This window comes from Lygodium microphyllum, chromosome 10 (assembly GCF_053477565.2).
Source record: "Lygodium microphyllum isolate KBCC chromosome 10, Lygodium_microphyllum_v1.1.10, whole genome shotgun sequence".
NCBI lineage: Eukaryota > Viridiplantae > Streptophyta > Polypodiopsida > Schizaeales > Lygodiaceae > Lygodium > Lygodium microphyllum.
This window is the reverse complement of record NC_141144.1, coordinates 71,756,530-71,828,618: the sequence shown is the minus strand read 5'-3', so window position 1 is coordinate 71,828,618 and position 72,089 is coordinate 71,756,530.

Genomic DNA, 72,089 nt, shown 5'->3' with positions numbered 1-72,089 from the left:
AAACATTGCGTTTGTAATACGTTGTAGTCCAACTGATCCTAACCCAATATTACTCCTCAGAGGGAGTCCCTTTCACATAGCCAAATAGGCTCGAATCACATACACATGGGGTTCCTCCTACGGCTGAATGCCATCAACCCTCTGCGACTCTCCTACACCTTGGGGATTGGCCCCTCAGTGCGTCGCTCAACAAATAGACACATCGCACAAAAGTTCGCTCAAGGTACCAAATAAGCGTGTCTAGGAATGTACCATTGTCCTCACTTGATTTCCCCTTTGGGACCCGCGTCTACTTACAACATGGGTACCTCACTGCCTCTCATCGTAGGCGAGGTTCCAATAAACCAATTGCAATGCATGTCCAGGAGCTGGTCACTGATACTTTCTAAATTCTTTTCATGCTCTATGCATTTGGTGGATGCCTAGTGCTCAAACATTTAGCAAAACAGTATCGTGCACAAGTGCAAAACCATCCTTTTAATGGTTTCCAACTACCATTCGTGCTTCGTTGCATGGGCCTAGCACCGAGGTGATCCTCGTGCTACTAAGCTCTTAATTTTAATTATGATCCGTCCTAAATGCTATGCATAGAAATTAGCAATTTTCCCATCATCTCACACGGCATTTAGACATATTTCAACTCCTCTACCCTTCCCCGTTTAAATATTGCATCGTTGGATAGGTTTATAAGGTATTTTGACATCATTTTATGTGTAGAAAGTGGAAGAAGACACACTAGAACAAGAAGGGGGGGTTGAACTGAGGCAAATCCTCATGCTTCAGTCCCCACAAACATTCACAAACATTGCTCTTATTTATCCTTATTTTTTGAAATCCAAAATGTATTTTTCCCCTATTTTTTTAAAAGGGTTTTTTCACCATTTTCTTGTATTTTCCCTTATTTTTTGTATTATTTAATTACTGAAAATTCAAAATAGGTTATGGGCTGTGGCCCTTAGTTCCTTCTTGCAGAAAAATGAAAGTTTAGTTGGTGTTCCTATTCACTTTCCCATTTTTATGCCAAAAAACCATCATTTTTCCTTGATTTTTCATGTTTTACGTGTTTTAATGTATTATTTTGAACCACAAGATGCATATCTTTCTAATTTTCTGATTATGACCAGCAAGCACTCATGAAAAACAGCAACATACACAATTTTTAGCCCACATGAACAACATTTCATCAATCCAAAGCCATAAAATCTCAAATTTCCTTTGAAAATTTTGAATTACCGCTTATTTGCGTGTTTCGGGTTTCATGTCCATGGCTGCAAATCTGAAAATCAGCAGCACTTCATGTCCAGCACAATCACCAATCACCATTTCCAGCCCGTGGAGCAATCCGATCCATGCCGGACAAGCCTCCACCATTCTTTCTTCTTCCTTCTTCTTCCCACATGAACTTGCCTTTAGAAGAGAGAGAGGGAGGAGAGAGAAAGACTGAAATCAGAGATCTTCAAAGAGAGCATCATTTGACGGGCGAGAGGCGGCGATAGAGTCAGCATCCAGGAGGGAAGCAAGGGCAATGATCAGTGATGGGGGTTGTTTGCAGGCAGGAGGGAGCATCCATCAACATGAAGCCCAAAAATCGACGCCATACTGCCCACGTTTCTTCATCTTCTCTCTCTCAACGATTTCATGCTATCTTTTATGTTGCATAAAATTTCTTGGGCTCCCAAGTGTCATGCCCACTTTGGCAAAAAATAAGTCCACCTCTTCGTATCTTGACCGGTTTCTTGGCCATTTCCCCGTCCGGACTCTGAATCGAGCTCTGAAAAATCCTGAACGTCTAGCTTAGCATCCCGCATTGGCCAGTAGCTTGTGTCAACCCACACGACTGTCTGAAAAATTATGAAAAATCAACAAGTGACGCTCGGGCGCCTTTAAAGCACTTTAGCGCTTAAAATCATCTTAGATCGAGCCGCTGCCTTTGACATTGAATATTTTTCCCTTGATATTCATAATTTTTAGCTATTTTTAAGCACTTCCCGTCACCTAAATTCCGCTCTCAAGCTGTTACCCCAATCTTTGATGACTCTAGCGTTGCGCATCCAGGGTCGGCCTAATAGGACATCGTAGTCCACTCCCTTCATGACTATAAAGTCGACAGAGAACTGGACACCTGCAATCTTCATTGGCCAATTCTTCAGTACCCCGAATGGCTTCACTCTCATACCGTTTGGTAGCGTGACATTAAACCTAGTAGCTTCGACAGGCGTGTTTCCCTAGGTGCACTGCATGGCTAAGCACACTAACCCCAGCTCCCGTGTGTATGATTCCCTTCCTTGTTGTGTAGCCCAGGGCTAGGACCGGCAGGACCGTGTGCATCTCAGAGCCTTCCCAAAAGGCATTGACGTGCAAGGATTTAGGCATGGAGTGCAGCGTCAAACTTGGCAATTGCATTTCTGCATCTTGGTCTCGAGGGTCTGCCATGATCTGCTCTTGTGATCCTTCGACCCACTGCTTAAGGTCTTGCCAAAGGTAGGGTGCTGCTTAAGTAGATCTCCCAGGCTAAGTGTTACAGGTGTGGTCACTAGCGTGGTCAGGAGATCGTTAGATACTCGTCCTTCCCCCAGCCTAGACTATCCGAGCCAATGGCCGTGGCTGATTTGCGGTTCTATCGCGTCTAGGCTTGGTCTTAGCGGCACTGCTTGTGGCACAGTTGCTTCTGCCGACTTAGGTTGAGGCTGTGATATTGGTGTGCTCACACTGGAGAGATCATCGATCTCGTCCTCTATGATGGGCTCAACATCTTTGAGATGCTATTGAGCCTTCCTCACCCATTCCTTCACCTTTTCTATGGCCTCTAATTGTCGCTTCGGATGTGGGTATTCCCCTACCTTAGTGCTTCCCTTTTCGGCTGTCTTAGGGGTTGGTCTCTGCCTCCGCGTCTGAGACCTTCTTCCCCGTAGGTAGAGTCGTAGCACTCTCAGGCGACCTTAGCTTTCGATCTCTTCTTTTTCTGCCTGCGGATTTTCTTTCCTATCGAGGTTGCGTCAAGATTGCTAGGTCTTGGCAGAGAGATGCCGGCCTGCTTCATTTGGGCTTGGATCATAACCCGCAAGGGAATAGGTATGGCCTCCCCATTGGGGTTTTCAACACCAAATAGCCCCAATGGGACGGATGGCAAGTTGGCTGAGCTAGAGGACGGCTTTCGCTTTGGCAGTCTTTGAAAAGATGGGTGATTCCGCACTCTGCACACCTTTGGTCAGCCTTGTCCCTGCTTTGTTGCTCTCTTTCATGGCAGCGTGATGAGACATGACCGGGGTGTCCGCAAGTCCAACAAGTAACTGGATCCTACGGTGGTTGCCCTCCTAGGTCTCTACCTCGTCCTCGTCCTAACGCCATCACCGGCACGGGTCGATAATCCATGAAGACCGCGTTGCTCTCGTCGTCGTGCGAGACGTAAGGGTATATGTAGGTCTCTTTATCATTCGGCTCCTCCACGTAGTGTACTGGAGCGTCGCTCGATGGGTGGGTCACGTAAGGACCAGGCAGTCTAGGAATGCCTGTAGGATTTATGTCGTTAGGTGCGAGAAGAGCCAATGGGGCTCCCTTTCCGAAGAATGGCTGCGGCCTATTAGCTAGATAAGGCTGGCCGTAGGGTTGCGAGTATGGAAGTCTTCTTGGTAGTCTGCAATGCGCGACATCATGGCTGAACCTACCGCAGTTAGCGCAAGGTCTTGACCTAGGGTCTTGACACTCGACCGGTAAGTGGTTTCTGCCATAGTACATGCATTGGATGTGCAGGCGTGTTGGTCATCTCAACATGTCTTGTATCTTGGCTAATTCCATCTTGACCTCAGCCAAGCCTTGGTCTGTCTCGGTGGCCTTCCCCTTATCTTGGGATGATGGGATTGACTGCTCACTAGAGGCTGACGTTCTCTCTGAGCTTCACGGGTTGGTCTCTTCTAGATTTGAGCTCTTAGAGCTCCACTCTTTCAGCTGGTCATCGACTCTGATGGCTTCCTCAAAAACTCTAGCCACCACGTCCCGGTGCAAGCTTGAGTTGCCTGCCAATGCCTTATATAACTCCTTGTCTCGAATTCCACTGATGAATATAGTTGAAACTACTCTGTCAGTCGGTCGCTTGCCTAGAGGGATTCTCTTAAAGAGACTTCTCACATGGGTCACGTAGTCGCGGATGTCCTCCTTCTCTTTCTACTTGACGTTCATCAAGCGCACTAGTAGGTTATCGGAGTATCCCGGCTCGACGAATCTCTTGACGAAGAGATCCTTGAGATTATTGAAGTTGGCTCGCACTACGGTATCCAGGCTTGTATACCACATCCTACCCTTGTCGCCTAAGCAAAGCCCGAATGCTTGCAAACGTTGAGTCTGGTTGTTGAGGCCGTTGGCTTCGCAGACTTGCTCAAACTGCTCAACAAAGCTGTATGGATCGTCATGTGGTTGGTACTTATCGAGTTGCTTGGCAAGAATCGGTATTTTGGCCTAGCTCTTCGAGCCTTGGTTTGCCCCTAATCTTGCAAGGAGAGATGCCGCTAGTGCGGTGGCACTCTGCTCTACTGCGGTGTTATCAAGCAGCTGTTTCATGAGGAGCTCGCTCAATGTCAAGTCTCCCTCTAGTGCTCTCTCATGGTCCGTTCGGTTTCGGCCAGCCAAGTTCAGCACCACTCGCTGCACCTCATGCAGCTCTATGCTTTGCCTTTGGTTCCTAGCTTGCTGATCCCTATTATACTCAACTATTCCCTACAGTGCCTTCCGGGCTAGCCTTCTCTCCTCCTCTAGGTCTACAATGATTGCATCTGCTATCCTGCCGCGGTGCTCGTACCGGGCGTGCGCGTTGTAGCTGCTCACCAGCTCTGATGAATAGCATATGGGAATATGTTCAAATCAAGTTCCTCACTAGACCGATGGTCGGAGCTCTCTTCAGTCATGGTTGAGTTCTTGCACTCCACTATGCTGTCGACCAGGGTGAATAGACTTGACAAATCCTCGTTGTTGGCGCTCCTTGCTTGGTCCTACCCTGCGCTTCAATTGTTTGTCTATGTCTTGGGTCCTCTCCTATTGGTGGGTTCCTTGAGTGGTTTATCTGAGTGAGTTCCTTTGGTTATTGACTACAAAACTCAATTTATGGTCACTCGATGAGTGTGTCGTTTCTCGTGCACTTGTGCCCAATCAGGCTTTCAGCTTTCTTAAGTGTACTTCAAGTGTGGAAATTCAATGTGAGTGTCGCGAGCGATTCCTTGGCATCCTACACACTCTCGCTTGTTTCGGGCCTGATAGGCTTCGTTGCTCAAGTCCTGGCCGTTCTACGGGGTTCTAGGGTCTGCACTGCTTCTTGCCGTTCACTAGGTGGGTCAATCACAAGCCCTCCGATTGGATTTCCGTTCTCGATGCGTTAGGTCACTGGGGAGTGCTCCAGCACTGTCCCCCTGTCCCTTGGTCTTGACTCCTACGTTGGGAACTGCTTACAAGGCATTCGCCATGTTGTCTTGTGTCAAGAATCGCGTGGTGGAGGGGGTTGCTCAAGATGCTGCACTGAACACACACAGAATGCACAAGGAGAAGCTCACTCAAGAGACAAGAAGAGAGATGGAGGCCAAAACGTTTTCTTGCTGATTTCTTCTTTTTTTTTCCACACACTTTACAATGTACACAAAGTATAGATAAGATACAACATAAAAGGAAAGTGGCCTACTAAGTCAAACAATGCATAACCGACTACACTAGTCGACTGGCGCTATAACTATACCAGCTTGTTGTAAATAGGTGTAACGACCTGAATATAATAAGTAATGAGTCAATGGCCATGTGAGATTCATAATGACCACTAACGTGCTAAGTGTAGACGTGTGGACCCATCTAACCAGACGGTCCATCATCAATGTCCGCATGTGTTGAGCTTGTCATCTCAACACTCCCCCTCAAGCTCAACTGCATCTCTGCAACTCCAAGTAAGCTTCGAAGCTTTTGAAGCTTCTCTGTACCCAATGCCTTCGTGAAGATGTCAGCTATCTGATCCTGTGTGTTGACATACACCAAGTCAATCTTACTTGCTAGTACCTTCTCTCTCACAAAGTGGTAGTGTACCTCAATATGTTTTGTCCTGGCATGGAACACAGGGTTCCTAGCCAACTGTATACTGCTCATGTTGTCACAATAAATGACAACTGGACCTTCCACCTGGACATCCAAATCGGCCAATAGCTTTTGCAGGCATACTACCTCACATGCTGCAACAGCAGCACCTCTATACTCAGCCTCTGTACTCGACAAAGCAACTGTAGATTGCTTTTTGCTGCTCCATGCAACTACTGCACTACCAAGAGAGAACATGTATCTACTGGTAGATCTTCTATCAGACATACTACTAGCCCAATCTGCATCTGTGTATCCAAATACCTGTACATCTGTACCTGCCTCATAGAAAAGTCCATAATGTAATGTGGACTTCACATATCTCAATATGCGTCTGACTGCATCCAAATGTGGCTTTCTAGGTACTTGCATAAACTGACTCACAAGACCAACAGCGTAGCTCAAGTCTGGCCTTGTAATGGTCATGTAGATCAAACTCCCCACTATCCTCCTAAACATAGTAGGGTCTTCTATCTCATCCCCAACATCAGCACTCAGCTTTACATTCTGCTCCAACGGGACTGAAAGTGGTTTGCATGCAGTCATACCATACTTGAACAACATATCCAAGCCATACTGTCTTTGGGACAGCCATATACCATCATCACATCTGATCACCTCAATGCCAAGGAAGTACCTTAGCTCACCTAAATCCTTCATCTCAAACTTCATCTTCAAACAACCCTTGACTTCAGCAATCCCACTATCACTATCACCTGTAATAATCAAGTCATCCACATAGATGACTATGATGACCAAACCTGCATCTCCCTTTCTCACATAAAGTGAGTGATCAGCATCAGAAACATAAAAGCCAATATTGACAAGATACTCTCTGATCTTGTCAGACCATGCTCTAGGTGCTTGCTTGAGCCCATAGAGCGCATTCTTCAACCTGCACGCATATGTGGGATGCTCTAAATCTTCATAACCTGCTGGTTGATCCATATACACTTCTTCCTGCAAATCACCATGCAAGAAGGCATTCTTCACATCCATTTGCTGCAACCTCCAACCTTTGGCTGCTGTCAAAGCAATCACACATTTGAAAGTTGCCATCCTAGCAACTGGACTGAAGGTTTCATCATAATCTATGCCATATGTCTGGGCATAGCCTTTTGCAACCAGCCTAGCTTTGTACCTGCTAATAGAACCATCTGCATTGTGCTTAATCTTATAAACCCACTTACATCCAATAGCTTTCTTTCCCTTCGGCAATGATACTAGATCCCAAGTCTTATTGGCCTCTAATGCATCCATCTCCTCATCCATTGCTGCATCCCAATGAGCATGACCAACAGCCTCCTCAAAACATGTGGGCTCAACATCCTCAACTAGTTTCACCATATAAGCATAATGGTGAGCTGCATAACCTTCAAAACCAAATCTTTTAACAGGGTATCTCACCCTGCTAGACCTGCGTACCATTGGATCACTCAATGGAGTCTTTGCATTAACGCGTGCTCTCTGCACACCTGGAGTCCTCATTGAAGGAATGCCAAGCTCATCATCCAAGCTCTCTGAGCCACTGGAGTCTCCATCAAGAACTGCATCAATGCCTTCTGACACTTTATTCTTTCCTTTGTCTTTACCTGTAGTGCTACTAGATGCACCCGAAGATGTAGAGGTACTCCTTAGTCTCCCAGACCAAGGACTACCAGATGATGTCTCTGGTCCGCTAAGAGTTCGTGATTCTTGCTTTTCAGCCTGCACATGAGTGTCACGAACATCATCATCATCCAATGCATCACCACTAGATGCATACCAACTGCTCATTTCATCAAAGATGACATCCCTGCTGACTCTGAACTTACATGTGACAGGGTTGTAACAACGATACCCTTTCTGCTCTAAAGAGTATCCAATAAAGACACACTTTTCAGCCTTTGGATCCAGTTTCTTCGGCAACTCATTTGGCACATGAACATACGCAATTCAGCCAAATACTTTCAAGTGTGAAACATCAGGCTTCTTACCTGCAAAACATTCTTCCGGGGTCATACCATGAACTGCAGCTGTGGGAGTTCTGTTCATAATATAAACAGTAGTGTGAACAGCCTCAGACAAAAAATGCTTAGGCATATTCTTTTCAGCCATCAAGGCGCGTGCAACTTCTGCAATATGCCTGTTTTTCCTTTCTGCAACCCCATTTTATTGTGGGGTATACCTGCATGTGAACTGTCTCTTTATCCCATGAGACCTCAGAAAATCACTGAACTCATTGGAGAGGTACTCTCCCCCTCCATCTGACCTCAAGCACTTTACTTTCAAGCCCATTTCTCTTTCAACTACAGCCTTGAAAGTTCTAAAGTGCTCAAAAGCTTCACTCTTTTCCTTCATAAAATATACCCACAGCTTTCTAGAACAATCATCAATGAATTTGACGAAGTATGAACTACCTCCAAGAGATACATTTTGTGTAGGCCCCCAAATGTCTGTATGCACAACATCAAGGATATTTCTGCTTACATCTCTGTCATGTGAAAAGGGTTGTCTTGCCTGCTTACCAAACTGACATGCTTCACATACCTTCTGAAATTCTGCAACTTTAAATGTATGCGTTTGTGCCAAATTTCAATGTCTGCAACAACACCTTTTCTTTTGGCATACATAGCAGCATTCATAGTAGGAATTCCAGCATCTAGAGTGAACATACGTCCAACTCTACTTCCCTTTGCTACCAACCTGCACTTGTCATTGAAGTCTTCTACAAAGCAACCCTTTGCATTAAATCTGACTTGTAGCCCTTGCTCTACCATTTGACCGACTGACACCAAGTTCTTTGTAATAGATGGCACATGTAATACATCTGAAAGTCTCTTTGTCTTACCATCATGCAAGGACAAGGGAACTTTTCCAATGTGTAAAATTGGGTGGCATGAGTCATCACCCGTCTGCACATAACCTGCATTCTGCAAATCCTGCATCTCTCCAAACCATTCTGCATGGCTGGTCATATGATTGGATGCACCTGAATCAACATACCAAACATCTTCATGTGTTCCCTTTCCTGTAACGGCATTTGGCATATGCTGCATAACGAACAAACGTTCATTTTTGTCTTCATTCTGTCTGAAGATGATGCATAGTTTCCTTGCTGCAATTTACCACTGTGGATATCATCTTTCTTAGCATAACATTGGGCTGCAATATGACCTATTTTGCCACAGTAGTGGCACACAATACCAGAGTTGTTAGAACCTTTGTTCTGCCATCCACCTCTTCCTCTAAAGCTCCCCCTGCCTCTAAAGTTACCACGACCTCCTGAAACCTGCATATCGCCAAATTGCTGATTCAATCTGTTTTGCTGGTTGTCACTACCACGTCCTGTACCATGGCCTCTTGAAGAGAACCTGCCACGTCCCCTTCCAGAACTGGAGTAGAAAGCTTGGACCTGTTCACCACTTCTTTCAGATGTCTCACTCTGCATGTTGATCTCTTCAGTGATCATAAGGGAGACCAATTCATCGAAATCTGGAAATGGCTTTCTGACATATACGAAAGTTACAAAAGACTTCCAAGCCTTTTCATTGTTAAGTCCACCCAAGGTAGATGACACCAAATCATCATCATCGGGCATTGCATCAATCGTTGCCAATGCATCTGCAATGCTTCTTACCTTCAGTGCATACTCATTGATAGACATCTTCCCTTTCTTTAATGTATTCAACTCTTACTTGAGTTGAATCTTTCGTGCCTTTGTATTTACAGAAAACATACTTTCAAGTATGGTCCAAGTTGCATATGAATTCTCTGCATTTCTAATGTGTCCCAGCATATTATTGTCAATTACTGCAGACAACCAATACATGACCTTTTTATCCTTTGCATTCCATTCTTTCATGCCTTTGTCTCTTCTGCAGTTGGAGGATCACTCATCTCCGGCTCCTTTTCTTCACCTGAAACGAACTCGTAGAGGCCTTTTCCAATAAGGAAGTTCGTGACACGGAACTTCCATGAAGGGTAGTTGTTCTTGTCAAGCTTCTCAATGATGGGGCTTCCACTGTTCTCTGCCATTATCACAAAATTAATACCAACAGCAAGCAAATCTTCTGCAACCCTGGACCTGTAGTGCACAGCAATACACCAGACAGCCTTTTTCACTGTCTGCTCAACAATACATGCAATTTGCAACCTGTTTGCAGATACCTTGTGTTTACTCACTAGTAAACACCTTTGAACTTACAGATCTGAAATCTGTAACCTGCGCACCCACTTTCGGTCAATACAGTCGAAGTCACAGCGTACCCTGAAACTGCTGTCTGCACAATACACAACGCTCTTCGCGCACACCAAATCTCACTGCAATCTGAGATTTTTTCTCTGGTCTGCTTCCGGTGCCTCCACAGGCACTATCCAAGAGAAAGAGTTGAAGGATGGGAGAGCTTCTTACCCGTGGCTTGCTTGCTCGAACCTTGCTTCTTCTCCTTTACTTCAACCTTCGAAATCAGCCTCTCTCAATGGTGCGGCTTTGATACCATGTCAAGAATCGCGTGATGGAGGGGGTTGCTCAAGATGCTGCGCTGAACACACACAGAATGCACAAGGAGAAGCTCACTCAAGAGACAAGAAGAGAGATGGAGGCCAAAACGTTTTCTTGCTGATTTCTTCTTTTTTTTTCCACACACTTTACAATGTACACAAAGTATAGATAAGATACAACATAAAAGGAAGGTGGCCTACTAAATCAAACAATGCATAACCGACTACACTAGTCGACTGGCGCTATAACTATACCAGCTTGTTGTAAATAGGTGTAACGACCTGAATATAATAAGTAATGAGTTAGTGGCCATGTGAGATTCATAATGACCACCGACGTGCTAAGTGTAGACGTGTGGACCCATCTAACCAGGCAATCCATCATCAATGTCCGCATGTGTTGAGCTTGTCATCTCAACATCCTGGAGCGGGTTGCGCTTCCAGTTGCTTGTGGGGGTCAATTTTTGATGTTTTCCCTTAAAAAAAAAAAAAGGTGTGTCCGACTCTGGGAATCGAACGTCCGATTTACTAGTGGTCTGATTCTAGGAATCGGACCAGGTGGGTCCGAGTTTGAGCCATCCGAGTCTCAGAATCGGACGGGGGTTAGGTGTTCCATTTTTGAAAATCGGAGAAGTGGTCCAATCGGACCAGGCATGTGGTCCGATTGCTGATGTATCCTAATTCATGAGTCCGATTTCCTCAATCGAACAATCGGACAAGTAGTCCAATCATACGGGGTTGGTTCGAGTGTCCGAGTGTTCGAATCCGAGTGTCCGAGTGCCCAAGTCGGACAGGTTGGTCCGATCGGACGGTTGTCTGAGCGTTCGATTCTCAAAATTGGACGTCCGATGCTGAGAATCGGACACTGAATCGGGTGTCCGATTCTGCCGGCCCGAACGCACTTTCAAGCACAAATTCATCCAAAATCTCAAGAATCGATGATTATAGACTACAAAATTCACCAGGAATGATGTTGGAGTGATGGGGGAGAGATCTATATACCTGGGGATCGCCGATAACAACGTCACTCCTTGCCCTGATCGATTGAACGGGTCACCCAAGCTCTCTCTCTCTCTCTCTCTCTCTCTCACTCCCAACTGGTTGCAAATGAGGATTCCCTTGCCCTTCAAGAACTTATAACCCTGCTGGACATTCCCCGGATGTTACCGAACACTCTCCTTGCGATTCCTACACATTCAAATGCGCATTTCCTCCATTTTCCCCCTGTTTTCCCCAATTTTCTCCTTGTTTTACAATAGTAAACACTATGCCTCTCGGGTGTGATTTCCTACTGTTAACCTACTCTAAACACAACACAAATCGAAAGGAAAAAACTAAACTAATTTCTCCATGTTTTCCAATCATCAAACAACTAGAATATCCCAAAATACTTATCTATTTTGAAGATCAAAAACACCCAAACTTCCTACCTATCTCAAGCTCCGTTTGGGGATGAATACCCTACTTCGATGCTCGATATGAGGCACGCAAGTGCTCAAGCTTGAATCTGTCGGTCCTGGCAACGGAACCAAAATGTGGGAGCTTTCGCTCAACCGCCAAGACCCACGAACCGCTTCTTGTTTCAAGCGTTCCAAGCAAGCTCTAATGGCTATCTCTCACCTAGCCGACGCGCCGTCGATCCTACGAGTGTAGTGAGCTTACCTTGATGCTTGATCGAGTACCCTCCTCTCTCTTGCACTCCGGTAGATCCACGATTCTTGATGCTAGCTCAAGCATCCTCAAGCCTCCTCCATCTCCAAGCTCCATCCTCCATAGCCGCGCGCGCAAGAGAAGAGAAAAGAAGAGACGAGAAGAAGAGAAGAGGAGATGATGAAGAGCTTCACTCTCTTGATCCCTCACTCCCACACACACTCACTCCCTCACACTCTCACACTCCCTCTCTCAAGAGCACACACAAGCAAGAAGGAGAGAAGAAGAGAGGAAGAAGAAGACTCTTTTTGCCACACACCAAAGAATGAGCTTCTCATTCACTTTTCAACTTTATATACAAAGCCCTAAATCCTTTTTGGGCAGTCATCCCCTTTTCCCTTTTTTTACATGGCCGGTCGTAGCCTAGGCCCTTTTTCCCATTTCCCACCATTCTAATTTATCCTATTCCCAACTAATGCGTACACTTTGCACAGGAGTGAGCCTGGCATTCTTTTACAAAGATTCGGGGGTGCTCCCGCATTTTAATGGTGCGTCCTTTTACTCTTTTGTTGTCTCAGGGCGACACCGAGGCTTTCTGAGGGTCGTGCCCAAATATTTAAATTTTTCAGGGACTGGTTACCGGTCAAGGCACCTTTTTTTGCTTTTATCCTGCGCCTTCTTTGCTATTTCCTTTTTTTTCCATTTTTCTCTCCTCTGTGCTGCGGGAAACACGGTAGCAAAGGGTAAACAAGCAACTCAGCTTACGAAACCCTTGGGATCTTGCCAAGTCGTGATTGATCCCGGATCGAATGCTGGATGTATTCGAAGAGAAGGATTCACATCTTAGCACTTGGCCGTATAAATGACCAAGTGGAGTGCTTGTGTTTGTACACTTAGGAGCACTGTTTGTACTTCTTTGATCAAGGAACTAATGCTAGAAAAATAACTAATGCTTCAGGTTGAAAGCCTAGAGGGAGAGGCAGGATTAGTTACCTCCGATTGTCTGTCTGACCCTATCCAAGGGGGTTGTTAGCCGTGCCGGTACGTGACCGAACCCGCCGTGAGAGGTCTCTTCGTGGGTGCTACTTGGAGCAGGAGGACTCCTGGGTGCCAGTGGGGGCTCTGGCCATAAATCCCTTGCCTCCGGATCCTGCACAAGAATCCGACGTGACTCGAGATAGGATCTCGAGGCTCGTATACTAATTAATGGGCGGAACTTGGAATAGAAATCCCTGAGGATTGTTGGAATAGCCTTTGGATGGATTATATGATGTATTCCAAAGAATGATAAATAAAGATCAAATGTTGAAAAGGAACTTGTTTGACATTGTTTTTCTATGTTAGTGCCTAAGTTACGTGAAGGAACCAGTGATTAAATGGTTAATTAAAGAAGTTGTTTTTACTTGTCAAGATAAATGTGGTAGGTAATTAGATAACTAAAGCAACCCGAGGAGAGTGTGGTGGATGTGACCCTGGGTCCGTCCGACGGAAGGGTGGTCTCGGTTGGCCAAGAACTTTTCTCAAAGGATTTGACAACGAGGTAACAATGACCTAGAATCATTAGGGCTAGAGTCCCGATTTATGCTGTTTTAGGGGAACAGAATGGGACTGTGCCTTACAGGCAGAGAGGTCGAGCTTCGCATCCCTCTTGTTTCCCATTCTCTTTGAACCAAGTGCAGTATAAATCCGCTTTGACCCTAATGTTTTTGCGTAAAGTAGTTCGTCTGGGGCTTGATGCTAGCTGCCTTCTAGGAACTTGACCATTAGGAAAACCCTGATTCAGGTCAGTCCTAAGTGGGAACGGTCGGAATGCTTTCGCTTTGTGGCAGACTCAGGAAGACCTAGATCGCAAACCCTGTGACATTCCTTGGGAGTGCCGGCGGGCGGCGCTTTCTAGACTCTCTTCTCCCGATGGGCTGCTAAGACGTGTCCTACAAGTGGACAGGGGGACACATTACGGATTGATAATTTTTTATCTCACCTTTTTAAAATGTTAATAGGAAAAATACAATTTATTGCCCACCAATTGTCCTAACAAGAGCTCAAAAAATAACTCTGAACTAGGTCAGGATATTGTACAATGACTAATTTGACTTGAGGATGGATAGAAATCCACCATTGCTTTAAGCCACGTACAAACTCATGTGTCATGGCATTGATGATATCAATGCGATTGGTTTGCGGTTTATCAAGCATTTTTTGGCCGACGTATGCATACATAATTTATATTAGCGATTTGACTTCTTTAGGGGATTTTCCATATATTGACCATATAGGGAATGAACCAAGTTTTTATGGTACTCAAATCTTGTAGAAGTTGGTGTATGACTGAGGAGGTCTCGAAGTAGAAGCTCTTGATGTAGTAGCAGCATTCACAATACCAGATTAACGTTTGGGCATAGGATTAAGAGCCATTTTTTCAGAGAAAGATTTATGTGCATTAAGTGTTTCATGAAGAATAGTATGTGAAGTAGAGGGAAGTTGATATGGATTAATGGGCTACATTGTCACCATCATCATCAAAGAAAGATAATGTATATGACATAGCACATTGAAAAGTAGCTTGATCTTGGTAATACCAAGTAGGTAAGTTGTTAGAGGGACCAATTGGTGAAACCTGGTCAAGACTTTCACCCATGGCTCTATAGTTGACTCGATTTTCTACATATCTTGCTCTATCTTCTTTTCTTGTATCCTAGGGATTAATGTAGAAAGGCATTTGATCAAGAACATTATTTGCTTCACTCTATCTTCTAATCTTGGCAAACACATATTCATCTATATGATCAAAAGAAACCTGATAATATTTTTCTAACCAATCAAGAAACATTAATTCCAAATATTTAGATAATTCCAAAGCAGGTTCACCAGGTTGTAGAGTTGGCTGAAATAATATTGGCTTCTTGCTAGTACTTGGAGTAAGTTCAAAAAAGAGTGGGCCATTAGGCAGAGGAGATACCTCAGCACCTACAATCATATCCATCAATTCTACGTGCCTAGTATCTAGTATTGCAACCATGCATGACACATTTAATCCTCTCCACTAAAGAGTGGAATGATGCCTATAGCAATATATCCTAAGTGGAGAAAAGGGTAGTCTTTCTTTGTTTGGTGTTTTTGGATTTTAGGTAATACTAAAGATAAGAGATGAATATGTTGATCCTCAGCCATAATGTCTCCTATAGTAAATATGCCTCGATTCTCAATATACAATGTTGAAGCTTTAAACTTAAGGAGTTGTTTTTCTTCATAGCTTTGAGGAGCTGCACCTATTTCTGGAAGAATCCACTTAGAGATTGAATGTGCTTCATTGATGATGATGGTTGAATTGTCTAGTGACTTATACCATTCTGGTAGTGTCTTGAACATAGAGTTGAAAACATTGGAACCAGTCTTGGAGGAAGCCATGAAGGATTTACCGGATGAAGAGGAATTACGTTGAAATGACTAACAACTACACACACAGCCTTAATAGGAGAAAAACCTCACACTGTCATTGACAACCTTACTTCTCTCTTGCTAGAAATGTTTCAGAGGCTTTGGTACTAAATGCAGAGTGTGCAGCGGAAGTGCTGAATACAAAGAAATCACAATTGAAAGCATAGAACAAAGAGCATATAGTCAAACTACTAAAGACTAAATAGCCTTGTGCAGTGTGAAGAGAACACAAGTATATTAAAGAGCTGAGTGGATACAAAGTTTTGGAGTGCTGGGATACAAGGCTAGGAGAGTAAGTGAGTATGCTTTGGATGCATGGCTTCAAATGGTATACAAGGGAAGTTTATATAGGCTTCAGATAGTGGGAAGAATGATTGGTGGTTAGTGGGGCATTAGCGTGCATCTTTTAGTGTGAGCCAGTTGGCACATGTGCAAAAAGTAGCCTTAGTGCACAAAGAATATCTTTACCAAAGCTTCTAACTTTGTCAAGGTGGTTGGCGTGATAAAAGATCTACTACATTGTTTTGCACGCCAGGAACATACGTGTTGATGTGACAACCATGTGAACCCCCTTCTCGCAGACATTTTTCTTTTTTAATGCCCTTCGTTCTGGTGACCTGATCTTTTTATATTCATTTTTGTATCCCGTTTCGGGGTTGCTTTTTGGGTTTTTTCCATGTGAACACATCCTATCTCAATCGGAACCGTGTTTTGATGTGATAGGATTGTTGTGCACATTATTTTGCACATTTTTCCTTCTTCCTGCAGTTCATTCTAGCATACGGATTTTCCAAAATTAGTCCCCAAAAGTGATATCAAGCACATCAAAAAACAGGGACTATTGCAAAAGCCTTTTATTATCGATTTCATTGGGAGCCTTTTTGGTTAGGTAACTTGGCACATGTTGAAGATTTGTTCGATGGTGAAAGGGAGAAATTCAACAAATATTCTAAAGGCTTTCATTGCTTTTATCACTCTGAAATTTCTCTTTCATATGATGGGTAGTTTTGTTGAGTTTGATTGAAGTTGCTCAATGCATATTGGCAAATGTGTAATGTTGGTGGTGTGAGAGAGGTATGTTCTTCACATAGAATGGCACCCCAACTACAATCTAAAGCATCAATGTAGAGGATTAGAGGAAGTCTGGTAGGTAAATTGTGATGTGCCCGTGTCCAAGCATGTTTTGGCAGTCCATCAAGAAATGAATATAAGCGTCACCGCCTAGCACTCCCATGGAAGTTCACGAGGTTTTTCGCCTAGGGTTTCCCAAGTCCGCCTTGTAATGGAATGTTTGCAGTCAAACCCACTAGGATCGACTTGAAACTTGAGTCCCTAGTGGTCAAGGTCTCTTGGACATTCTACTTTACGTGGAGTTACCCAATCTGAAGCAGATCCATACCCCACTTGGTTCAACGAGTAGGAGAAATGAGAGGGATGTGTTGCTCCACCTCTCTTCTCATAGGGCACAATCCCATTTCGGTCCCCTAAAACTGCATGAATTGGGTACTAGCCCAGGCTGCCTAAAGGTCAAACGACGATAAAATCTTGTGAGAAGCCTCTCAGTTCTCTGGGACCACCCTTCCATAGGACAAACCCGCCAGGGGTTTTGCCCACCCTCTTCCCTCAATCGGTGTACTTTAGTTATCTAATTAGCCCTATCAATTTATGCGCAACATTTAAAAATATCTTCCTTAATTAAGCCTTTTGGGGGACAGGGTTTGTTCACGTAATAATATTATGTCACTGAAACGAAAACAATTTCAAACAGGGTCCTTGGAAGTAAACTTAATATATGAGCAGTTTAATTGAGATACAAGTTTTGTTGAAAAGGGAGAATTTCCACAAATCCATGAGGAATGCACCTTATTTCCTAAAAGATTTCACCCTTGCACTAGTAGTAGGGGCCCTCGAGAATCTATCTCAAGTCACGCAGATCGTTTGAGTAGGACACGAAGGTAGGGAATTTATAGCCAGAGCCCCCCTTGGCATCCAAGCATCCTCCTACATTCAATCCAACCCGCGGAGAGACATTTAGTGGTGGTTTCGGTCCACATTCCCATCACGGCTATTTAGAACCCCCTTGGCTAGGGTTGGCAGTCAGCTGGGGGTGGTTTGGCACGCCTTCCAAAAGTTCAACTTGATTCATTATTCCCATCTCTTTTATGAGTTTGGGGTTATACAATTTTTTACAAGCAGTGTTTCTAAATTTATAAGCACAAACAATGGTGCAAGTGAGTGCTCGGGACATCTGCTAAGGTGGAGTCCCTATCTTTGATGCTTAGCGTTTGTCCTTCTTGCCTTGGCAACAATTTCCCATATCCTCCAAGGGATAGGGAATACCTTTTTTTTCCAATCCCACTCCTATGTGATAGGAGCAAGCAATTATGCAATTGGATCTATATCCAATAGTTCTCGGATGGTAGCTGTCCTAGCTTGCTAGCCTTAAGTCTAGGGTTCTTGCCTTGGAAAAATGGCACTCGAGTTTTCTTGAATTAACATTGAGTTGTGTCATGGTTAAAGGTGATATCTTCAAGGTTGTTTTACTTTTATCGAGGCCGATGTAGGATAGAGACCAATGAGTGTTTTACTTGTCTCAAGGTCCTCCTATGAATCTCCTATGTGATAGGAGCGAGCAATTATGCAATTGGATCTATATTCGATAGTTCTCGGATGGTAGTTGTCCTAGCTTGCTAGCCTTAAGTCCAGGGTTCTTGCCTTGGAAAAATGACACTCCAGTTTTCTTGAATTAGCATCGAGTTGTGTCATGGTTAAAGGTGATATCTTCAAGGTTGTTTTAGTTTTATCAAGGCCGATGTAGGATAGAGACCAATGAGTATTTTACTTGTCTCAAGGTCCTCCTATAAATCTCCTATGAATGTAACAATAGTTTGGTCCATTCACTTTTAAACCCTAAATAAGTCGAGTTAATCCCTATCCTTACATATATAGGATTCAACTTATTGAAATGACCTGAGCAATTAAGTTTAGCCCTTCATATGCACGTCCTATAACTATCTTTAAGATGAATCCCTAGCAGTGCAACTGAAACTGTCCATGATAACATGCAATCTAGATGCAAGTCCTTCTTAAGATGATGATGCAATGCTGAGTTCTACTCTTGGTAATTCATTTCAAGGCACTTATGCAAATCATAAATAGAGACTTGTATTTTTCTTTTGTGTGAGGAACACGAAGTCATAAGGCCTAATGCAAGTGCGAGCTACTTCTCTCTAAAGGTTTATAGGAGCCTAATACTTGGCTTAGTATTGCAATGAACTAAACATACTTAACCGTTATCGTAGCAACTCACGATCCTCATGGACTTGTTTCAAGCCTTTACTCCTTTCTTTCCAATTTCACAAATTTCGCAATGCAAAAAAAAGTACTATTTTCACTTAATGATGACTATGCTTTACCGTCCCGATAACCCATTTTTTAGTTTCTTTTACCTCTCAAGCATGCCAATGCTAGTGCATAAATCTAATGCACTACGAACACAATCAATAAAGTCCTTGATTTCAATGTGCACAAATGCGAAATATTTTGTGCAAGTTGTTCGTTCCAAACATGCCAGTGTGCAATAAAACACAATTTCCAACATGATTGAATAATGCAACCTAATCGGTGGTTAGTTATCATAGATTTTTACCAGAATACTTCTCCCTTCCCAATGAAGTCGATCTACATTTTTAAGAGTTCCCATCAAAGTAGGATTTATGGGACACACTTGGTTACCAAGTGTCACGGTTCCCTGACCCGCAGCTCGATCGGTTGAAGCGGGATTTGTGCTCGATTGGACCTTACTTCGCTTGGGAGGCATCATATAAATTGTTTTTTTCTTCGCGGCTACAGACCCATGCTACAAGAGAGTTGATTCATTGTGGAAGAAAATCGACCGTGAGAACCCTCTCAAAGAGGGGAAAAAGAAAGGGAAAGCATGGAAGCCGACAAGGGGAAATTTCCCTCTCTCTCTCTCTCTCTCTCTCTCTCTCTCTCTCTTTTCTCTTACTCTCTCTCTCTCTCTCTCTCTCTTTTCTCTTACTCTCTCTCTCTCCCCCTCCAGTCTGACAGTAGGAAAGAGTGACGATGGTAAATTCCCTCCTTCTTATGCCTAAGGCCTTTTATAATGGTATCGGGGGGGGGGAGGGGGGATAGCATGGTATGGAGCCCCCCCCCTTGCAGCTCCCCCTACTTCCACCATGCCATCACCGTCATCCACAGCAGCCCCCCCTCCGTCTGCCAACAATTGGTGGCGTGAGTGAGGGGGACATTAATTCTTCTTTTTATTTATTTTTTGTTAATTAAGCGGGGGGTAATATGGTGGAAGGGAGGGAAATATTACATAAATGCAGAGGTGGAAGGTGATGGATGAGACTTTTGATATTTTGGACAGTAAGGGTAGGAAGAGATTTCGAATTAAACTATCCTTTTCTGAGCAAATGATAAAGATCCATTGAATAAAATGCTAAATTAGGAGTTGCAAAATTTAGCCAATTAAGACAACCAAGTAATTGTTGCAATTGTTTGACTGAGGTTAATTGGTTAGGAAAGTCTAAAACTTTGGTGAGGACATGATCTTGTAATTTAATAATACCATGCTGAATGTCCAACTAAGGAAGTGAATATAATGGACTTGGTTGTCCTTGCAGCCTCCACAGCATTTGCAAATTGATAGAGATGATCAATATGGTATTTGACAGTTTTTGAAAACATGAAAATGTCGTCAATGTAGATCAAATAGAAAGGAAACTTGGAGAGAACCCAATCAATCCCACTTTGAAAATATGTAGGAGTTGTTTTAATACCAAAAGGTAGGGTTGTCCATTGATAATGGCCTTGAGAGACACATAAACCTAATTTGTACATGCCGTCCTCTTTGAGTAGTAATTGCAAGAACCCTGATTTTAGATCAAACTTATTGAAAATATTAGCCTTTTTCAATTTCTTAATCAGGATATCTTTTAGAGGAATAGGGTGACCATGGCCGATCAAATAAGCATTCAAAGGCTTATAATTAATTACCATTCTTTTTACGATCTCTTTTTTGTTCAAAATGTTTATTCACATAGAATGATTGACATGCCCAAGGAGAATGTCTTGGTTCAATAAGAGCTTTAGCAAGTAGAGTTTGAATCTCTTGCTTACAGAGTTCCAAGTCTTGATCCTTCATGTCAGAATGAACTGCTTTGGTAGGAACATCATTGGGTTTGAGAGAAAGAGGAATGGAAAAAGAAACCATTTTTTCTTTAAACATTAGAGGATAGTCATGCATAAAGGTCTTGATACGGCCACTAATTTTGGTAATATATGTAGTATATTCTTTGAGATCATTTTGGATCCATTGTTCTCTAACAAAATTTTTTTGAGGAGGATATACTTCTAAGATGGAATAGATACTGTGACCAATTTTTGGAAGAAGAGGGACATTTTCCTTTTTGCCCAAATAGGATGTAGTAAAGTGTTCAAACCAAAATTTATAAGGCACTAAGTGTTGGAAATATCAATCCCAACAATCAACAAGTGATATTTCATATGTTTCCTAAGTCGGATTTCGATGGGAACCTTAATAAGGCCAAGATGGAGATAAGCTTGAGTAAAATGGATTAAAGTTACCTTTTTATTGTTGAAGAGCTTCACTATGATAGGACTGGTAATTTTGATATGGAGGAAACCATTCATAGGGAGTTATAGCGAGACTTGAACCTGTATCCAACAATGCATCCACATAAAGCAAAAATTGAGGCATAGTTTTTTATTGGACACAAATCATAGGTATGGGTCCTCCTGTAGTTAGAGCATTTACTTTATGTACTTGTTTGGAAGAGGGGAGTCTAATTTGATTGATAGGTTTTACAAAATATTCTAGGGATGTCCACCACCAGTCTCAATCCAAGGCGCACCTTTTAGTAGTCCATCATTAGGTTTCCCAAAATGACTCCACTTGGCGCTCCCTTGGAGTATCACAGGGTTTGTCACTTAGGCCCTACTAAGTCTACCTCACAACCAAAGAGTTTCGACCAAACCCACTAGGATTGACCTGAATTTCTTGTTGAGATATCGAGCTCCACTCGTGATATGCCAGGGTGACCGTTGTGCATTTATGTCACCGACGTGTTAGTTGCAGATGCGGTTGGTACACCGCCCATGAATAATAGCTACATGATAGCTATCCTTATCTACTCTAGTTCGTGGCTCAGTTAGTATGCCACCTTAGTTAGTTGAGTTTGGTTTGAGACCCATATATAGGGTTCTTCTTCTATTTCTTTGTATGAGAGTTCTTTTTTTGGCTTACACAAACTAAGAAGAGGAAAACTGTTTTCAGGCTCCACCCTTGTGTGTATTCCCCCATTGTGCAAGCAAGAAAGCTACAAGTGAGACTCCTTCCTTCTCTCCCACAAACTTGACGTGGTATCAGAGCCTTGTTCGTGGTAAGGAGCTCAAGAAAGCAAGCCAAGCTCGCGGTGTTCTGGTAAGAGGAGCAGTGTTGCTTTCATTTTCTGTTTTGGGAGTAGATCTCTGCAGGTAGCACAGCCAGAAATTGCAAGAGTGCATTGTCTCAGGTTGAGACGCCCTTCGTGGTGAAGCAAGAGGGTAGTATATGCTACGGGTAAGGGCTTTAGCCCTTGGCGACCTTGTTTTTTTGATTTGAGGCCATTTCGGGGCCTGTTTTGGAGGCGGAAGTTTTCTGTACGCACTCAGGAAAAGGCCCAGTTTTATGCTGTGCGACCACTGTTCTACAGGTCGGTGAAAAGTTACTATAGAAATTGCATCGTATGCTTGTGCGCAGAGACATTGGGAGTTTCAGAATCATCCTTGGTTCTTGTTTATGCAAAATCGTCACTAGGAAGTGACTGTGTGGTCAAATACCACTTTCGCCAGTTTTGCAGATTTTCCCTTGTGAGGGTGAAGCTGTGTTTTTTGCAGTGACAGAATTTTTTGCAGTATTCTGTAATTGCGTCTGATTCTCTTTCACAGATTGTCACTGAAAAGCTTGACAAGAACAACTTCCAGGCATGGAAGTTTAGAATGACGAATTTCCTTATGGGAAAATGATATTGGGAATTTGTTGTTGGAAATGAAGAAGAACCAGTTCTTCCTGATGTTCCTAATCAATAGCAAATGCAGGCATTTAAAGCATGGCATGAGAGAGCCAGGAAAGTTATGTACTGGCTGTCTATCAGTATTTCAGACTCTATGATTGTGCATATTCAGGATGCAAGTACGCCAAAGGAGGCATGGGATACTTTGTCAAAAATGTATAGCACAAATACTCAAGCCAGGAAAATGCAGCTCAAGCAAGAGTTGCATAATGTGCAAAGAGAAAATATGAGCATCAATGACTACCACATGAAGGTGAAGAAGATTGCAGATGCACTTGCTTCCATTGGGTCGCCAGTGAAAGATGATGATTTAGTTTCTGTGACCTTGAATGGTCTAGGAAAGGATTATGCACAGTTTCGGACATCCATTTCAGTTCGTGAAAGATTTCCTGATTTTGAGGAGTTGATTGCTCTTCTAATTTCTGAGGAGCAGAGAAATGCTGGTGCATCTTCTTCAGGAGGAACTTCGAAAGAAGCTGTCTTCTACTCAAATGCTGGAAGAGGTAGAGGCAGAGGTAGAGGAGGCCGATCTGGAGGCCGTGGTAGAAATCAGAATATGCAACAAACTCAAGAAAACCAGTCCTATGGAGGAGACGTGGTAACTCTAAAGGCAGGGGGAGCCAAAGAGGTCGTGGTGGATGGCAAAGAGGGCAAAATGCAAACAGCAATGTTGAATGCTACTACTGTGGTAAAATGGGTCATATGGCTAAAGACTGCTATAAAAAGCAGAATGACATCATGAATGAAAAACTGCAACAAGGAAATTATGCATCTTCTAGTAGACAGGGTGATGACAGAAATGAGCATTTGTTTATGGTGCAGCACATGAACAATTCTGTGACAAGTGCAGAAGAAAGCAATGATGTATGGTATGTTGACTCAGGTGCATCAAACCACATGACAGGTCATGCAGAATGGATGGAGGATGCAAGGAAAATGGAAAAACCAGGATTTGTGGAGACTGATGATGATACTGCATCTCCTATTGTGCAGATTGGAAAAATTCCCTTATCTATGCAGGATGGGAAAAGAAATACCTGTCCGATGTATTTCATGTCCCGAATATTACCAAGAATCTGGTTTCTGTTGGTCAAATGGTTGAGCAGGGCTTGTAGGTCAGATTTAATCCTCATGGATGCTTTGTTGAGGATATGAAAAATAAAGGTCTCTTGATAGCAAAAGGAAAGAAGAAGGGCAGAATGTTTACATTGGATGTAGACATGCCTGAATTGAGTGCAGCAATGTTTGCACATGGGACTGGTGTAGTTGCAAATATTGATATCTGACATAAACGCATTGGTCATGTTAATCTACAGCGACTTAAATCAATGCAGGCCCAAAATATTGTTGCAGGATTGCCTAAATTCAAGGTTGCAGAAATGCATAAGGTATGTGAAGCCTGTCAGTTTGGAAAACAGGCAAGGAAACCATTTCCTAGACATGTTCAAGAGAGTAAGAAGCCATTGGAATTAATCCACTTTGATGTGTGGACTACTAAAGCTGCATCTCTTGGAGGCTGTCATTATTTTGTCAATTTTATTGATGACTATAGCAGAAAAGTTTGGGTGTATTTTATGAAAAAGAAAAGTGAAGTTTTTGGGCATTCAAAACTCTTAAAGCTATGGTTGAAAAAGAAACAGGCCTGCAAATAAAATGCCTAAGGTCAGATGGAGGGGGAGAGTACCTCTCAAATGAGTTTGCAAGGTTCCTGTAGGAGCATGGCATAAAGCAGCAATATTCATGCAGTCATACCCCACAACAAAATGGAATTGCAGAAAGGAAAAACAGGCATATTGGAGAGGTATCTCATGCCATGCTCAATGAAAAAGACCTGCCAGATTTTTATTGGGCTGAAGCAGTTGCTACAGCAGTCTATATAATGAACAAGACTCCCACTGCAGCAATACATGGGATGACTCCAGAGGAGAGGTATACTGGTAGGAAACCAGATATTTCTCATTTGAAAATTTTTTGTTGCATTGCCTATGTACATGTGCCAGATGAGTTGAAATCCAAGTTGGATCCAAAAGCTGAGAAGTGCATCTTTATTGGTTACTCTCTGCAGCAAAAAGGGTATAGATGCTATAACCCTTCTACTCGTAAGTTTACAGTGAGCAGAGATGTTGTTTTTGATGAGATGAGTAGCTGGTATAAACCAGTAAATGTGATAGATGATGTAGATGCACAAAATGGTAATGTTGCACAGAATTCTCAACAGCAGTCACAAGATATTAGTGGACCTGGAGCGTCCTCTAACAGTGGTTCACATTCTTCGCCATGGACAGGCAGATTGAGATAAGGAGAATCTTCTCAAGGCAATGCAAATAGTGGTATGCAGGTGTCACGAAAAGGAAAAGAGAAGGTAGATCAGCCCATGGTTGATGTGAATGCAGGTCACTCTCATGTGGATGGTGAATCCAGTGGCTCAAAACAGAGCATTGATGATGAGTTGGGTATTCCTTCTATTGTTACACCTGGAGTAAGGAAGACCAGGGATGTTTTGAGAGAACCTGGGAGTGAACCTACTTTGCGCAGGTCTACGAGAGCTAGGTATCCTGTGGATAGGCTGAAATATGATGGATTTACAGCCATTCACTATGCATATATGGTCAAAGTGATACAGGAACCAGAACCCACTTCTTTTGAGCAAGCCATGGGAAAAGAAAAATGGGAGAAAGCCATGGATGAAGAAATGGATGGCTTGGAAGCAAATGCTACATGGGAATTGGTACCTTTGCCTAAAGGTAAGAATGCAATTGGCTGTAAGTGGGTTTATAAGGTGAAGCACAATGCAGATGGTTCTGTGAATAGATACAAGGCAAGATTAGTAGTCAAGGGATATGCACAAACATATGGCATTGACTATGAAGAAACATTCAGTCCGGTTGCAAGGATGGCAACCGTAAGAGTAGTCATTGCTATGGCTGCATCAAAGGAATGGCCTTTACATCAGATGGATGTAAAGAATGCCTTCTTGCATGGTGATTTGCAAGAAGAGGTATATATGGAGCAGCCACCAGGTTATGTGCATGCTGTTCATCCTGAGTTTGTTTGCAGGTTGAAGAAAGCATTGTATGGCTTGAAGCAAGCACCTAGAGCATGGTCTGACAAGATAGGACAATATCTTGTCACTATTGGCTTTCAGATTTCCAAGGCAGATTTCTCACTTTATGTGAGAAAAACAGAGAAAGGTATTATGCTACTTGTCATTTATGTTGATGATTTGATTATGGCAAGTGACAGTGATGAAGATATCCTTCATGTGAAAATGCTATTGAAGCAGAAGTTTGAGATGAAGGATTTGGGAGAGCTGCGTTATTTCTTGGGCATTGAGGTGATTAGATCACCAAGTGGGATACAGCTCTTGCAGAGGCAGTATGGATTGGACATGTTGTCCAAATATGGGATGACAGGCTGTAAGCCTATTTCAGTTCCTTTGGAGCAGAATGTGAAGCTGAGCGCAGATGCAGGTGAGCTTCTGGAAGACCCTACTATGTATAGACGCATAGTAGGAAGCTTGATTTATATGAGTATTACCAGGCCAGCTTTGAGCTATGCTGTTGGACTGGTAAGTCGGTTTATGCAAGCTCCAAGGAAACCGTATTTGGATGCGGCTAGATGCATACTCAGGTATGTGAAGTCCACATTGCAGTATGGACTATTTTATGAGACCGGGGTTCAGATACAGTTGCATGGATACACCGATGCTGATTGGGTTGGTAGCATTTCTGATAGACGATCTACCAGTGGATATGTGTTCTCCTTTGGGAGTGCTGCAGTCACTTGGAGCAGCAAGAAATAGCCTACAGTTGCCTTATCCAGCACAGAGGCTGAGTACAGGGGCGCAGCAATGGCTGCATGTGAGGTAGCTTGGTTGCATAAGCTACTTTATGATATGCATCAGCCTACAAATGGGCCAGTTGTCATTTATTGTGACAACAAGAGCAGTATACACTTGGCAAATAACCCAGTCTATCATGCTAGAACAAAGCAGATTGAGGTGCATTATCACTATGTGCGAGAGAGGGTTTTACTAGGTCTTATTGATCTAGTTTATGTCAGCACAGAGGATCAGGTAGCTGACATATTTACGAAGGCATTGGGCGCAGAGAAGCTGCGCAAGTTCAGAGACTTGCTTGGTGTGCAGGAATTGGGATTGAGCTCGAGGGGCAGTGTTGAGATATCGAGCTCCACTCGTGATATGCCAGGGTGACCGTTGTGCATTTATGTCACCGACGTGTTAGTTGCAGATGCAGTTGGTACACCGCCCATGAATAATAGCTACATGATAGCTATCCTTATCTACTCTAGTTCGTGGCTCAGTTAGTATGCCACCTTAGTTAGTTGAGTTTGGTTTGAGACCCATATATAGGGTTCTTCGATTTCTTTGTATGAGAGTTCTTTTTTTGGCTTACACAAACTAAGAAGAGGAAAACTGTTTTCAGCCTCCACCCTTGTGTGTATTCTCCCATTGTGCAAGCAAGAAAGCTACAAGTGAGACTCCTTCCTTCTCTCCCATAATCTTGACATTTCTAGGTTCCTTAAATCTGATGGGTCTCCTAACAGTTAGCTAGCATTAGTAATTTTGAGTTTCCACTTCCTACAGGATTACTTGAACTGAAGCGGACTTGCCATTGCACTTGGTTCAAAGAGAATGGGAGACGGAGGGAAGTGAGGTATATCAACCCTCTTGCCCATAAGACAAAATCCCATTCTGCCCCCCTAAAACAATGCAAGTCGGTTCTACCAAATGACTACATGGTCAATTTATTGTCTTCCTATTTCTATCTCCGATTTAGAAAAATTCCCAACTAACCGAGACCACCCTACCATTGGACGGACCCATCGGGGGTCACGCCCATCTGCTTTCCTTTGATGACTGTATCATATTTAGTTTTTTAATTACCTACAACACATTTATTGAAACATATACAACTAGCTTCCTTAACTAGTCTGTTAAATCACAGGTTCATTCATGTAATTTATTTCACGAACACGCATACAATTCAAACAACCCTTGAATAAAAAAAAATCATTTATTATATTGAAAGTTTATTACAATTTTCATCTTTCCAATCTTGCGAAAGATATATAGAATTCCATGAGGGTATTCTGTCCACCAAGATTCCTCCCTTGTAACTAGTATTAGGGTTCCAGGATCCCATCCTAGGTCGTGAAGGGGCTTGTCAGATTCTAGGAGTAATGTGGAATTTAAGGCCAGAGCCCCCAGGCATCCACATTTCCTACTAGTTGAGACTATCCCTACGGAAAGACTTTTCGCTACGGAGCCGGTCTAAGCCTCTCGAAGCAATAATCATGACCCCCTTGGAGTAGGGTCTTGCAGCTAGCTTGGGGGTAGCCTAGCGCGAACTTTCCTTTTATCCTGTTTCTCAATGTTTTTAATCAGAGATCTAGATTCTAACAAGTACGAACAATCCTTTCAAACAATGACAATCACACCATTGTGCAGTTTCATAGCTTCACATAGCCAAGGTAGATCCTTAACCTAAGGTAACCTTACATTCTAATGAGGATTCTTCTTCACATAAAGAAGTGTTGAGTACAAATCTTTCAACATTGGTAAGCAAGACACGAATTTCCCGTTTAGGGATAACTTACCCAACATAAGATAATTTCCTTTAGTTGGTACTTAGAAAAATATTGCGACAATAATTTAAGGAGATGATTTACAAGATTCTTTAAGTAGAATTTTGCTTTTTAAGCGTTAATCAAATCCTAACCATTGTCACATTTGGAAATAAATATATCAAGTTATTTTACTAATCTCGAGTGCGCATAACGCCCTTCACTCATTTCGTGTAATAATCTCCTGCAGCTATTTCCATCATGATTCTATGAATTATAATCTCGATTAATCTATCTACAAATGATAGGTAGTAGTTAGTCGTTTGTGTGTGTATTAATACACTCTCTATATAAAACTGACATATCATGTAAGTGAAATGCAAAAGCTAACATTTTATGTACTTAATTTTGAAAAAAACCTTATTATTTTATGTGGCAATATGAAAATAATAACCTATTTCTGAGTTGTGAATAACCTGGTTTGGCATGACGTCATTGGAAATTATTGTAAATTTCATCTTTGCTTGTGCTTGCGTTCGCCACACTTGATGTTCCATTTGGTAGTGGCCATTCCGACAACCTCGGGCATTCTCGTATCTCTGGCAATACCTGTTCTTTGACTGGTTGTGGTGGATTTCATGGTCTTTCTACCTTGTTGCTTTGGAGCCATCGTTCGCGAGCGGGTTCAAGAGATAGAGAAGGTGGAATGAATTCAGGATGGGAGAGCATGAGAGAAGCTTGCCGAGTTGAAGACCGAGACAAGGGGAGGTTGAGTTAATTTGTTTCCTCTCTAACCCCCTCTCTAATTCCTTCTCTCGCAACCTCTAGTGATCTTCTTCCCTCTCTCCCTCTCTTTCTAATTCTCCCTCTCTCTAGCTCCCTCTCGCAGCCTCTCAGGGGGGGTATCCTTCTACCTTTCTTTTCCTCCCTCTTGCTCTACACTCCTGAGAAGGGCTTGTCCCCTCTTTCTCAGACCTCTCTTGATTGCTCCCCATGCCTCTTATTTATAGCTAAATTAGAGAACAAGGGTTGTGGCTAAGAAGAAGAGCTCTTTATGGAGGGGATCTTGGCAAAATCAGCAATCTAAAGCTTCCAAGATGCAATTTGATGCTCAAATTGCAAATCTGATGGTTTCATTGGCTTTGAAAGGGGGATAAAACCCTAGGACACCTGTTTAGAAAACTTCCAGGTCACTCCTCCCCATTCGAAGTGCTGTTTGTTGCCTGTAAACTGTGATTGCAATTTGCGCGATTTTGCCAATCCTTCTTTTTGCATTAAATCTCCAAAAACTGGCTTAAAAATCCACTTTTTTTTTTACATGATACCCTATTCTAGAAGTTTCCATAGCTTTTTAGGATATTTACAATAAATAATATCCAAAATATGTTTTGTCCAGAAATCTAGTATTTTGGGACCATCCATACAATAAACATTGACATTAATGACTAATATGGTTCATAACTCTCATTCACATGGTAACTTTCGTGTGACAAGTGGCTACAGTCCTTGTCAATTTGGAAAAAATATTGGGTTACGATCGTCGGGTTTTTTTTTTGCTCGAGATCTTCTTTATTTAATAATTTTAGAATTCTTCAAGTCCATTTTGCAAGAAGTTGGGAAGATTTTAAATCAAAGTTGGGATATCACATCTAGGTTATGAGAAACAAACATACTGGCTTTAGATTTTGTTTCAGAATTCAAAGTTCTTGGCTTAGGAAGGCCATAGGGGTTATGGAAAAACTCTTGTTTGAGTTTTCCTTTTGCTTTCTTATCTAAGTATTCTTCTGTAGTGAAGGTATCAGTGTCTTGAGAGTTTGATGTTTTTGTTTTCCTTTATTCCTCGACCAAGAGGTTGAGGAAGTAGTGGCTCCCAGGAAAAGCTTATCTTTTCTTCTTGAAAAATACATTGAATGAGCATTAACAAGGACAAATGTTTCTGGATTAATAGGGGAATTTGGCTCTTTAGATGTAGCAATCATCGAACAAAGTAGGACTATCCAGACTGGATTCTCTATACATTGTTTCATTGGTCTGAGAACCTTCAAAGAGTACTGAGGTTGTATCTGAGAAAGCACTTCACTTTCACTAGCAGAATCAATTTTTGCTATCTTTGTTGTATACCATGATGAACTTTCTTCTTCACTAGTTGTATAGGAGTCATAATTGAAAGAAGAAGCACTTGTAGAAAAATCATTAAGATGATGCATATTGACTTTTGCAGACTCTTTGGTATTCTGTTTCATTTTTTTTGGACATGTATTGGCAAGATGAGAGGAACTTCCACAAAATAACATTTGAGCTTGTGTCCCTTTTGCCTATCTGCATTCTTCTCTCAAATTTGGGATTTGGAGGAATGTCTTCTAGAGAAATGTCTTCAGGAACCATGATGCTCGTGTTTGTTATATCTTGCAATATATACTTGTTCTCTATTGAAGAAAGTGCATCCTCCACCCCAATGATATCGTGAAGATCTTCTTCTAAAATAACCATTTTGATATGGTTGGCAAGAGCATTGTGTACATCCAAAATCAACTTCATATTTTGTAGTTTTCTTGCATACAAACTATGGAGATTTTTGATTCAAAACAATCATTTTTTGGTGTTGACAAACATCTTTTATTGTTTGTTCAATTTTTTGTATAATCTAGCCAACATTTCTGAAAGTCTCTATTTTCTTGTTTCATTTTTTGTTTACAGTAGAAAGGGATTGGTTCAGGGAAAGAACATACCAGATGCTCTTTCATGCTATTGTCATCTGCACCAAGCCCTTCATACAAAAGATCCCTCATATAAATTAAATACTCTTTGTATTGTCTAGGATCACAAAGTTTTGATTTGAAGAAAGCTTCTTTGGCTTCAAGTGCATCATCCAATTTATTGCCCACCAATTCTCCGAACAAGAGCTCAAAAAATAACTGAATTAGGTTAGGATGTTGTGTACAATGGGGCTAATTCTACTTGAGGATGGATAGAAATCCACCATTTCTTTAAGCCACCTACAAACCCATGTGTCATGGCATTGAGGATATCAATGCGATTGGTTTGTGGTTTATCAAGCATTTTTTGGCTGACATATGCATACATCATGTGTATCAGCGATTTGATTCCTTTAGGGGATTTTCCATCTATTGACCATATAGGGAATGAACCAAAAATTTTTGGTAACTTCTTCATGTTCTTCTAGGATTGGCACCCCAATGAGTAGTCCACTTTGTAAGTCCAAACTAGAGTTTGCACATATGATATTTGCACATTCATCTAGAGAATCAACATGATAAGGTACCTTGTAGCCACTATGGTGAGTAAAGAAAGCAAGAAGTTCATTGGTCTTGTATCCAATAACAGTAACACACTTTGTCTCAAGGTGCTCTAATGTTCTATGAATGCCAAGAATGGACTTGTCACCAGCACACAAACAATAGTCACATGCGACCTTACAAGCTCTGTTAAATTAGATGAGACATCCATTGAGCTTTCACCCCCTTGGTAAACCCCTTTGATGCCTCCAATCATAAAAACACGAATCCCAACCTTTGCAACAAAGAACATGGTTACAGAAACAATAGTAGCACAATTTTTCTTCTTTGCAACCACGTGAGAAGTGTCTCTACGTGCAGTCTTTATGAAGCTCGATTCATTTTGAGCTAATGTTTCTAATTCCATGAAGGTTAAACATGGGATTCCATGTATTATGATTGTCGATTCAAGTACAATTCTGTCTCCATACTTCTCAGGACCTGTTCTCCAAATGTTTGGTAAGCATCTTCAGGTCATTGATTTAGTGCTCCTTTCATAAGCTTTGAGTTGTTTCCCCCTCAGACCCCGTCAATAGATATTTTTCCACACTTTATATGTTCTCCAATGGCTAGATGCTATAGTAGAGTATGCGACCATATCCATTAGACTGGATGGGAGAATGCAAGAGTAATCTCTTCATTTGCAATTTGTTTGCAAGACCTAGGTTCTCATTCACAAGCCCATGGTAGAAGCTGTGGAAGGGGACCGCTAGTAGGGACATGTTGAGCTTTGAGAAAGACTTTGTCAATCGGGCTAAGAGATAGAAAGTGGATCAGAGAGAGGCCAACAAAGAAAGGGAGACAAGAGGCCCATTGATGCTTGCTTAAACCTTCTTATGTGTTTTGAAGAAGATGGGAGATGAAGTCACATACTCAAACTAAGCTTAGACTGAGTTGGGTAGAGGTGAAGAGAAGCTGGAGGAGTAGAGAGGGGAGATGAGCCATGCTCAAATAAGCTCTAATACCATGTCGAGAAACACAGATCTAAAGCATGGTAGCTATGGAGGATGGAACACAAAGACAATATTCATGATGAAATAAACAAGAAGGACTGACTGTTACTCAAGTGAATTAGGTTCCAAGATGGAAGCTTGGACTCATAAACACAATCTTGAGTAGACATGGAGACATAAGGAAAGTAGCAAGTACAATTTCATTGCATTGAAATGTTGAGATGGCAAGCTCAACACATGCGGACATTGATGATGGACCGCCTGGCTAGATGGGTCCGCACGTCTACACTTAGCATGTTGGTGGTCATTATGATACTCACATGGCCACTGACTTATCACTTATTATATTTAGTTTGTTACACCTACCTACAACTGGCAAAGACATAGTGCCAGTTGATTAGCGTAGTCGGTTATGCACTGTTTGACTTAGTAGACCACTTTCCTTTATGTTGTATCTTATCTATACTTTGTGTACATTGTATAGCATGTGGAAGAAGAAGAAGAAACCAGCAAGAAAACGTTTTGGCCTCCATCTCTCTTCTTGTGTTCTTGAGTGAGCTTCCTCTTGTGTATATAGTGTGTGTTTGGCGCAGTAGCTCAAGCAAATCCCCCCACCATGCGATTCTTGACATGGTATTAGAGCGCCGCCACTGAGAGAGGCTGATTTTGAAGGCTGAAGCAAAGGAGAAGAAGCAAGGTTCGAGCAAGCAAGCAACAAGTAAGAAGCTCTCCCATTCTTCCACTCTCTCTCTTAGATAGTGCCTGTGGAGGCACCGGAAGTAGGTCGAGCAAAAATCTCAGATTGCTATGAGATTTGGTGTGCGAGCAAATCACTGTATATTTTACAGATAAGCCCTTTATAGCTTTCTCGCAGTTATTTTGGGTGTCTGAGGCCATTTCACGCCCCGTTTTAGAGCCACAAGGTTGCGGACAACAGTTTTAGGATACACTGTGATTTCGGCTGTATTGACCTAAAGTGGGTGCGCATGTTGCAGATTGAGAATCTGTAATTTTTGAGGTGTTTGTAGGAAGCAAACATAAGGTTTATCTACAAACAGATTGCAAATTACATGTACAATCGAGCAATCAATGAAAAAGATTGCTTGGTGTATTGCTGTGCACGCGTTGTGAAAGATTGCAGAAGACTAGCTTGCTGTGTTGTATCCTTGTTTGTGATAATGGCAGAGAATAGTGGAAATCCCATTATTGAGAAGGTCGACAAGAACAACCACCCTTCATGGAAGTTCAGTGTGACGAACTTCCTCATTGGAAAGGGCCTTTATGTGTTTGTCTCAGGTGAAGAAAAGGAGCCAGAGCTGGGTATCCCTCTGACTGCAGATGAGTTAAAAGCATGGAAAGAGTGGAATGTGAAAGACAAAAAGGTGATGTACTGGCTATCTGCAGTCATTGATAATACTATGTTGGGACATATTAGGAATGCAGAAACTTCACATGTAGCTTGGACAAATTTTTGAGAGCATGTCTTCAGTAAATACAAAGGCATGAAAGATTCAACTCAAGCAAGAGTTGAATGCCTTAAAGAAAGGGAAAATGTTTGTCAATGAGTATGTGTTGAAGGTGAGGAGTATTGCAAATGCTTTAGTAGCGATTGATGCAATGCTAGATGATGATGATTTGGTTTCATCCACTCTGAGTGGCCTTAACAATGAGAAGGCATGGAAATCATTTGTTACTTCAGTATATGTACGGAAGCCATTTCCAGATTTTGATGAGTTGATCTCTCTGAAGAGATTAATATGCAGGGTGATTCATCTGAAAGAAATGGTGAACAGGTCAAAGCATTTTACTCGAGTTCAGGAAGGGGACGTTGTAGATCCTCTTCGAGAGACTGTGGTATGGGACGTGCTATCGATAACCAGCAAAACAGGTTCAATCAACAGTTTAGTGAAATGCAGGTTTCTGGAGGCAGAGGAAACTTTAGAAGCAAGGGGAGCTCTAGAGGAAGAGGTGGATGGTAGAATAGAGGCTTTGGAAATTCTGCTATTATTTGCCATTATTGTGGCAAAACATGATATATTGTAGCCAATTGTTATGCTAAGAAGGATGATATTCGTAGTGGTAAATTGCAGCAAGGAAACTATGCAGATGAATGTAGTTACGGGAAAGGGAACACATGATGATGTATGGTATGTCGATTTAGGTGCATCTAATCATATGACCAATCACGTTGAATGGTTTGGAGAGATGCAAGACTTACAAAACCCAGGTTATGTGCAGACGGGTGATGATTCATGCCACCCAATTTCACACATTGGAAAGGTTCCCTTGTGCTTATATGATGGCTAGACAAAGAGTCCGACAGATGTATTACATGTGCCATCAATTACAAAGAATCTAGTGTATGTTGGCCAAATGGTAGAGCAGGGATTGCAGGTCCGATTCAATGCAAAAGGTTGTTTTTTAGAAGACTTTAATGATAAGTGTAGGTTGGTCGTAAAAGGAAGTAGAGTTGGCCGAATGTTCACTTTAGATGTTAGAATTCCTGCAATGGATGCTGCTATGTATGCTAAAGGAAAAGGAGTAGTTGTAGATATTGAAATATGGCATAAAAGTATTGGACATGCAAATGTGCAAAGGCTAAAATTGATGCAGTCCAGAGGATTGGTTATAGGGTTGCCTTCTTTTAGAGTTAGAGAATTGCATAAAGTCTGTGAAGCACGCCAGTTTGGTAAGCACGCGAGACAACCCTTCTCGCATGATAGAGAAGTGAGTAGAAATATACTTGATGTAGTGCATACAGATGTTTGGGGGCCTACACAGAATGTATCTCTTGGTGGCAACAAATACTTTGTCACATTTATTGCTGACTGTTCAAGGAAGCTATGGGTATACTTCACGAAGAAAAAGAGTGATGTGTTTGAGCACTTCAAATATTTTAAGGCAGCTGTTGAAACAGAAACATGCTTAAAAGTGAAGTGCTTGAGATCAGATGGAGGGGGAAAGCACCTCTCTAATGAGTTTAGTGGCTTCTTGAGGACTCATGGGATAAAGAGGCAATTTACTTACAGGTATATCCCATAGCAAAATGGTGTTGCAGAAAGAAAAAATAGGCATATTGTAGAAGTTGCATGGGCATTAATGGCTGAAAAGAATATGCCCAAACATTTTTGGTCTGAGGTTGTCCATACTGTTGTCTACATTATGAACAGAACTCCCACAGTTGCAGTTCATGGGATGACTCCTGAAGAATGCTTTACTGGCAAGAAGCCTGATGTATTGCACTTGAAGGTATTTGGCTGTGTTGCATACGTTCATGTGCCAAATGAGCTACGGAAGAAGCTTGATCCAAAGGCAGAAAAATGTGTTTTTATTGGATACTCTTTAGAGCAGAAAGGGTATCACTATTATAACCCTGTCACAGGTGAGTTCAGAGTGAGCAGGAAGGTTATCTTTGATGAGATGGGAAGTTGGTATACACCTGCTAGTGATGTTTTGGATGATGATAATGATCAGGATAGCTATGTGCAGAAAGATAAACAAGAATCACGGAGTCTTAGTGGACCAAAAACATCACATGGTACTACACCTACAGTGAGCCCTTGGCCTGGGAGACTAAGGAGTAGCCCCACATCTTCAGGTGGATCTATAAGTATTGCAAGGAAGGACAAAGGAAAGAAGAAAGTGCTGGATGGTAATGATGCATCTACCAGCCATTTGGGATTTGATGGAGATTCTAGTGGTTTGGAGAGTTTGGATGATGAGCTTGGCATTCCTTCAGTCAGGACGCCAGGTGTACAGAGAGCTCATAGTAATGTAAAGGCTCCATTGAGTGATCTGGTGCTACACAGATCTAGCAGGGTCAGATACCCTGTTAAAAGATTTGGTTTTGAAGGTTATACAGCTCACCATTATGCTTATATGGTGAAACGAATTGAGGATGTTGAGCCCACTTGTTTTGAGGATGTTGTTGATCATGCTCATTGGGATGCATCAATGGATGAGGAGATGGCCACATTAGAAGGCAATAAGACTTGGGATTTGGTACCCTTACCTAAGGGTAATAAAGCTATTGGCTATAAGTGGGTTTACAAAGTCAAGCATAATGCAGATGGTTTAGTTAGTAGGTATAAGGCTAGGCTGGTTGCAAAAGGCTATGCTCAAACATATGGCATAGATTATGAAGAGACATTCAGTCTAGGTCCTAGGATGGCAACTGTTAGGTGTGTGATTACCTTGACAGTAGCTAAAGGTTGGAGTTTGTAGCAAATGGATGTTAAGAATGCCTTCTTGCATGGTGAATTGCAAGAAGAAGTGTATATGGAGCAGCCAACAGGTTATGAGGATTTAGAGCATCCCACATATGTGTGCAGGTTAAAGAAGGTGTTCTATGGGATGAAGCAAGCACCTAGAGCATGGTCTAACAAGATTGGAGAGTATCTTGTCAATATTGGATTTTGTATTTTTGATGCTGATCACTCATTTTATGTGAGAAAGGGAGATGTAGGTTTGGTTATCATAGTCATCTATGTGGATGACTTGATTATTACACGTGACAGTGAAAATGGGATTGCTGAAGTTAAGGACTTCTTGAAGAAGAAGTTTGAGATGAAAGATTTGGGTGAGCTGAGACACTTTCTTGGTATTGAGGTGATCAGATGTGATGATAGTATATGGTTGTCCCAAAGGTAATATGGCTTGGATATGTTATCCAAGTATGGTATGACAGCATGTAAGCCTTTTTCAGTACCATTGGAGCAAAATGTGAAGTTGAGTGCTGATGTTGGGGATGAGATAGAAGACCCTACTATGTTCAGGAGGATAGTAGGGAGTTTGATTTACATGACTATCACAAGGCTAGACTTGAGCTACATTGTTGGCCTTGTTAGTCAGTTTATGCAGATGCCTAAAAAGCCTCATTAGGATGCAGTTAGATGTATATTGAGGTATGTGAAGTCCACTTTACATTATGGACTTTTTTATGAGGCAGGTAAGGATGTACATGTCTTTGGATACACAGATGCAGATTGGGCTGGTAGCATGTTAGACAGAAGATCTACAAGTGGATTCATGTTTTCCCTTGGTAGTGCAGCAGTTACATGGAGCAGCAAAAAGAAACCTACAGTTGCTTTATTGAGTACAGAGGCTAAGTATAGAGGTGCTGCTATGGTAGCATGTGAGGTGGTATGGCTGCAAAAGTTATTAGGTGATTTGGATGTGTAGGGAGATGGTCCAGTTATCATTCATTGTGACAACATGAGCAGTATACAACTAGCTAGGAATCCAGTGTTCCACGCTAGGACAAAACACATTGAGGTGCATTACCACTTTGTGAGAGAGAAGGTACTTGCAGGAGAGATTGACTTGGTATATGTCAGAACACAGGATTAGGTAGCTGACATTTTCACAAAGGCATTGGGTGTAGAGAAGCTTCGAAAGTTTCGAAGCTTACTTGGAGTTGCAGAGATAGAGTTGAGCTTGAGGGGGAGTGTTGAGATGGCAAGGTCAACATGTGCGGACATTGATGATGGACCGTCTAGCTAAATGGGTCCGCAAGTCTACACTTAGCATGTTGGTGGTCATTATGATACTCACATAGCCACTGAGTTATCACTTATTATATTTAGTTTATTACACCTACCCACAATTGGCAAAGACATAGCGCCAATCGATTAGTGTAGTTGGTTATGCACTGTTTGACTTAGTAGGCCACTTTCCTTTATGTTGTATCTTATCTATACTTTCTGTACATTGTATAGCATGTGGAAGAAGAAGAAGAGACCAGCAAGAAAATGTTTTGGCCTCCATCTCTCTTCTTGTGTTCTTGAGTCAGCTTCCTCTTGTGTATATAGTTGTGTGTTTGGTGCAACAGCTCAAGAGAATCCCCCCACCACGCGATTCTTGACATGAAATGATTGTCAAGTACATTCTTTTATAGTTTCAAGATGGTACCAATTTTTCTCACTATGCCTACGGGATAGAGTATCTCTTCCTAGACTGAGTTGCATGTTCCTTGCCTTGCTGTTCCATACAAAGAAGCAACACATGGGTGTGATTGCATATTTCTCAACATAAATTTTCCATGGCCACTTGAAATTTACATTTCATTGAATTATTGATTTAACATATTTTGTTGGTTATCACGAACACGTCCCATACCATGGACTCTTGAAGAGGATCAAACAAGTCCTCTTTCTAAACTTGAGTAAAATGCTTGGACCTATTCACCACTTCTTTCAAATGATTCACCCTACATCTTGATCTCTTCAATGATCATGAGAGAGACCAATTCATAAAAAACTAGAAATAGCTTCCATAGATACACAGAAGTGACAAATGATTTTTAGGTCTTCTCATTATTAAGGCCATCCAAAGTAGATGAGACCAAATCATCATAATCAAGTATTGCATCAATATCTACTAAGGCATATGCAATACATCTCATTTTTAAAACACACTCATTTATAAACATCTTTTCTTTCTTCAAAGTATTCAACTCTTGCTTGACTTGAATCTTCCATATCGTTGTGTTTACTGAAAACATATTCTCGAAGGTTGTTCAAGTTGCATGTGAAGTTTCTACATTTTTTATATGCCTCGATTTAATATTATCAACAACTGTAGTAGATACCTAATATATTACCTTTTCTTTTGCATTCCATTCTTTCCATGCCTTTAATTATTTTGCAATTGCACGATTACTTCCATAAAGTTTGTCACATAGAGGCCTTTTATAGTAAGAAAGTTTATCACATAAAACTTCCATAAAGGGTACTTGTTCTTGTCCAACTTCTTAATGATGGGGTTTCCATTGTTCTCTACCATTATCACAAAATTGATACAAAATTGCAAGCAAGTCTTCTACAACCTTTCACAGTAAGTGCACAACAATACATCAAGCAACCTTTTTTACTAATTTTTCAACATTACATATAATCTACAATTTGCTACCAACAAACAAAACTTGTATTTGCTTCTTGAGAAAAACTTTAGAACATATGCTTTGAAATATGTAACATGTGCACCCATTTTAGGTCAACACAACCAAAATTGCAAAAAATCTTGAAACTACTATCCCCAACCTTGTGGATCTTAAAAACAGGGCGTAAAAGGGTTTAGATGGCTAAAAAAGCAGTAGGCACAAGCCCTTTAGGGCTTCTTTGAAGAATATACATGGTGGGACAAAATATGTGCCCGATACTGGCTCTAGGGCTCTAGTTGGGGCCTTCACCAAAACACCCCATAGCCTCACAGCCAGGAGTGCCTAGAGACTATACACACTAATCTAATTTAGACACGTGTTTGTACTATTCATAGTCCAATGAATCCCTTCCCAACTCTAAGCAATTGGAGTTTCCAAATAGATCATATCACACACATAGGAAGCACCCCCAACTAATTGTTGTGGCCCCACTACGGCTCTCCTACACCTCGAGGATTGGCCCCAAGATGTGTCGTTCAAACATAAAGCACATGCAAAACACAGTCCACTCTTTTAATGTTTGTTCCATGAGATAATTGAATCCTTACCCAATCAGGCCCCAATTAGAATGAACATACTATCCTACATCATGGGACTCCTTACGCTCTCAATGCGAGTCAATGATTATAATAATCAAGTGCAATACATTCAGGATTTTTTTTTTGGATATCATATGTATATGTAATGCAATGCAAAGGTGAATGTCCTTAAGTGCACAAACATGTAAACTTATAGATCAAACAACATGAATTGTGTGTAAACAATTCTTTTCATGACTTCACTCTAATGCAATGCATCATTGCTATAAGACAACACTAAAATAATTCGTGCTACTATCCCCCTTTTTTTAAAGACTTAAAATGAATGAATCCTATATACTAAGGTATGCAAAAAATAAAATTTTAATGGACTCTTAACTCCCCACAACCCTTTTCCTCTACCGTTTATGGTTTTGCATTTGTTGGCAAGTGTTAAGAGTATTTTTAATACATTTTTTATAAAAAAAAAATAAATACATACTTTAACATAAAAATGGAGGTAGACTGAGGCTAAATCTCATGCCCTAGTCCCACTATATATCTGTGGATACATTTATAATTTTATGTAATTTTTAACCTCATGCCCTAGTCCCACTATATATCCATGGACACATTCATAAGTTTATGTAAAATTTTAATGCATAAAAGCTATTTTTTTCAAATAAAATTATTTTTCCTAAATTTTCTAGAATTATTTTAAATAAAAAAAAAATTTCCTAGTTTTTTAAAGTCAACCAATTAAGTCACACTCTAATCCATCTTAACATTTAATTTTACCCCACATGAACACAATTTGATTGCTCAAAATGATGACAACAACATTTTTCTTTAAAAATACACTTTTTGAATTTCCAAAAATTCATAACTCATGATTACGAGCGCACGGATTCTAAATTTTATGATAGACAACACTCAAACATATTGCAACCAAGCATCAAACAAATTTCTATTGCAAACGAATGAGAATTGCATCATAAATGTTAAAAATATTCGAATTTTTATTAAAAAGGGCTTATCGCCTTTTCTCAGGTTTCGAGAATTAATTTTGGGCCCACCAAACCCATCTTTGATCATTAAATCATGCTGGCCATCATTCCTCTGCATCAATATGATGCCATCATGATTGGACAATTGGTCTTCATTCCAATCTCTTCCCATTCACATGCACATAACCACCTTCAAAAGGAGAGAGAGGGAGAAGAGAGAAATATTGATTTCTATTCTCTCTCTTCAGGCCACCATTTTTTGATCGAAATTGAGCATTGGTGGGTGAAAAAATCAAGGAGTATGCTAGAGTAAGATTAGAGTGTATAGTTGTTCATGACCTCCATGACCCCCCTCAACTCCAAATCATCATTGTTGACCAGGTAGCAACACGCTTTTTTTTGAAAAAAACAGCCCCTCTCCCCTGTCTTGCCAAATTTTTGGGGGGTTGTGGGTCCTGTAAGGTCATACCCTTTCATGTCTTCCCCCCTTCCCCCCCAAGTCATTTCACACATGGAATTAGGTCCTACTCTTGCTCGGCCTTTGGCTTTTCTGCTTCTATGTCTAATTCCAATTCTGGAAATTTTTGCGTGTCTGTCTTGAAGTCATAAACTACTTGGGACTTGTCATGTTTCAATCTAGCACCCTGAAAAAGTATGAAAAGTCCGCAACCATTGTGAAGTCTGACTTTCGGAGTAATTTGAATTCCCATCTTCCTCGGCCACTTAAAATTGTCGGATCCGTGTCCTCAACTTCCTTCAAGCTTTAAATTACGCCCTAAATTCTCGTGATTTGGCACTTCTCTAGTATTTTTACATTTTTTAAATTCCGCTCTCATTGGCAACCATGGGATAGGGCTATTTGAGATATTGGCAATCACACTCAGCTTAGCCTCTTTGTATGGAGCAATGTGGGCTTAGGATGTAGAATCCTATATGCACATTGGTGGAAAGTGCAGCCTAGTTTATTCTTGTAAAGCATTGTACTTGCTCTCTTTTTGAATGCAATGTCATAGTACTTTTGTGCTTCCAGCAAAGTGTCTATGTCATTGTCAGTCCACTACACAAGATTGTGTTTATGAGTCCAAGCTTCCATCTTGGAACGTAATTCACTTGTGTGACATTTAGTCTTGATGTCTGTTACCTCATGAGCTCACTCTTCCTCTTTCAACCTCCATAGCCATGCTCTAGATTCGACATTTTCTACATGGTATCAAAGCCCAGTCGGACATGACTCAACTCTACAAATCACTTATTCAGCTCCTCTCAATCTTTGGTTAGCTCAACTTGACATAAACCCTTCATCTTCCACCTCCATCTTCACTCTCTCTCTCTCTCTTTGCTGCCATAGATAGCACCTACATACCTCTGTTGGAGCAGCCATATCTCTTTAACTAGGCAATATCTCTTTGAGCTTTCTTCTCCACAGTTGTTCCTTAGGTCAAGGCGCATCTTTCCAACCCGAAATTGCCTTAGAATGTGCACATACAACCCGACATTGTTGAAAAACACATATATGGTGCAAATTTTACTATTGTAAATTGGACCTGTTCTCTCTCCTTACTGTGAGAATTATTCCATAAGTTATCATAGGTCATTTGTTGGTCATATAGATGACCTACTTCAGCTAAGAGGGCTTGAGAAAATTCCACTCTAGCAGAGAGATATTAGAAGATTACTCAAAGGTGGTACTGCAGAAAGCCATAACCAAGCCTGCTTTGCTGTTCAACTTATGGCACCATCATCATGCCTCACAATATCAAGGGCTACCATAGGGCTTTTGAAGTTTATCATACGGGCTACATCCTAACAAAATTTCAACTCAAATGGTCGATTGAGTGAGCTGCTACAACAAAAAATATCAGGTTGTTGTCTTGAAACCGTAGCTGGCAGCCATAGCCACTTACCTTCAAGATCATTTTTTTCCTTCATTTTCAGTCTCTTGCCACTTAAACCAAACCTTTGACACTCTGATCCACTGAGAATTGAAGTTTCCAGCAAGATTTTAGTATCCAACAAGAAAGCCTCCGAAAGATTTTGAAGATTTGAAGCTTTCACTGAAGTACAAGCATCAAGCATAATGAAATTTTATGCTACCATTGCTTGTGTTTTTCAACACACTGCAAGTCAACTTGGTTACTGATCAACCTCAATCAAGTGAAGCCATTTTGAAGCTATTTCTAGCAAGCATTTCCCATCAAATCAACAAGGAGGGTAGAAATTTAAGCATCAAAGCATGAAACTCAAGTGGGTGAAAGAATAGTATCCATTGATACTTGTCAAGTGTTATTTGACACTACATTCCTTGTGTCTCTTGATACAATTAAATCTTCTGCTGCTCAAATCTGAGTGTTTTGGTGTTGATTTGTTGTTCCAGCATGGGCAAAGAATCTCCAATTTTTTGGTTCAAAGGGGTCGAGTTTCACACCTAGCAAACCTGCATCAAGCTCATTTTGATGAAGAAGGGTGTCTTTGGGCCATTACCAATGGTAAGGAGAAGAAGCTTTGGGATGCGGACCTTGTAGCTACTTGTCAAAAGAATGATGACAAAGTATAGGCCATCATTAAGCTGGAATTGGATGACAGATACATCCACCATGTGGATACCTATGAAACCTCTAATGTTACAGGGAAGAGATTAGATACTTTGTTTTGGCGCACAATCAAATTCATCTAAGTATGGATTACCGATTGAATTTTTCAGGCTAGATATGAAAACAAACACATCTCTTGCAACTCACTCAAACTATATGGAAAGTCCCTTAACTCATCTTGTAGGAATTGATCTCAAGATGGATGAAGATATTTGTATTGGTGTGTTGCTAAAAATCCTGCCTCTTGACTATAATAATGTGTCAACTACATTGATCAACATGCCTAGTCCTGATCGACATTAAGGTCTCCCTGCTAGAAGAAGAAAAGAAAGTAAAATCCAAAGAAGAACCAAGCACCTCTAAAGATGACCAAATGTTATATGTAGGTACCGGGTACAAGGGCAAGAAGGATCAATTGGTATGTGATTTCTGCAAAAGGATTGTGCACACGAAGAAATTCTATCATGCTAGGAAGGGGTCCCAAAAGGCCTATCTAGTTGTTGTTATTAAATAAGAAGAAGACCATAGAGAAAAAGAAAAAGAAGAAAAAGAAGATCACTAGGAGAAGGAAAAACCTCATTAGTCCTTCTATTTTGATAGACTTTTTTAGCCTTGTATTGCCTAGCCCTAATGCTTCTGACATAAGCTAGTAAACTCCTCATGTAACCTTGTACTACAGCCTTTGTACACTTTGTGAGGCCCTTGTTATAGCCTCTGGATGTCCACCACATCTTTGGTACCCACACTTAGCCTTTTCTACGACAGCCTCTCGTGTTTACCATATTTGTGGTGTGCCCACACTTTTTAGGTTGTTGCTCACTAAAGCCTATACACACTTTGTACTTCTTTGGTTGTGATTGAGGAGGGGTGTTGAGATATTGGCAATCGCACTCAGCTTAGCCTCTTTGTATGGAGTAGTCTGGGCTCAAGAAGTAGAATCCCATATGCACAGTGGTGGAAAATGCAACCTAGTCTACTCCTATAAAGCATTGTACTTGCTCTCTTTTTGAATGCAATGTCATAGTACTTTTGTACTTCCAACAAAGTGTATTTTTCATTTTCAGTCCACTACATAAGATAGTGTTTATGAGTCCAGGCTTCCATCTTGGAACCTAATTCACTTGTGTGACATTTGGTCTTGATGTCTATTACCTCATGAGCTCACTCCCATTGAATCCACAAACTAATCTGCACATAAAGAACCTATATAGAGCATCAAGCTACTTCAAAGAAGAATATACAATAAAACACAAAGACAGCTATCACCCTACCCCTTCATGCCTTGACCAAATCAAGCATGAAGATCCAAAAGGGATAGGCTACGTATAACCTAATAGAGATCCAGAGCTAGTCACTTAACCAATTGCTCCAACACCCATAGACATAGGTTGAAAAGAACTATCAAAGAAGTCATCATGAATGGTGGTTTGAACTACCTACCTATGCTAGGACAACTAGACCAAGAGCTCCTACTTGGCGAGGACTCCTATAGCCTGATCTTTCATTTCCAATTACTCTTGATTCATCACTTTTTAATACTTCAAGACTTGATACTTAGGCATGTAATAAGGAGGGAGCTAAGCGTAGTGACCCAAGGAGAATAGGGCATGGGCCTCAAGTCTTGACTCGGTACCCAAGAACCTATCAAGCCCTCACAAGGCGACACAAAATTTTCCTTCTACTCAATTTTACTTTCACTCCAACCATCCTTATTTATTTTTTTCGACTAGACATCACCCCTAGAAAGACAAGGCATTGGCTGCTCCAGGTCTGCTGACCCGTCCCTAGAAACCCACCAAGCCTTTGCAAGGCGATGATTATCTGCTCTTTGATTTTTCTTTTGTTTCATTTCTTTTTCTTTTGTTCAAGGGTTAGAACCCTTTTTTATATACTTTTGTATTTTTATTTTTTCCAAATATATTCATTATTTCTCTTTCTTTATTTGGTGGGATTCTCTATTTGCCTCTCACAACTAATAGAAACTCCTAGAAACACCTTCCTACCAGGCTAGCAGAACATGGCCACTAGGGCTACATTCTAAAATAGTTCTTAGAATGCTCAAAAATGTCTTCATAGGAGGCAAATGACTGCTTAGACCTCCCCAAACATACCTAAGCTAACCTTGGGACTTCATGCCTTGATTGTTGCTAGTCCCTAAAAGAAGAGAATTTCTCACATGCACATGATTGTTTAGCACAAAAGGAAAGAACTCATAAAGGAAGGATATCACCTGGACTTTGCCACAAGAAGCATCTCTGTAGCAAGAGGCTCACTCTAGGTACTCCATCAAATTTGTTTGGTACAACACTAAAACAAGACAATATTAATTGCACTTGCACAAACAAATACATGGCCCTCTTGGTCTAATGAGATAAAATATTAAGCTCAATGGAAAAATGACCCTCTTGGCCTAATGAAATAAACCAAAAACCACACCATTTAGTAGCTTACTACTAAAAACAATTCCTTGGTCCCCATATTACTCTAATGAACCACAAAACTAGACCAAGGATATGGGTTGTTCAAGCCCTATGCTAAGTGCATCAAATTATTGACCAACCTCCCTACATATATGGCAAGGGGTGTCCAACGAATATGACATTGAATGATCCTATGTGTCCATGATAAAATAGGAAGGTGATTAAGTGCTACTTGACTCATAACCCAAACTAGCCATTGGCGACCAAAATAGGATGTATAAGCAAGAAGTGTCCATAGTAGTCTTGGACTAATATCTAAAGGTAATTGTAAGAGCCTCAGGACCATAGTTGAAAAAGAAATCTTCAATAAAAGCATAATTGGCCAGGGAATCCGCAAGTGATTCCACTATTGAGGATTTAGGTGGTAAGTCACTATCTCAAAAGATTGCAACATATCCAAGGTTGCACAATGGTACATTCACACAATGGGATCCCTCACAATATAGGTCCCATTCAATTGGCTGATGACTAGTTGTGAGTCACCTTTCACTAATAAATGGCAAATACAACCATGTCAGGCTATATTCAGCCCCATGCTTAAGGCCTTATATTTTGCCATATTATTAGTAAAAGAGTTTCCTAGATATGCTCCCATTTTTATAACAATTCTATGTCGGGGATTTTTAATGACCACCCCCACAATCGCACGTTTAGCGGGCCCTCGAGAAGCTTTGTCAAAATACAAAGTATAGACTCGTTCATCATTGATAGGTCACACCATTCCAATTAGCCTACTTGTACTTATGATAGTCAAAGTCAAGCTGAGAGAAAGGATGTATAACATGTACAATCCCTCCTTCCTCACCAAACTCAATAAGGAGTCTAACAAGAACCCTATGATAATGTTGGCAGTAGACCTTAATATCCCAAGTAAAAGATCTGTGTTTCCACTCAGTGATATGATAATCCTTACTCCACTAGATTACTCGACCTTGGTGGTAACACTTCTCTAAATATAGATGTTGAAGATAAGAAATGATTCTTCCCATCCAAATGCCTTGGTATCCACTATAGGTTTAAGCTAGATCCTAGAAGACTTGTAAAGGCACCAAGTCTGACATCAACCCTCACACATAGTAAGGCTTCAACTTATTAAAGTTCACTTTATTTTTAAACTCTACACCCTACAAATCTACTAAAATGGATGTAGAGCCATTCTTTCCTATCCGAACAATCTTGTAAGGGCCATCCCACTTGGGTTCTAACTTGCCAGGGAATAACTTGCAATGAGCATCATAATGTAGCACCAAATGACCCTTCACAAATTTATATCTTTTAGCTCGAACATCATGGAGTGCTTTCATCCTCTTCTTCCCTACTTCTTGATGCAACAAAGTCTGCAATCATATTTCATCAAGATGCGTAAGAGAAGTGAACCTTTCTTGTAATGCTTCTGCCTCACCCAATGAATGATTTGGCGTAAACCTCATAGTGGATAACTCGTTTTCCAAGGGTAAGACACACTCCTCCCTATATACCTGCTTGAATGGGGTGTGGCTTATTGCTCTCTTAAATGTTGTGTTATAAGCCCAGACAGCCACATGAAGTTTCTTATCCCAATTGCACTTACCCTCGGATACTATCTTGGATAAAATCCCTACAAGCTGTTTGTTGGTACTCTCCACTTGCCCATTTGCTTGGGGATTATATGGGGTGTTTCTATTGTGTTTGATTTTTAGCGCTTCAAGCAAGGGTTCTATGACCTTGTTCAAAAAGTGTTTCCCACAATCAAACACTAACTCTTTCTCAGTGGACTGAAATGACAGACAATTTCTCCCATGATAAAACTAGTTGTTTCCTTGGCATTATCCTTCATTGTAGCTCGCGTTTCAAACCACTTTGTAAAGTAGCCGATCGCCACAATGATAATGCTTTTGCATATTCGACAAAGGATCTATAGGTCCAACAAAATCAATCTCTCATTTCTCAAATGGTAGTATTCCCATGATAGGAGTCAGTGGGCACTTCCTGTTCTCCCTACTGTTATGTCTTTGATATGTATCACATCTCTTGACATATGCAAAAGCATCCGATAATATGGATGGCCACCAATATCCAACTCTAAAAGCTTTCTATGCAGTCAACTGTTTAGCAAAGTGCCCTCCAAAAGCAGAGTCATGACACTCCTCCAAGACAAACGGGACCTCATTAGGCAAGACACATTGGTAATAAACATTGTCCACAGCTTACCGGTATAATGTTCTTGCAATCAAGGAAAATTTCAAGCCTTGTTGCCTAATTTTTCTCTTTTCAAACTTTGATGAAGCAGCTCCAGCCTCTCCAATTAGATAGACGGTAGCATACCAAGATGGAACTGAGGCAATATCAATTTTGAATAGACCCTCAAGGTCACTACCTTCAGTCACCTTTGGCTCCCCAAAATCCACAAGACATTCATTGATGCCCTACAACTTAGATGGCTTACTCCTAATTTCATAGTCCCTTGCAATGTGATCAGTCATTTTGCTAGATGGTTAGGTGGCTACAACTTATTCATCAATAACCTCAACTCCTCCACCTTATAAAATACCACCTTTTCATAGAGGTTGTAATGCTAGAATTTCTTTGTCGCAAATACCATCCCAAGGCATAGCTTCTCCATGTAGGTATAGTTAATCTTGGATATCCCCGATTTACGGCTAGCAAATGCAATTGGATGATACCACTTCTCCTCCCAAATCTAGGCCAAATAGTAGGGCTGATGCTATGCATTGTGGCTATTGAAAATATATACAAGACCTCACCCATTTTGGGTGCTTTTAGGATTGGTGCTTTTGCTAGTTTCTACTTTACATCCTCAAAGGATACTTGACATGGGTCACTCTAAACAAACCGATAGTTAAAGAATAGTAGATTCATCAATGGCAATGTCCTCTCTGCCAGTGCATTGATAAATCTTTGATAGTATCCCACTAATAATAATAGAAAGCTATGTACTTCTTTAGGAGTATGTAGTAGCAAACTCATAGTGATAATAGCCTTTATCTTGCCAAGATCGATTGCAATACTAGTCAAGCTAACTATATGGCCTAACATCAATCCATAGGCCACTCCAAAGATGCACTTTCTTAGATTAAGAGTAATGCAAAATTGCTTGCAACGCTCATAACATTTTCTTAAAATAATCAAAATTCTCTCTCTCTCTCTTGTGGTGGCTACCCCCAGATCATCAATAAATATTTTCAACTCCTTTGGGGAAATATTGCTAAAAGTCTTATTAACTGTACATTGCCAGAACTTGGTGCATTGCATAACCCAAATGCCATAACATAATATGCAAAGATTCCAAAAATACTAATAAATATCATTTTCAACTTATCTTCCTCTACAATAGCCATTTACTTATATCCAACAAAGCAATCCCAATACCAAGAGGAATATTTCACACTGGATTCAGTGAGGTTGGATTCTATTCGGGCTTGTACACAAGGAGGATTCCTTGTGCGAGAAGTTGATGGGGATGCCTGTCCTTTTCGGGCGTTAGATTAATTTAATGTGCACGTGGGTGATTGCACAGCAATAAGATTAATTTAATGGGAATCACACACGTGAACATTAAATTAATCTTACGCCCGAAAAGGATAGGCGTCCCCGTCAACTTCTCGCACAAGGAATCCTCCTTGTGTATGAGCCCCAACAGAATCCAACCTCACGGAATCCACCGCGAAACATACCTCCTAGCATCATACCCCCGGGGTAGGATAGCAATTGTCCTCAATTGCTATAAGCTCAATGTGGAGCCTGCAGTGAGGGATAAGCACTTAGGTCATGGTCTTCCATCCATTGGGCCTCTTCAATAGGATGATTTTAAACTTAACCAAATATCTAGAATATCTATGACCTATTCTAATGGTCATAAAGTCAGTGTCTAGAATAGTTTTAGGTTTAAGGATTTCACTTTTTTCTTCTAACAAAGGAGGGTTTTCATAGGCAGGGTGGAGAGGTAATGGGCCTCTGAAAGGTTGTAACAAAGTGATATGGATTTTCCAATGTTTGGGTAGTTCTAATTTAAATGCATTGTCATTGATCTTATGAATTATTTTGAAAGGTCCATAAAACCTAGATGCTAATTTAACAACAGGGTGTTTCTCAATACTTTTCAATATTCTCTTTGCAATGCGTAACCAAACATAATTACCAACATTGAAATTCATGGTCTGTATTTTCTTATTAGCTTGTTTAGTGTATAATTACTGGGCTTTCACAATCATATATTTAACTTGAGCAAAAATAGTAGCATGCATGTTGGCAATATCATCAGCAGCTTTAACTTTATTCGACAATGATGTGACAAGTATAGGCAATCTATGTCTATAAATGATCTCAAAAGGTGTAATATTTTCATAATGAAATATTAAATAACCCTAGACCCCGCACACCCCATGCAAAAAGCAACCCAAAGTAATCTCCCGCAACGATAAAACTTGATGGCTAAGTGCTCCCTCCGCGTGCATCAACGAACTCTAGCCCACGTTGTGCATAAGAGACCGTGGCTAAAAACCCGTAGCCCACGCGGGAACACCCCTTCAAGGGGGAAAAAAAAGTGATAATGGATAAATTTTTGCAAATTTTTTATTATTAACCCTATCCCCTTCAGCCGTTGCATGGCAGGGAGAGGGAGTATGAGTTAAGAGGTGGAGGAGCATGGGGAGGGAAAACATGCTGCCTGCCACTTGTGTGGCTACCCTCCCCCCTTAGAGCTATATGCACCCCCCCTCTCAAGCTGGGGAGGGAGAAGAAGGAAGAGATCGTGCTGCCCGTTGCTGCCGCCATCGTGCTGCTGCCACCACCAGGCCCACGCCCCCTGCTGCTATGCTCCGCCTCCACCTTCATCATCATCATCATCATTATTATCATCATCATCATCGTCCTCATCATTATCTTCACCTCCATCGTCATCATCTCCCCAATCACACACTCTCTCCACGTCATCCCTGTGATGACATAAGCTTAGAAGCTTCTATCAAAGCCTCCATAAGCCTTGTTTACATGTGCCCTCCCTGGTTTTTAAAAACCGTGACTGCAAGGCCCCATTTCCTGTGCGGAAGAAGAGAACCCCGGGCAAAGGGACTTCGAAACGTGTACGAAAGCCTAGGGGTAGTTCGTTGAGTCAAAAGCTACTGCGTAAATGGCTCCGAAGCAAAAGAGGAGCACACACGGGAGCCTCCACCTCAAGTATGCGAGTGGACAACGCCCCGATTCCTAATGCCCAGGTTCCTAAAATTAATTCTGCATGAAAAGGATGCACTAGGCATGTTTAATTCTCGTAGGCAAGTTTAAACACATTGGAAAATTTATTTACTCGTTCGATCTGCAAAAATTAGTTGCATGTCGAGTATTTGCAATTGCTTGCATTTCCATGGTCAAGGGTAACTGCAAATTCTAAACGCATGATGCATAAGTAAAAAGACGGAATTGTGCAAAGGCATCTTTGTTGCATCGCGCATAGGACATGGCATATAACACATAATGCATAGTTGTGATTCGCATATAAAATAATCGTAGACGCCCATTAAATGATGGCCGAATAGTTGCAATGCATGGAAAGGATTTATGTACTTTGCGAACCGCATGCGATGATAATTACATTCTAGGTTGGGTTAAGTGCTAAAGGGAGGATTAAGTCAATGATGGACTCATGGCATTTGCTCAAGCGTGGAGTTCTTTATCAAAGTTTGAATGCATCTTCTATAAAAATATTAAAGCTTTGACTTCGTTGCATCAACGTAGGGTTTATACGAGTTAGTTTTGAATATCAAATCATTATAGTATAGGCCAAGGAAAAGAATGATCTCTAAGTTGCATAAAAGCAAAAGGTCTATGGTTTGAAGTTGCATACTCGCATGGAATGATGCATCTCACCTATCTTCCAGTTACTTACATCTTGTAGGGAAAAGTACTTGCAAATTTAGAAGAATGTATTTGCATCCTTAAAAGAAAGATCATCTTAAATCATGGGTTGGTTGGATCAACTAAGTAATCCGCATATAGTTGAGTAGCTTACATGAAAATCATGAAGGTACGATTAGATTGCATATGACGATCACGTCAAAGTGGTAGGTAGGGCTAAGCTACGTTAAAATTCTGCCTAGTATCGCACTTAGGATGCCAACCTAATATTTTTGATCCCAAAGATCCTACCCACATTCTCGAAAATGTTAGGGTTATTAGATCGGCTGTGCAAGAATGATCTAGGGTTCTCACCCTAGTGATCGGATGACCAAATGCTAGACTTCCGCAAGGAAATTAGGAACCCTAGGGCCAAAGCGTTATCGGCCTAGTAGGGTTAGGGTTGGGTTGGGTCAAGAGGATTCCCAAAGCCCCTTGATCAATGGCATTCTTGATCAAGAAAGACCATACAAAGAAAGATATAATCCCACAAGTTAGGTGCTAATACATGGATTTATTTGAAGTACCTACTTCATTACCTTCTAAGAGGGTAATAGATCACCCAATCAATTTGGAGTCAAACTCAATGCCAATCAATAAGCCACCCTATAGATTGTTTCTGTGTGAGCATGAAAAAGTAGCATATCTAGAGTTGATGATTTGCTTGAAAAGCTCAAGAGGGTTAGATTCTTTACCAATATTGATTTAAGGTCCGAGTATCATTAGATCCATGTAATGTTCCCATTACTTAGTTTATTTTAAATAACAATGTGCATATACATTCCAAAGAAAATTGATTTATATTTAATATTTTTAAAAACTAGCTCTAATTATGAAATTGACTCTAATTATAAGTTGCAACGTCGCATGGTTTTGTGTCTAAATCACAAAATAGTATTACCACTCCTTAGAACGAGGTTGGCGAGTTCCATGTACAAGTCTAATTTTCTAGAGGATGAGTAGTCATCCTGCTACATCACCCTTCCTTGGGACTGATTTGCCAAGTTAGAGGAGTTACAAATTTGCCAAGAAAGCAGTTGACTAACCGAGTTAGGGCGACGAGGTTGCCCAGGATTTATTGTCTATAATTTAAGGAAACCTAAGGTGGAAACAATTTGGGTCAACAAGGTATAAACCCTAACCCAAGGAAAAAGGGTAAACAAGCAACTCAGCTTATGAAGCCCTTGGGATCTTGCCAAGTTGCGATTGATCCCGTATCGAATGCTGGATGTATTCGGAGAGAAGGATTCACACCTTAGCAGTTGGCCATATAAACGACCACTGGAGTGCTTGTGTTTGTACACTTTTAGGAGCATTGATGGTACTTCTTTGATCAAGGAACTAATGCTGGAAAAATAACTAATGATTCAGGTTGAAAGGCTGGAGGGAGAGGCAGCATCAGTTACCTCCGACTGTCTGCCTGACCCTATCCAAGGGGGTTGTTACCCGCGCCAGGTACGTGGATTGAACCCTAGCATCCAAGGAGGTCTCTCCGTGGATGCTACTTAGAGCAGGAGGATGCTTGGGTGCCAGTGGGGGCTCTAGCCGTAAATCCCTAGCCTCCGGATCCTACACAAGAGGCCGACGTGACTCGAGATGGGATCTCGAGGCCCGCATACTAGTCAACAGGCGGAACTTGGAATAGTGATCCTTGAGGATTGCTGGAATAGCCTTCAGGTGGATTATATGATGTATTCCAAAGACTGATAAATAAAGATCAAATGTTGAAAAGGAACTTGTTTGACATTGTTTTTCTATGTCAGTGCCTAAGTTATGTGAAGGATTCAATGATTAATTGGTTAATTAAAGAAGATGTTTTTGCTTGTCAAACTAAATGTGGTAGATAATTAGATAACTAAAGCAACCCGAGGATAGTGCGGTGGATGTGCCCTTGGGTCCGTCCTACGAAAGGGTGGTCCTGGTTGGCCGGGAACTTTTCTCAAAGGAATTGACAGCGGGATAACAATGACCTAGAATCTAGAGTGCTAGAGTCCCGATTTATACTGTTTTAGGGGAACGGAATGGGACTATACCTTACGGGCAGAGAGGTTGAGCTTCGCATCCCTCTCGTTTCCCATTCTCCTTGAACCAAGTGCAGTATAAATTCGCTTTGACCCTGATGTTTCTGTGTAAAGTAGTTCGTCTCGGGATCAACGCTAGCTACCTTCTAGGAACTTGACCATTAGGGAAATCGTGATTTAGGTCGATTCTAAGTGGGAACGGCTGGAATGCTTCTGCTTTGTGGAAAACTAGAGAAGACCTAGATCGCAAACCCCGTGACATTCCTTGGAAGTGCCAGGCGGCGCTTTCTAGACTTTCTTCCCGATGGGCTGCTAAGACGTGTACTACAAGTAGACAGGGGGACACGTTACAGTTTGTATTAGAGCGAACCAACGAAATCTAATATTTACAAGGAATCTTAATGAGGGAAAATAGAGCAATGTTGCCGTTAAGAACATTTCCTTACTTACTTATGGATGCTGGCCGATAGAGTCGTGAAGCATGAGACAAATTCCAAGTTATGTTTATGACTGCAATGTGTGTTTCGGATTATTGACGGAGGCTAGGTATGATGAATATCCTAGATCGCATCTACAATCCTTCACCCCTGTATGTGGAATGGAGATGGACTGGTGAATAAGGAATTTATTACTTAGCTGCCCACCGACTTGCGTACCTTCGGACCAACTTGAAGAGAATCAAGTGGATGGAGGACTTAAAGATCGTGAAGCTGTACATCTTTGTCGAGGCTCATGCAAACGCAACCCTACATGTCGGCGGTCAAAAGGTCAAGCAGAACAAGTATGCATACGAGGAAGTGACTCGAATAATCCTTGCCGACAGAATCAAGGTGTTGGGACGTTATGAGAAGAATGGGTATCAAAGGAAAGGATACCCTAAGCCTCCTATGACCTATCGATTCCTAAAAATCCATGACCCCATTCCATATTATTGCTCAGTTCCTGTAGCTGAATGTAACACAATCTTATTTTTCCCAAACTGATATATTAGCTTGTTCTACCTTCCCAAAATAAATGTACTCAAAAGGGCTATGCCCACATGAATGAATAAGATTTTTTTATCACTGTCAGTGTTGGTAAAGGAGTTAAGTGATTAGGTCACTTGGCTAAAAAAAATCGAACTGGGAATTTTAATCCGATGTGAGAATCATTTAGTAAGTTTTTAACATAAAGAATCTTATTACCCAGGCACAACCTCAAGTGCAGATTCCTAGTCTGACCCCTACACCAAGTACAGTTGTAATCTAAGAGAAGAAGTTCCTTCTCAAACAGATCAAACCACCTGAATTCGATGGTAAGGGAAGGACCGTCCAAACTGATGCCGAAGTCGGGATCGAATCCATGGAGGATTACTTTGAAGCAGCAAGAAAACTGCACCCGCTAACCAAGCTATGCTTGCCAAACTAAAGCTTACCGGTGAAGCAGGACTTTGGTGGAAGCAATGGTGTAGAGACCAAGGGATCTCTGAAGGGTTAGTTACCTGGGAGAAGCTTAAAAGAGCTGTGCGAGGGAGATATTTGCCACCTGCCTACCGCATGCAGAAGATGAACAAATTCTATGAATTAAAGCAGCTTGGACTATCCCTTGGTGCATACTATTCAAAATTTGTCTCTCTCTTAAAGTACAAGCCACAAATGGACATGACACAACATGTGTCAAAGTTTTGTGCCGGATTAAACCCACCCATAAACACCCACCTGGAATCAATGTGCCCCACGGACCTACAAGATGCACTCATTCAAGCTACGCCAATAATACAGGAGGTGCAAACCAAGCCCAAGAATAACCGGACTTGGTCTTACAAGGATCTGAACAAGGGAGTGTATAGGTCTCAGGCTAAGAGAGCGCAGGGCCAAAATCAGGCACAAAGAAAGAAAGCTAGGGCCAACACTGTCAATAACTTCATTCCTACCCAAGGTAATGGTTGCAATCTCCATTGCTTCCATTGCAACAAGCTTGGTCACTTTAAAAGGCAGTGTCCCAAGCTTAGCAGAGGACAACGTCAAGGGCCATTCCAAGGAGCCGCCCATGGCCAAGGAGCCACCGTCAGGGTCAGAGGGAGAACCTCCAGTGTTGCCAACAAGGAGCTGTGTGATGAAGAAGATCCAACCATGGAAGCCGACATTGAGAGGGCAACGGTTTACGCTGCTCTTCACAAGAAAGGCCCAAATCACCAATTCTCAGTGATTCAAACTCCTTCGGATTATCAAGGTAAAAGCTTCAAAACCTTGATTGATTGTGGCAGTACACATTCCTTCATTTCACCAGTTTGTGCAAGAAGATTAGGAATAACCACAAAAGATGCACCTACCTTACATGTGGAATTAGCAAATGGTCAAGAGGTCTCTTGTACCAGGCAAACTGCTAAGGTGAAATTCCTACTGGGTGGAAAAACGACTTTGGTCAGATTTCGAGTAATGAACCTAGGTATCCATTAATGTTTGCTCAAAATGGATTGGCTAATACCCAATGACGCCCACATTCACTGTGGAAAGGGCCAAGTCTCCTTTCAAAATTCTGAAGGGGAACTAGTTACAACTCAAGGAGAGGCTGGGAAGCCAAAAATTCAACTGGCCAAAGCAACATGGATAATAAAAGGAGTTAGAAAGGGGCTACCTATCTATTTGATTAAACTAAATAAGCTAGATCAGAATCAGGAATCTAGGGAGGAATCTTCATGTTTAAAGGAATACGCATACGTATTTCTTGAAGAGTTGACAGAACTTCCTCCTCAAAGGGAAGTCAATCACGAAATCAAGCTAGCGCCAGGAGCTGCGCCAATCGCAAAGAGACCATATAGGATGTCTATCCTGGAAGCGATTGAGCTAAAGGAGCAACTCAAGAAACTGTTAGACCAAGGCTACATCCATCCTAGTAGTTTGCCATGGAGAGCTCCAGTGCTATTCCAGAAGAAGAAAGATGGAACACTTCGGCTATGCATTGACTAACGGAGGGTTGAATCAGTCAACCATTAAAAACAAATACCCCATCCCAAGAATAAATGAACTTCTTGATCATCTTCAAGGTGCGAAGATCTTCTCTAAGATTGATATCAGGTCTGGATATTATCAGATAAGGATCAAGGAAGAGGATATCCCAAAGACGGCATTCAGCACAAGGTATGGACGCTTTGAATTCCTGGTCATATCATTCGGGCTGACAAATGCACATGCTATCTTCAACCGGCTAATGCAGGATATTTTTAGGCCCTATCTTGATGACTTCGTACTCGTCTTCTTTGACAATACCCTAGTTTACTCCAAACAGAAAGAAGATCATGAACCCTAGCTTCGCATTGTTCTTGAGACAATGAGGGCACACAAGCGTTATGCCAAGAAGAAGGTGTGCATTTTTCAAGTGATAGATTGAATATCTTGTTGAGATATCGAGCTCCACTCATGATACGCCAGGGTGACCGTTGTGTATTTATGTCACCGACGTGTCAGTTGCAGACGCGGTTGGTACACCGCCCATGAATAATAGCTACATGATAGCTATCCTTATCTACTCTAGTTCGTGGCTCAGTTAGTATGCCACCTTAGTTAGTTGAGTTTGGTTTTGAGACCCATATCTAGGGTTCTTCTATTTCTTTGTACAAGAGTTCTTTTGGCTTACACAACTAAGAAGAGGAAAACTGTTTTCAGCCTCCACCCTTGTGTGTCTTCCCCCATTGTGCAAGCAAGAAAGCTTCAAGCGAGACTCCTTCCTTCTCTCCCACAATCTTGACATATCTGGGATTCCTTGTATCAGTGGATGGAATTTCAGTAGATCCCGCCAAGGTCAGAGACGTTCTGGAGTGGCCAACACCAACTTCTATCAAAGAAATACGTAGTTTTCTTGGATTGACAGGATGATATAGGGTTTTTATAAAAAACTATGCGTTGATTGCAGCACCTCTGACTGATCTACTAAAGAAGCAAGTATCAATTGTATGGTCACCTGCTGAATAGTCCAACTTTGACAAACTAAAGCAAAGCTTGGTATCAACACCCATCCTGAAACTTCCAGATCTTAGTAAGAAGTTTGAAGTGATAATTGATGCTAGCGCACTAGCCTTAGGATGTGTGCTCATGCAAGAAGGTAATCCTGTAGCATACTCTTCAAGGAAACTGAAGAGCCATGAAAGGAACTATGCTACCCACGATCTAGAGGTGTTGGCTGTCATCCATGCTCTCAAACTTTGGAGACACTACTTGCTGGGTAACAAATTTACCTTAGTGACGGACCACAAAAGTCTTAAATGGATTTTTACCTAGAATGAGCTCAATATGAGGCAATGTCAATGGATTGAAGTGCTGGAAGAATATGATTTCGAAATCAAATACCGGCCTAGAAAGGAGAATGTAGTTGCCGATGCACTCAGTCACAAGGCATTTCTAAATTCTCTGATTTTGCAAGATCCATCAATAGCAAGATCTCTAGCCACAAAGGTAGGTATCCATGCCAAACAACCCAATACTTGAGCTAGCTAGAGAAGAGGCATGACATGACCCAACCTATCAGAAATTGCTAAGGGAGATCCCCACCAAATATCAAGACCCGAAGCTACAAACAAAGTATCAAGAATTCTCAATCAATAGTGGACTTGTCTACTATAGGATGAGATTATATATATCGACAAGCCAATCACTCAAGAAAAAGATACTTTGGGAAGCCCATGACTTCCCTTTTTCAGGACATCCTGGCTATGCCAAGACCCTTAATGCAGTCAGGAAGAGATATTATTGGGAGAGGCTCAAAGGTGATGTTCTCAAATATGTCACTGAATGTTTGTCTTGTCAACGCATTAAGGCTGAATATGTCAAAATCCCAGGGAAATTGCAACCACTTGACATTCCCCAAATGAAATGGGAATTCATTAGTATGGACTTTGTTGTTGGCCTGCCCCAAGTTCAGGGAGGATACAACTCCATTATGGTTGTGGTGGATATGCTCACTAAGGTTGCACATCTTATTAAGCCTCAGACATCGCAAGGTTATTCATCAAGGAAATATTCAAACTGCATGGGTTACCCAAAAGAATCATTAGTGATCGTGACTCTCTCTTCACATCACACTTCTGGAGGGCTATCTTTGAGGCCATTGGGACTCAACTCTATTTCAGTATAGCTTACCATCCCCAAACCGGTGGTCAAATAGAACGAGTCAACCAAGTCATTGAAGATATGCTTAGGGCACACTATTGTCATGAACCCAAAAAGTGGATTCAATATTTGCCACTGGTTGAGTTTGCCTACAATGCTTCTTACCAACAAAGCATTCAGATGACCCCTTTTCAAGCATTGTATGGGCATGATTGTCGTACTCCTTTAAGCTTATCGGATCCAACCTTGAGGGTTGAAGCTTCAAGGAAAATGCTGGAAGACATGGATGACCAAATCAAGTCAATAAGACAGGACATACAAGCCGCCAAGGATAGACAGAAGGCTTATGCAGATCTGAAACGGCAAGATAGATCCTTCGTTGAAGGTGATATGGTCTTCATTCGCGTACGTCCAAAGAAGAGTTCCCTATCTTTGGGTGAATGCAAAAAGCTAAGTCCAAGGTATTGTGGACCATACAAGATTCTCAAGTGCCTAGGGCCTAATGCTTACAAATTACAACTTCCTGAAAACCTAAAAGTTCATAATGTTTTCCATATCAATCTATTGAAGAAGTATGTGCCTAACCCTAGTCATGTGCTTGATGATCAACAAGTTGTAATGCCTAGCCAAGGAGTACTTGAGCTACGACTTGACAAGATCTTAGATGTTAGAGAGAGACATTTGAGATCCAGGACCTTGAGAGAATACCTCGTCCAGTGGAAAGATTATCTCGAAGAGGATGCCACTTGGATGGATGAAACTACTCTCAACCAACAATACCCCCAGATCTTCTCGAGATGAAGACATCTCGATTTCTCTAAGGGGGAGAGAACTTAATATTTTCGTAATGAAATATTAAATGACCCTAGACCCTGCACACCCCGCGCAAAAAGCAACCCAAAGTAATCTCTCGCAATGATAAAAGTTGATGGCTAAGTGCTCCCTCTGCGTGCATCAACGAACTCTAGCCCACGTTGTGCATAAGAGACCGTGGCTAAAAACCCGTAGCCCACGCAGGAACACCCCTTCAAGGGGGGGAAAAAAGGGATAATGGATAGATTTTTGCAAATTTTTTATTATTAACCCTCTCCCCTTCAGCCGTTGCATGGCGGGGAGAGGGAGTATGAGTTAAGAGGTGGAGGAGCATGGGGAGGGAAAACATGCTGCCTGCCACTTATGTCCACCCTCCCCCCTTAGAGCTATATGCACCCCCCCTCTCAAGCTGGGGAGGGAGAAGAAGGAGGAGATCGTGCTGCCCGTTGCTGCCGCCATTGTGCTGCTGCCACCGCTATAAAAATATTAAAGCTTTGACTTTGTTGCATCAACGTAGGGTTTATAGAGTTAGTTCTAAATGTCAAATCATTATAGTATAGGGTAAGGAAAAGAATGATCTCTAAGTTGCATAAAAGCAGAAGGTCTATGGTTTGAAGTTGCATACTCGCATGGAATGATGCATCTCACCTATCTTCTAGTTACTTACATCTTTTAGGGGAAAATACTTGCAAATTTAGAAGAATGTATTTGCATCCTTAAAAGAAAGATAATCTTAAATCATGGGTTGGTTGGATCAACTAAGTAATCCACATATAGTTGAGTAGCTTACATGAAAATCATAAAGGTACGATTAGATTGCATATGACGATCACCTCAAAGTGCTAGGTAGGGTTAAGTTACGTTAAAATTCTGCCTAGTATCGTACTTAGGATGCCAACCTAATATTTCGGAGCCCAAAGATCCTACCCACATTCTCGAAAATGTTAGGGTTGTAAGTTGACCGTGCAAGAATTATCTAGGGTTCTCACCCTAATGATCGGATGACCAAATGCTAGACTTCCGCAAGGAAATTAGGAACCCTAGGGCCAAAGCGTTATCGGCCTAGTAGGGTTAGGGTTGGGTTGGGTCAAGAGGACTACCCAAGCCCCTTATCTCGATCAATGGTATTCTTGATCAAGAAAGACCATTCGAAGAAAGATATAATCCCACAAGTTAGGTGCCGATACCTATCTCGTGCAACAAGTTGCATCATCTCATGGTTTTGTGCCTAAATCACAAAATAGTATTGCCACTCCTTAGAATGAGGTTGGCGAGTTCCATGTACAAGTCTAATTTTCTAGAGGATGAGTAGTCATCCTGCTACATCACCCTTCCTTGGGACTGATTTGCCAAGTTAGAGGAGTTACAAATTTGCCAAGAAAGCAGTTGACCACCAAGTTAGGGCGACGAGGTTGCCCAGGATTTATTGTCTATAATTTAAGGAAACCTAAGGTGGAAACAATTTGGGTCAACAGGGTATCAACCCTAACCCAAGGAAAGAGGGTAAACAAGCAACTTAGCTTACGAAACCCTTGGGATCTTGCAAGTCGCGATTGATCCCAGATGAAATGCTGGATGTATTTGGAGAGAAGGATTCACACCTTAGCAGTTGGCCATATAAACGACCACTGGAGTGCTTGTGTTTGTACACTTAGGAGCACTGATTGTACTTCTTTGATCAAGGAACTAATGTTGGAAAAATAACTAATGCTTCAGGTTGAAAGGCTGGAGGGAGAGGCAGGATCAGTTACCTCCGATTGTCTGCCTAACCCTATCTAAGGGGGTTGTTAGCCACGCCAGGTACGTGGACCGAACCCACCGCGAGAGGTCTGTCTCTTCGTGGGTGCTACTTGGAGCAGGAGGATGCCTGGGTGCCAGTGAGGGCTCTAGCCGTAAATCCCTAGCCTTCGGATCCTGCACAAGAGGCCGATGTGACTCGAGATGGGATCTCGAGGCCCGCATACTAGTCAATGGGCAGAACTTGGAATAGTGATCCCTGAGGATTGCTAGAATAGCCTTCGGGCGGATTATATGATGTATTCCAAAGACTGATAAATAAAGATCAAATGTTGAAAAGGAACTTGTTTGACATTGTTTTTCTATGTTAGTGCCTAAGTTACATGAAGGAACCAGTGATTAATTGGTTAATTAAAGAAGATGTTTTTGCTTGTCAAACTAAATGTGGTAGATAATTAGATAACTAAAGCAACCCGAGGAAAGTGCGGTGGATGTGACCTTGGGTCCGTCCTATGGAAGGGTGGTCCCAGTTGGCCGGGAACTTTTCTCAAAGGAATTGACAGCGAGATAACAATGACCTAGAATCTAGAGTGCTAGAGTCCCGACTTATATTGTTTTAGGGGAACAGAATGGGACTATGCCTTACGGGTAGAGAGGTTGAGCTTCGCATCCCTCTCGTTTTCCATTCTCCTTAAACCAAGTGCAGTATAAATCCACTTTGACCCTGATGTTTCTGCGTAAAGTAGTTCGTCTGGGGCTCGACGCTAGCTACCTTCTAGGAACTTGACCATTAGGGAAACCTTGATTCAGGTCGATCCTAAGTGGGAACGGCCGGAATGCTTTCGCTTCATGGCAAACTCGGGAAGACCTAGATCCCAAACCCAATGACATTCCTTGGGCTTGCTAGACAATCTTCCCAATGGGTTGCTAAGACATGTCCTACAAGTAGACAGGGGGAGACGTTACAAAAGGGGCTTTATGAGTAGCTATGTATGGTGTATTATTGTATATAAATTGAAGTAGATGCAAATGTGTGTCCCATGTTTGTGGTTTTGAAATTGTGTATGCATGCAAAAGATCTAGAATTGTACTATTAGTAGCTTCTGTTTACCCATTGGTTTCAGGATGGAATTCTTATGAGAAATCAATCGTAGTATCCAAATTAGCAAACAAAGTAGTCCAAAAATTATTACAAAATCTAGAATCACGATCAGAAATAATAACTTTTGGAAAACCATGCCTAGTGAAAACAGTCTTCAAAAATAATTGTGCAGCTTGGGATGCAGTTAATGTTTTCTTGTATGGTAGAAAATATGCTTGTTTACTAGATCAATCTACTATAGTCCAAATCATATCATGATTAGCTTGTGTATTAGACAAACCAGTTATAAAATCCATTGAAAGATGTTCCCATGGATGGTCAATAATTGGTAAAGGCATTAACAAACCATATTGCTTACCATGGTGTCGCTTGACTCTTTGGCAAATTAAACATTGAAAAACAAAGTTAGAAACATCAAATTCCATTTGCAGCCAATAAAAATCTTCAACCAATGTACTTAAAGTGGAAATAATACCTCTATGACCTTGATATTGAGGACAATGCATTTCGTGCATAACACAAATGATCTAAATTGAACAGTGAGACACAATCTTTTCTCATAAAACATAAATCTATCAAAATATGACAAATAATCAATTGGAATCCAGTTATTAGGAACTAATTTATTCCAATCAGCTTGAAAACTAGGGTCATGTTCATAGGTATCCTTCATAGGAGTAAGGGAATCAAAGGATAGAATTGATATATTATGGATGCTTGGTCTTCTACTCAAGGCATCGGCAACAATATTTTCTCTTCCTGGGCTGATATTGAATAAGTGGATGAAAACTTTGAATGAAAGCAGCCCATTTAATATGGCAGTCAGAAATTTGTGGTTGACTAAGGAGATGTTTGATACTTTGCTGGTTAGTTTTAATCATAAATTCCAATCCCATTAGATAGTGTTTCCATAGACGTAAGGCTTGAACTACAACTAACAATTCTTTATCATAGGTGGAATACTTCAACTCAGAAGGTTTAAGTTTGCAACTAGAATAGGCTATGGGATGTGAATCTTGCATGAGGACAACTCCTATTCTTGATCTGCTAGCATCATTGACTACTAGGAAGAATGGTTGACTAAAATTAGGTAATTGTAAGACAGCTGCATGTGTTAAAGCATGTTTCAATAAATCAAAAGACTTTTGCTGGTTGTCAGACCAATGATACACAACACCTTTCTTTAACAATTTTGTCAAAGGCAATGCAAGCAATGAAAAATGTCTCACAAATTTTCTATAAAAGCTGGCAAGGTCTAAGAAAGAACGTAATTCATGCACATTTTTCGGGATTGGCCAATTCAAAATTTCCTCTATCTTTTTAGAATCAATGCAAATACCATTAGAAGAAACAATGTGACCTAAGTATTCAATCTAGGTTTGAAAAAATTCACTCTTGTCAGGGCTAGCATATACTTGATTCTCTTTCAAAAATTTGAAAACTAAAGATTGATGTTCACAATGCTCATTCTCATCCTTACTAAAAACCAAAATATCACCAAAGAAAAAAATCACACAATTCTGATACTTCAAAAATATACGATTCATCATATGACTGAATGTAGCTGGTACATTGGTCAAACCGAAAGGCATAACAAGAAATTCATGATGACTAAACTGAGTTCTAAATGGACTCTTAAAAATATTAGATGTATCCATGTGTACTTGATGATATCCAAACTTGAGATCTATCTTGCTAAGAACAATGGCCCCTTGTAGTTTATCCATGAGGTCGTCTACCCTAGGGATCAGATATCTATTCTTAATAGTGATTTTGTTTAGGGCATGATAGTCAATGCATATCCTATAGGTATTATTTTTCTTCTTAACTAATAGGACAGGTGCACCGAAAGGAGAACTACTGGGCCTAATGAGTTCTCGGTTCAACAGTTCCTCAAATTGTGTTTGGATTTCTTTTTGTTCAATCCGATTGTGTCTATAAGGTGCTTTACATGGTGGTTGAGAACATGTGATTAAATCTATTTTATGGTCTTCAGTATGTATAGGTGGTAAACGAGGTGGTAAATCAACAACAAAACAATCTTTAAATTGTGAAAGAATTATGCATGCCTAGGATGCATCTGATTTTCCTTAGCTTCAATTTCATTCACCCATACTAAATATGATTTACTACCTTTTCTCAATGCACGTTTAGCCTGTGTGTGACTGAACATGGAAAAATTATCAAAGGTGTGCAATCCATGTAATGTGATTTGGGTTTCATTGAAATGAATTTTTATGAAATGTGTTGAATAATCTATGTTAGGGTTATATTTGTGACGCCAAGGCATTCTTAAAATAATATAACTAGTTTGCAAAGGCACAACCAAGAAATTTCTACGCTCAATATAATCACTAATTTTAATCTCTAAATCATGCACTTCTTGTGTACCATTGTATCTAGTGCCTAAGAATGCAGCCTTTATGCGACAATGAGTTAGGACAGTAGATAAATTTAATTCTTTTACCAACTTTGCGAAAATAAAATAATGTGTGCTTCCATTATCATGCAAAACAATATTTTCTTGACCATGCACAAAACATTTTATTGTTAATAATGAATGAGGATTTGGCATACTTGGTAAAGTATCTAAAGCATCGTCAATATCATCATCATCTTCAGTGAAGTCTAACATATCTTCATGATCCTTGACATCAGTCGCTCCCAAGTGATTGATTTGAATAGCTTGCTTCTTGGACTAACATTTCACTGCTAAGTGTCTAGGATGATGACACTTGTAGTAAATCATAAGCTTTGCTTTGGAGACATTGTTGATAAGGGCTAGAAGTTTGGGTATATTGGGATTTGGATGGAGGGAAGGCTTAGGGTTTGGATTAGCAATTGTTGATGGTAAAGCAAGAGATCGAGTCCAGGGTTTAAGGAAAGAAGAAGGAGCAAAGTGATTTTGATTGAATTTTTGAAAATTAGAATTGAATTGCTTTGTAGCAAAGTCACCATTAACCAAAAATTGTTGCGGTTGCTTTTCTCATCCATGAATTTTATCCTCCTCATCGTATGCTAAAGAAATTGCATCCTCCAAAGTCTTTAGCTTGAACATATTCACTTTCACATAGAAGTGACCAAGCAAACCAGACATGTACTTGGGCTTGTGGATCACCTCAGGAACATCTTCAAGCATTTGAAGTTGAAGTAAGGCACTCGAGAAATGCTTAGTGTATTGCGGGATGGATTCATGATCTCTTTGTTGTAGGAGATCCCACTGTTTGATGGCTTTCTCATGGAATTGAGGTGGAAGGAAATTTCGCAAAAATTTCTTTTGAAAGGCTTCCCAAGCAGGGGGACAATCAACACTCTTGCAGACAACAATCCACCATAATGATGCTATGTCTGCTAGATGGTTAGTGACGCATTTAAGTTTATCTTTTTCAGCATATTGCTCTTTATGAAAATAGTCATCAAACTGAATAATGAAAGCAAGAACACTTTTGCCATCACGTTGCCCATTAAAAGTGTGGAATTTCAAATTTCTTTTACTTATCTTGGCCTCTTTTCTAAGATTTTGTGCATCAAGAGTTGCATCAATAGTATGTCGAATGACATCTTTAGGTTGTGCTCTGTCTTGCTCGTCAGTGGATTGTTGAAGTGTAGCCAATTGTGCTGGCAAGTGTTGACATTCCCTTCTCTCTTCTTGAAGTTGCATTATGATTAGATCCAATTTTTGTTCCATAGTCGACTTTGGAAAATCATATTCGCCCATAAAATCATCCATGTTATGATTCGACATCCTGGTTTTGATTGAAGATTCGCCGCTCATCCTCTAGTTATGTGTGAATAAGAACACCACTAACTTGCTTTGTTTATTAATATGCTTTTGCTTTTACGATCTTTCTTTTCTCAGGTACGGCAATTTAAAATGGTCTTTTTCCAAGCAAAATAGTCTTCTGCATAGACTGCCATGGCAGCCTACTTGTTGTAAATCTGTTCAGCCAAGTTGCAAGTGGAAACAGGGGCTTATTGAGACTATAAAACCGGTTCGAGAGTGCCATAATAAGAGCACCTGCTATGTAAAAGATTGGTAATTAAGCTTTAAGATTAAATTAATCTTAATAGCTTAAGATTTTAAAAGGCTTAATTGATTGGAATGATTTGCGTAGGAGATGACGGCATGTGTTTGTGGGAATCGGCGTTAGCGAGTACATACTTCTGCTATGATTTGTCAATTTTGTAGAGCTTGTGCTTCCTTTAGGCTTCTCAAGCTTATATAAACTCAAACTTGATAAACTCTTGTCTACTTTTCTATGAGAAAAAAAAAAGACTTGTGAAAGAAACTTCCTGAGTGGTCCTCCGCCTCATGCGCATGGTCCTTTGTGATCATTAGAGGGTACAACAAGGGGTTCTTCACCACCAGGAACATGCCTGTGTTGTCATTTGTCGTGTAGAGCCCATTCGTTCCAGGAGCTTCGCCTTGCGTGAGATGACAAGCGATTGGAAGCTCTTGATCTAAGCTCTGCTCCGATACCACTAGTGCGCAAATTGGATGTTGTATGCGTATGCAGTGAATGTTGGAATTTCCCCAAGAACAAAGAACTCTACAAACCTTCATAATTTCAAGTATAAAGCAAAAGCAGATTTGCATGACATGAGACAAAAAGACAATTTGGGTGCAATCTTTGCCTATGCCTTGTGTGAGTGCTTCACAAGGCATGTATTTATAGATTTATTTATCTTTAAGCTAAAAAATAGCCCACTTTACAAATAACATGCTTTTACTTTTGTATTTGCGTTTGCCCAAATATAAAGTAAGGCGTTTGGGTGTCTAAAAGCCCGACTGTGCCCAAATATAAATATCAAATAACAAAATATTTAACCGAACACCTATGCGCATACAAGTTAATAAATGTTTTGTCAAGTGCTTTAATAAATAAGCACACTTAAATAAATATTAGCACCACGCCTTTAGTGATAAGACGCGAACCCATCAAAAATAATAATCCTTCTAGACATTTGGATTCATGCCATCACCTGGTGCTACCCAACACCACTGCCCCCTACTCTACACATCAATTGAATCATTCACAATTGTTAGAAAATAATTAAATAAAACCCAAAAAAAGTGAATACCTATCAATCTTCAGCTACAAAATAATTAAATAAGTTGAAACTCTGTCGTCGTGTCCTTAATTTAATTCGAGTGTGCACTCTAAACTTGTAAACGTCCATTAATTTAATATGTATTTTACGGAATCACCCACTGTGGAATCACCAACATGCACATTAAATTAATCTGACGCCCGAAAAGGACAGGCGTCCTCATCAACTTCTTGCACAAGGAATCCTCCTTGTGTACGAGCCTTAGCAGAATCCAACCTCACGGAATCCACCGTGAAATATGCCTCCTGCCATCAAATCCATAAATGAATATATATCTCTACCTACTAACTGATCTAGAATCTGGTTAATAAATGGTATCAGATACTAATATTTGACCATCCATTTATTGAGCTCCCTAAAATCTACACAAAGCTGGATTTGATTATTCTTCTTTTTCGTGATAACTACTAGCAAACACCACTCCATGTGTTGTATAGGAAATATCAAGCCAGCCTTACGTAATTTCTGCAACTTCTCAAATAGTCCATCCCTTAGCTCGAAAAGCGTACGTCTCACTTTTGTTACACAAGGCAACTACCTTTCTTTAAGGGAATGGTATGTATAGCTAAACTGGGAGAAATACTCCTCAACTCATCATAGCTCTAGGCAAAACTATCACGAGATTCTTGGATCAAGGACACATAGTATTTCCTTTCTTCTAGGCTAAGCATAGACCCTAATTTAATTAGTCATGGATCATCCAACATACCAAGGTCTAGCTCAATCACATCCGCATCTCTTATTCTATCTTGAGCTTCTATCCGCTCATTTAGAGTCACCTGGTAGACATCCTATGTAGTGGACCTCTCTTTTGATTCATCACTTGACGAAGTCCCACTACCAAATGGATCCTCTAATGCATCTAATTCTAACAAAGATAAAGGTACTCTCTCACTTTGAGGAGATCCATGGCCTTCCTAACAATACTTGATAGCTTGGTCGCCTTGCAAACCTGATAATCCTAAAGTCCACAATGCATTCCACATTTGCAACAGTCACGTGGACTTTGGTAATGCAACATTTAGGTCATCTTAAATTGTCATAATCCATTCGAAGAATTGCGGAGGCATCCTTTTTTATTTCCAATCCTAATCTTTCCATCAATTTTGAACTCATAATATTGATGGAGGATCCCGTGTCCATAATGGCATGTTCCACTAGTATGCCATCAACATATGCTACTACCCTTTGATAATGCTTTTCAGCATATTCAAACCAATTATCTCCCACTCGAGCTATTCCCAAGGGCTCAACAATATACCATGTGTGAAGAATCTTCTTGAACTCTTTACACACTCCTGGAGATAAGTTGATCAACTGTAGGAGATTCACATGAGGCTTTACCTCGCAAAGAGAACTTGCTAAATCAAAATCATGACAATTAGCAATGGTTCTCTTCTCCCACTGCCAAAGACCATTCTTTCTCTTAGTCATTGAACAGGCTTTGGTGCCTCTTTCTTAGCTTTTACCTTCTTCTTTGGCTGCACGTTATTGGGGTCATTTTTCCATCAATAACTTTTAGAGGACCGGCTGCCACATTAGGGTTAAGGACTTGCATGCCCTTATCATCCTTTTTAGGGTTTATCTCAACAAGTTGTACATTATCCATGTCACTTTCTTTAACCTTTTATTCTATTGTAATGGCTTGCAAATTAAAAGCCTTAGTGGTGTTAACACACACAACTTTGATAAGGCTAACATCACTACCCTGGGCAGCTCCTCTACGGTAGCTTTTCCTCTTTGCAATATTTGTTTTTGTCCCTCATCTCATTGAAGGTTGCTCCCTTGTACTCGATGATTTATTGGAATTGGCTGCTTACTTCCTTGCTGAAGAGAGCTAATCTTACTCCAATAAGTATTAGCTAAATGGCCAGGCTTCCCACTTATGTCACATTTGACATTAGGGCAGTTTCTTGGAAAATGCTGACCGTGACACCACTTATAGCTAAAAATTGATGGACCACCCTCTTCAAGTCATCGAATTCCTATCAATTTTTATTTTTTCTTTAGGAAATTAACATATATGGCCATTTGTCTATACTATTCCATTATCATATCGGTATAATTCTTCATCATGTCCTTGATTTTGCTAAGAATATTTGATACACTAGACTCATAGCCGCAATCATCTACTTATTGTTCAGTTGGTCTAGCTAGTTGACTAATTAGGGATCGACTGCTACTAATTAATTGAAATGACATTAGGGTTTGTCATTTGGCTTCCATTATTTAGTGGAGCCATCTGGCTAGCTATTGGCATGGTCACATTAGAAGGAGCTGGCAGCATGGGCACACTTTGCATTATGTTTCCTCTCCCATTCAAATTGGTCATGGGTGTCCCTTGACTTCCACTCGTCAATGCCAAATTATTTCCAAGCCCGAGAGACTTGAATTTAAGTTTTCCCTAGAGGCGTATGTTGCTTGGAATCGTGACTCTACCTCTTCTCCTCGTGTAATAGCAATACCAATGTTAGCAAGAGCAACACTAATCAATTGCACCTAGATATTAAAGTCCAACCCATGTAAAAAGTATTGCAGTTGAGCAGTAGCTGGAATAGGAATATAGGTTTGCAATTTACAAAATATTTCTTTCAGTTTCTTGGTATACACTCAAACATTCTCATGAGGTTCTTGATGTGTTATTGTTGGGACCTAAAATGGGCCCACGACACAGGCTCTAAGGCACTAGCCAAGCCTCTACCACTCACCTAAAACCACCCCACAACATGACCTCATGGCCAGGAGGGTCTATAAACTTTGGGTTTGTCTGATTTTGTAGTCCAACAAATAAATCTTTTCCCACTCCTTAGAGGAAGTCCCTAAATATGCTAGTGTTATACACCACATAGACACACATGGAGCACCCCTTAGTTATTCACCATGGCTCCAGTATGGCTCTCCTATACCTCAAGGATTGGCCCCAAGTTGCACCGTGAACATAAAACACATTTGAAACAAAGTCCACTCTTTCAATAAAATGATCTACGAGATGATAGATAAACCTCACCAAATAACTCCCAAGGAACAGAATATCTACCCTTATGGCATGGGATACCTCACACTCTCAGTGTTGGGTCATCATTCATACAAACAGGTGCTATGCATCTTGGATACGATACCATGTGGTGTATCAATGCAAGTGTGAATATGAACATTATGCTTAAAAAAATGTTCATTGAAAATCAACAATATGAAAGTACAAGACAATTCTTTTCATGATTTCCTTCTACTACGCGAGTGCTTCGTTGCTTAGGGCTAGCACTGAGCTTTCTTGTGCTACTAGTTCCTTTTTAATTTTAAACAACCATGAACTCTATATGATATGCACCATGAAACATCATCATTTAATGCACTTCAACCACTCAACAACCCCCTACTCCCTACCGTTTACAATTTTGTATGCGTTGATAGGTGTAAAGCATGGTTTTTAATGTATTTTTCTTTATTAAAAGTGATAAAAACTCACTCTAACAAAAACATAGGGCTGAATTGAGAACCTCATGCTTCAACTCTATTATATGTTCACACACATTAATCTTAAATTTTCCTATTTTTATGACGTGAAAAACGTAAAATGTTCTTTTTTTAAATTTTTATTATTTACTTATAGAAAATTACATATAATTATAGATTTTCATGTATAAACTAATTATCTGATAGAAAATGATTTTCTTATCATGTTTCATTCCATGGGAACAACAAACGCACACCAAAAACCCAAAAACCGCATATTTTCTCTTAAACCGCCTAGTCTCAGGTTTTGTGTGTTTTACATAAAATTATTATATGACTGATTTTTTCATGATTCTTTCAACATAACTAATCAAACAGAGGATCGAAAATCAAATACAAGCATTACTAACCAAACATAACTCTACTAAAGCACAAGACCTCGACCAAGGATGAGGGTTTCTCAGGCCCTATACTAGGTGCATTAGGTTATTAACTAACCTCCTTGCATAACCAACGTAAGGGTTGTCCGAGGAATATGACAATACACAATCCTATGTGTCCATGACAAAGTAGGAAGGTGCTCACTTGCTACTTGACTCATAACCCAAACTCGGTGGCCAAAATATGATGTGTCAGAGCAAGAAGACCCCAAAGAAGTCCAGGGCTAATGTTAGGAGGTAGTTGTAAGGGATCCCTTGGACCACAATTGAAAAAGACATCTTCAACAAAAGCATA